Source organism: Bufo gargarizans, chromosome 1 (genome assembly GCF_014858855.1).
Source record: "Bufo gargarizans isolate SCDJY-AF-19 chromosome 1, ASM1485885v1, whole genome shotgun sequence".
NCBI classification, from domain to species: domain Eukaryota; kingdom Metazoa; phylum Chordata; class Amphibia; order Anura; family Bufonidae; genus Bufo; species Bufo gargarizans.
This window is the reverse complement of record NC_058080.1, coordinates 566,201,720-566,273,808: the sequence shown is the minus strand read 5'-3', so window position 1 is coordinate 566,273,808 and position 72,089 is coordinate 566,201,720.

Sequence of the window (72,089 nt, the reverse complement as noted above, 5' to 3'; positions counted from 1 at the left end):
CATTGAGGGTTAAATGCACTTGGTGACAGGCGCAGCTTGCCCCTGATTTAGTATATGGCCAAAAAATGAACAGACTATTGCTGGTTAAATGCACTTGGTGTGACAGCTTCACCCTGATGTAGGCTTTAGCCAAAAAACAACCACACCATTGAGGGTTAAATGCACTTGGTCGCAGCTTGGATGCACTTGGTCGCAGCACCGCACAAGACACAAAATGGCCGCCGATCACCCCATAAAAAAGTGACTGACAAACGGTCTGGGCAGCCTAAAAACAGTGAGTGAGCATTTGAGTATCAGCAGCTCAATGATGCACAGCTGCAGATCGATCGATTAATCAAGTGAAGTCCTTTGGAGGAGTTAATCTGCCTAATCTCGCCCTACTGTCGCATCCGCAACCTCTCCCTACGCTAATCAGAGCAGAGTGACGGGCGGCGCTATGTGACTCCAGCTTAAATAGAGGCTGGGTCACATGGTGCTCTGGCCAATCACAGCCATGCCAATAGTAGGCATGGCTGTGACGGCCTCTTGGGGCAAGTAGTATGACGCTTGTTGATTGGCTGCTTTGCAGCCTTTCAAAAAGCGCCAAGAAAGCGTCACAAAAGCGCCAAGAAAGCGACGAACACCGAACCCGGACTTTTACGAAAATGTCCGGGTTCGGGTCCGTGTCACGGACACCCCAAAATTCGGTACGAACCCGAACTATACAGTTCGAGTTCGCTCATCCCTAGTCACTAACAGTCTGTCCCTGCTCCACACAGCAACCTCTCCCTACACTGGCAAAAGACTGAATGTAAAATGGTGGCCATATCAGGTAGGGGGTATGTCCATGTGCGGAAACGTCTCAATTGGGTGTCCTGTACCACCTGATGGATGTGTCATGGGTCAAAGTTCTTCACAATGTTAAAGAATATAGCGGGCTCGAATATTGCCGAATGTTCGCCAGTTCGCCGAACAGCGAACAAGCAAAGTTCGCTGCGAAATGACCGCCGGGCGAACCGCAAGGCCATCTTTACCTCCAGCCACATAATCACTTGATCTTTTATGTCCGTGAATGCCTAATGTTTGGGGCCTGTACTCCACTGGTCTGCAGTAAAATTGTTATCCACTGACCGTCTAATATACCTCCAGCCACATAATCACTTGATCTTTTCTGTACGGTGAATGCATAATTTTTGGGGCCTGCAATCTAACTGGCCTGCAGTAAAATTGTTATCCACTGACCGTCTAATATACCTCCAGCCACATAATCACTTGATCTTTTCTGTACGGTGAATGCCTAATGTTTGGGGCCTGTACTCCAGTGGGCTACAGTAAAATTTGTATCCATTGACCACATAATGTACCTCATGCCACATAATCACTTGTTCTCTTATGTCAGGTGAATGTCAAATTTTTAGAGCCCGTACTCCCGTGGCCTAAAATAAAATCTTTCTAGGCTCCAGGAAGGCACATTTTTGAGAATTTCCTTTTAAGACGCATAAAAATGGCCCCTGATTAAAATACATATTTTTGGGGGGAATTTTTGTCATTGATTCCCCTCTAGTATGTCACTGTCCATGTTGTGGGACTATTTGTGCACTTCTAATAAGTATTTGGTGGCTGCAAATATGACTTGAAGGTTTTCCAGGTTCGCCTTCCATTAAAGTGAATGTTCATTAATTTGATCACGTTCGCGCTATCGCATTCGTGAACCATCGTGGCCGATGTTTGTCCATCATCAGCCACTATTACCACCACTACAGCTATGCCTAAGATCCCCCATCTTCCCCTGAACCCCCTTCTCATGGCATCCCAAACACTAACTGTTCTCACACAACTCATAAACAGGGAGACTCTCTTGATTATTTTCTGTTGTGTGTGTTGGGGTTTCGTTGCCTCTTCTTAGCAAAAAAAAAAAAGGTGCCCCACAAGGAGGGGGCAGTGATGACAGGGAGGATGCAACTGAAATGCTTCTATTAGAGTAGTAAAGAGGAGGAGTAGGAGTAATCCTGTTACCCCTGACCACAAAGCACAATGTCAGACTTAGAAGTGGCCTCTACATCATCCTGCTGTGACCGAGAGGGGGAGTGAGCCATCCAGTCCACATTCTCATTAATAAAGTTGCACTTTTTGGGATCCAAGGAGAACTGGGACCTACAACTACTTCTACTACTAGATGGGGGGCTAGCATTCCTGTATTATTTTTTATTGCTGTAAAATTATAGAATGCAAAAACGCGTTTGCAGTGATGCCAGATGTCTTTTGCACTAGATTGTGTGATGCAGTTGCCTTCAGTAAAACGGTTATAATTTGAGTTACTGATGTGAAATGCGTTTGCTGTTGTCCCTCCTGCTGCCCTCCCTTCCATTGTCTCTCAGTGTCATGTGACCATATTTCTTCTTCCTCTCTCATGGCTTTGCCCTCCAACGTGAAATTATGTTGCACTCAGTTTTATGTGATTAGTCCAAAACAAATCAGTAAAGCTTCGGACAATTTTTTTTTTTTTATTTGCAACGTATCTGCTTCATTCAGAATCGATTCACTCATCCTTAAAGAACCCCTGTAAAAAATGTTATTCTCTGACATGCTAGAAAGGTACATGATTTAATCTGTAGTGAAGGTGCAGTGAAATTATTTGTGTGCATTGCTAAGTGGCTGTATTTGACTTTATTATACAGTCGTGGCCAAAAGTTTTGAGAATTACAAAAATATTGGAAATTGGAAAAGTTGCTGCTTAAGTTTTTATAATAGCAATTTGCATATACTGAGAATGTTATGAAGAGTGATCAAATGAATTGCATAGTCCTTTTTTGCCATGAAAATTAACTTAATCCCAAAAAAACCTTTCCACTGCATTTAATTTCTATCATTAAAGGACCTGCTGAGATCATTTCAGTAATCGTCTTGTTAACTCAGGTGAGAATGTTGACGAGCACAAGGTTGGAGATCATTATGTCAGGCTGATTGGGTTAAAATGGCAGACTTGACCTGTTAAAAGGAGGGTGATGCTTGAAATCATTGTTCTTCCATTGCTAAGCATGGTGACCTGCAAAGAAACGCGTGCAGCCATCATTGCATTGCATAAAAAATGGCTTCACAGGCAAGGATATTGTGGCTACTAAGATTGCACCTCAATCAACAATTTATAGGATCATCAAGAACTTCAAGGAAAGAGGTTCAAACCTTGTTAAGAAGGCTTCAGGGTGTCCAAGAAAGTCCAACAAGCGCCAGGATTGTCTCCTAAAGAGGATTCAGCTGCGGGATCGGAGTTCCACCAGTGCAGAGTTTGCTCAGGAATGGCAGCAGGCAGGTGTGAGCGCATCTGCACGCACAGTGAGGCGAAGACTTTTGGAAGATGGCCTGGTGTCGAGAAGGGCAGCAAAGAAGCCACTTCTCTCCAAAAAAAAACATCAGGGACAGATTGATCTTCTGCAGAAAATATGGTGAATGGACTGCTGAGGACTGGGGCAAAGTCATATTCTACGATGAAGCCTGTTTTCGATTGTTTGGGGCATCAGGAAAAAGGCTTGTCCAGAGAAGAAAAGGTGAGCGCTACCATCAGTCCTGTGTCATGCCAGCAGTAAAGCATCCTGAGACCATTTATGTGTGGGGTTGCTTCTCATCCAAGGGAGTGGTCTCACTCACAATTTTGCCCCAAAACACAGCCATGAATAAAGAATGGTACCAAAACACCCTCCAACAGCAACTTCTTCCAACAATCCAACAACAGTTTGGTGAAGAACAATGCATTTTCCAGCACGATGGAGCACTGTGCCATAAGGCAAAAGTGATAACTAAGTGGCTCGGGGACCAAAACGTTGACATTTTGGGTGGACAAACAAAAACACACTAATTCTGACAAACTCCAAGAAGTGATTATGAAAGAATGGGTTGCTATCAGTCAGGAAATGGCCCAGAAGTTGATTGAGAGCATGCCCAGTCGAATTGCAGAGGTCCTGAAAAAAGGGCCAACACTGCAAATACTGACTCTTTGCATAAATGTCATGTAATTGTGGATAAAAGCCTTTGAAACATATGAAGTGCGTGTAATTATATTTCACTACATCACAGAAACAACTGAAACAAAGATCTAAAAGCAGTTTAGCAGCAAACTTTGTGAAAACGAATATTTGTGTAATTCTCAAAACTTTTGGCCATGACCGTACACTGTGACTTGTGTCTGCTGCGAGGTTCATTACAAAGCAGCTGACAATATACTGTGATAACATTTTTTCATTTTTTTTTCTCTTCTCCTGGGTGTGTAAGTAGGGTGTGGCTGTCTAATTAGGAGAAGGTAAAAAGCCAGCCTTGAGGACAGCCCAGTCCTTTGAATCCAGAGGAAATAAACCAGGCTGGTTTTGAGAGCTCCATTTATATAAGCAGGAATATAACGTGAGTTTGCGCATCATGTGTTTGATTTAAGTGTGTGTTTGTATAAGTGTGCAACTTTAGATTAAGTGACTTCAGATTCAGGAACTTCAGTGGGGGGCTGCAGTAAATCCATTTCTTATTACTGCATTATATTATATTTTTCGCTTTCGTTGTGTAATCCCCATTTAGTATGTGTTCCATACTTGACAGCGCAGTCCAGTGCACATCTTGTCTGATGTATGCAGTCCTGGAACAGCTGTTCAAGGGTGTATATCATGAGCAATTTACCCGTTCGTAAGCACAAATTCAGTATCTAAACGGGCGAGTTTCAACACTCAGAGGCATTAACAATATGGAAAAGAGTTTGCTGCTCACCGAGCAAGCACTCTATGGGGCAGAGCCATCTTTAACAAGGGGCAAAAGGGGCAACTGCCCCGGGCCCAGTTGCTCCTGGTGGGCCCACCTAATATACCAGAGTCCACAGAAAATCTACTACTAAACAAGATAGACAAGCGGCAAATCATAAAGAGGTTGTTATTATGGGGGACTTCAACTACCCAGATATAAACTGGGAAACTGAGAGATGTACATCTCATAAAGGAAACAGGTTCTTGGCAATAACCAAAGACAATTACCTTTACCAACTGGATCAGGACCCGACTAGAGGGAAGGCCATACTGGACTTAGTATTAACCAATAGACCTGACAGAACAACAGATGTGCAGGTTGGGGAACCTGGGAAATATTGACCATAAAGTAATAACCTTCCAATTATCCTTCAAACTAGCGTTTCTACAGGAAGGAACAAAAATACCAAACTTAAAAAAAAAAGCCATAGGCCTAACTAACTGGGACAAAGTCCTCAAAAATAAAAATACAGCCTCTAAATGGGATATTTTTGTTACTATGTTTCTATGTAATCTTACCAGTGTCTACAGTATATTCATGAGTTATCCCCTCCCTTCTGCTTCTTAGCTGTGTCATGTGACCAACAATCAGACTTTCCAAATAACACAGCCTGTTATGTGCGGACAGGAAGTCAGTTTCTCTATGTATTCCTATGGGAGCCTCAATGTCAGTCTCATAGGAATGAATAGAAAAGTAACAGACTTCCTGTCCTGTGTCAGTTGGAGATCAGAGAGTTGGTCACATGACACAGCTAAAAATTAGAAGGGAATGGATATCTCTCAAATACAGTCATTGATGAGAAGATTACATTCACTACAGATGGCATCATGTAACTTTCTAGCAGGTAATAGCAATATTTATGTCCAGAAAAAAAAACGAATTAAGGCTCCATTTATGAATAGATGCACAACAATTTTTGGGGTATATCTATCACAGATTCGGTCGCAAAGGGAATTTCCGGCCGAACCTGCAACTTCTTCCCCTTCCACAAAATGTACACCAGTTCTAAAAGAGGGGACATGGAATAGGCAGGGAAGGGGGTGGGCCGGCCTGTCTTATTTCTCATTTTCTATGGCTGTTTTAGGTGTGTAAAATTATCTAAATCTACTCCAGCAAGGAAGCTGGCTTAGATTTAGGCCGGCGGTAGAAGTTATGTAGAGGCCAGCACCTTTACATAACTTAAGCACATCAATCTCCAGCACAGAGGTATTAAGACGAGCATCTAAAATGTTGGTCTCAATAAATGACCCCATTGGTGTGCAATTGCAGAGTATCTGCTGTATTGTGTATCTATTGATTTATTTACACATAGATTGATAGATCCATTCCTTACATTTTCTCTAGACTCATCAAACCACATCCCAGGAGGAGTGTTGCTAGATGACCATCTTCAAAAAAATACATTATTTAGCAGTACTCTGTCATGGAATGGCTGTACTGTATATGCCAATGTGTGGCCACCCAAGAGTTATGTGAATTGCAACCTTACGCATGTTGTAATATTGTATTGAATTTGTTTTTAAAAAAAATGTGGAGTCCTTAATAAAATTCAAGCAAAAGTAAGAAAGAAAATATCTCTATCTATCTTATATATTTTTCTCTGCAGTTTAAGTATCTTAACGAAAGGACAAAACAAACACCCACACACTATTATGCTATGGATGAAATTTGGAGCAATCTTCCTTGACATTTGAGAAAAACAACCCTTTGCCTTAGGTATTTGAGCATAATCTAAAAATGCACTCTATTTTTATTGCAAATAGTATAAAATTAAATTTTGCTTTCAATGTTATGCAGTAACAAAGGACATAATATAATATATTCTTCAGTTTGTTTGCAGCATTATAAAAGTAGTTGCTTATCGTTCATCAGACACTTAATAGTGAATATGTTACAATTGTGCTCACAGTTTTATATCCGTACTATACTGCCCTCATATGTTTTGCACTAAATATACTAATAAAAATAGTGCAGTGGTAATGACATTGGAAAAACAAGTGTGTATATAAATATATTGGATATAATGACTTAAAAACAAAGCAATATATATATATATATATATATATATATATATATGTATATATATATATATATATATCTATATGTATATATATATATATATATATATATATATATATATATATACCCACTTTTGTACCCAAAAGTGTTGGGTAGTAACTGGCCAGCACTTTTTGGTAATTGGAAACAGATCATTCATATTATTCAGAATGCAATAAAAATAGTATATTTGCTTGTAACATGTACCATTGCTAATGTTCTGTGTCATAGCTGTCATATGTGTCACAAAATTGATCCTCATTGAATAGAATGAGCTGAAGGATGCAGTTGAGTTATTAATGCCTTAGCAAATATCACTTAAAAATCTGGAAAATCAGATTTCTATGTTATGTATAGCCGTATGCATTGTCTGGAATGGTGCTCTTGTCTGTCCTATCATTACGCAGGTATCTCTAACATAGCTTATCGTTGGTAAGGTGAGGTACAAAGCCGGCAGAAATTTGCTCTATCCTACTTTTCAGTTTGTTAACCTAACACACGTCAGGAATTGGAAACTAATAGCCCTTCCCTTCCCCTTTGTCACACTACCACTCCATGTCTACAGTCAATGCCATGAACAAGGTTTGTGAGGACTGAATCATTATCCACCTATGTGATTTCATCTATAATTTGCTGGATTTAATAAAATTAAATGATCACTATTTGTCAAAATTGCAACGCTTTGGTTTCTTTTTTGAGGCATTGACAACTGGGTACACATTGACCAGGGGCGTAGCTAGAAATGACTGGGCCAATGCCATTAACTCCAGTACTCCACTGATGCTGCTGCTTTGGACAGACACACACCACTACAGTGACAGTCCCCCTCCCAAATCCCCAGCCAGACCAGAGCCAGCCCTCACCTCAGCTCAGCCACTTGAACCGTACGTCTGCGCGCCAAGCCAGCTGCCCACACTCCAGCAGCTCGCAGCTGTACGGCAGGCTCTGAGTCCACCTCCTCCACTTCCAGCCAGGACTAGTCAGGAGAACTGCAGCCCAGACTGCGGGACCACTCCCTCTCTGCCTCCGTCTCCAACCGCCCCCTATCACAGTGCCACGGCCCACTCGGCACATGATTTTTTATTTATTTTTGTACACTTTTGTGGAATAACCATGACTCATTGGTTATATCTAAAAATATGTAAATAACATATTTAGTATATTTAGTATATTTGAGATGGGATTTATCAAAAAGAAAGGTAAAAAGTGCCCGATATGTCGAATGGTTGATCTGGTTTGGGAAAAAATTAAAAGAACACTAGGAATCTCAAACACCTCACATTTTTCACCCTTGTGCAATAGTAATATTAGAGAATTCCAGCTAATTGCGGAATATAAGTTTTGGGAAAAGTATAGTATTATTTGTGTATCACAGTTAGTTATGAATAGGGAAATAAGAGCACTAAAAGAGTTATGTTCTGGAAAAGATTTGGATTCAATGAGTAGGTTTCAGTATCGCCAACTAAAACACTCATTTAAAGTTACACAAAATAAGGAATATATTATCAGAGCAAAACAGGAGTTTATAGATTCCTGTTATCAATATACGAAAACTAGGATGACTATTTCACCTATTGAATAATAAGGAAGGGTTTGGGAAAAATAGTAAAGTTCAAAAGCGAGGAAAAATGGGTGAAGGATATAGGATCAAATACATTAGAATAGGGAATATATATATATATATATATATATATATATATCAACAATATCTAGTAATTTTAGGATTATCTATTTCAATATTATTCATAGAATATACATGACTCAATTACTGCTGCTAAGTAAGATTTATAAGGAACGAAAATTAAATTGTTGGAAATGCAAAAAAGAGGCTGCCGACTTCATAAATATGATATGAAGTTGCCCAAATATGCAATCTTACTGGAGAGAGGTCTTCCGGGTTCTAAGTGTAGAGTCCTCGGTATCCCTTCTATTGGAACTGGCCGTAGCTGTTTTGGGCTGTATTCCGCCATCAATTAGGGAAAAAAGAAAACAAAGGTTTCAGATAAGGGGCCTTATGGCTGCTAGAATTATTATTGCAAGAGAGTGGGGCTCTGATAGATCACCCAATATCACTGAGTGGAAAAATGTACTAGTAAAGGTTGAGAAAATGAGGGATATGCAATAATTAGTAATAATGACAATTAGTTTTTAGAAAATAGTGCCTTTGATCGGGTAGGGGGATGAGTGATGAGAGAGATGAAGACAACGGATACCCATTTGGGAGACTACCTCTGGTGGCCACCGAGACAACAAGTATGGGGGGAGTTGTTTAAGGTGGGCGGGGGGGAAGCAAATTTAGACAGACAATGATAAAGTCTGAGTCAAACGCACTGTTGAGCTCAATGGGGAGTCGTGGAACCCCCAAAACAGAACAGATCTCCTCATTATTGTAGTATTGTCTGTGTCAATTATGGTATACTTTGTGGCATACTACAGAGTGGGCCATTTATATGGATGCACCTTAATAAAATGGGAATGGTTGGTGATATTAACTTCCTGTGGCACATTAGTATATGTGAGGGGGGAAACTTTTCAAGATGGGTGGTGACCATGGCGGCCATTTTGAAGTCGGCCATTTTGAATCCAACTTTAGTTTTTTTTCAATAGGAAGAGGATTATTTGACACATCAAACTTATTGGTAATTTCACAAGAAAAACAATGGTGTGCTTGGTTTTAACGTAACTTTATTCTTTCATGAGTCATTTACAAGTTTCTGACCACTTATAAAATGTGTTCAATGTGCTGCCCATTGTGTTGGATTGTCAATGCAACCCTCTTCTCCCACTCTTCACACACTGATAGCAACACCGCAGGAGAAATGCTAGCACAGGCTTCCAGTATCCGTAGTTTCAGGTGCTGCACATCTCGTATCTTCACAGCATATGCTGTGCAGCACCCGAAACTACGGATACTGGAAGCCTGTGCTAGCATTTCTCCTGCAGTGTTGCTATCAGTGTGTGAAGAGTGGGAGAAGAGGGTTGCATTGACAATCCAACACAATGGGCAGCACATTGAACACATTTTATAAGTGGCCAGAAACTTGTAAATCATTCATGAAAGAATAAAGTTACGTTAAAACCAAGCACACCATTGTTTTTCTTGTGAAATTACCAATAAGTTTGATGTGTCACATGACCCTCTTCCTATTGAAAAAACTAAAGTTGGATTCAAAATGGCCGACTTCAAAATGGCCGCCATGGTCACCACCCATCTTGAAAAGTTTCCCCCCTCACATATACTAATGTGGAACAAACAGGAAGTTAATATCACCAACCATTCCCATTTTATTAAGGTGTATCCATATAAATGGCCCACCCTGTATATTGCATGTCTTAGCAGATTTAGTATTGTCAAACTTTATTTTAACTTTGTATAATGAAAGAAAAAAAAAAAGAAAAAATAGTAAATCGATTCTAAATGAATTTGTTACTTTCCAAAAACCTTCAGGTTCTCTCAAATCTCTCAAAATGGCATCTGCCGTTTTACATATCAGAATAAAGGGAAGTTGAGAAAATGAATGTCAAATAACCCTGTCCTATGGGCTTGCTCATAATGTCTTGAAGTCAGCTTCATCCAATCATGAGGGCCTACAGCTGTGATGTCAGGGAATATGTCATAAGCGCTATATAACATGCCAGCCAGGATCTGCCATGTTTTTAATCACATAATTCACAATCACAACAAATCTTTTGCAATAAAACTCTTTGTGCTGCTTGGTGTATTGGTTTGCATCACAGTTACAGACTGTGCATTGTATTTGACCCTGTCCAAATGACCTTACATTTTTTTTCAAGGTTGAGTTAAACAATTCAGTTTATCACTCCAGATTAGTTTACCAGTCCTGTTATAAAGGAATGTGTCATAATAACTCTCTGTAAATTGTAGTGAACTCTATCCTTTTTTTTTTTTTATGTTTAAAAAAAGTTTATTAAAAATGTAGTTGATCACTTCAGATTAATGTGCATGGCCTAACATATTGTTTTTTTGCATCACTGTTACCAAACCTATGTTGCAATGGACTCTGTCCAATTGCCCTAAATGTATTTCAAAGTTTATTGAAAAAAATCACTTGGTCACTTCAGATTAGTAGTGTACCTAACCTGACATTGCTTGTGTCACAGTTACCAACTGTATATGGTAGTGGATTATGCTCAATTGCCTCATAAAAAAACTATATAATTTTATTTTAAAAAAATGTGGATCACAAGCTACTAATAGGCATGACATATTGGCATGCATTACAATTACTGACCCTATATAATTTTCTTCTTTAATATTTCAAAGTTTGTTTAAATTCAGACTACTGTACCAACCAACCAAATGTACTGTTCTATGTCATTATTACAGTATATTGTAGTGGACACTGTCCAACTGACCTCTTCCTAGTATACAAATATTTGAAAATTAGTTTAAAAAAATAATCTGTGGATCACAGATTATTGTACCAAACCATCTAGCATATTGTTCTGCCCCAGGGGTACTGCAGATTGTATTGGACTTTGTCCAATTGGCCTTTACTTTTTCAAATAATTTTAAAAATCATTTAATGAATTCAGTTGATCAGAGACTATTGTGCCCAATGTATTGTTCTGCATCACAGATATAATGTACCGGACTAGCTAAATGTATTTCTTTAGCGCATTCCCTCAACCTGACATGTGTGTCAAAGTTGTATCCCAATTACAGTGGACTCTGTCCAACAATGCAGTATTATTTAAGTGGATAGATTGTGTAACTTCTGATTGAGTAAGTATCAAGTTTCAACATTAAACATTTGGTGAAAGAAATAGTGGCAATAAGTAGGGTAATGTAAGAGGAAACATGCTTACCATGTCATCTGCCACTGAGAAAGAGGGTGGCTGTAGTGCAAGTAGCAGCAGCAGCATTGTCACACCAGTGGTCCGGCCAATAGTAGCAGGCCACAGTTGTTCTTGGCCTCTGGTAGGCAATGGATTATGGTGGCAGTGGAAGTGAATGACATTGTGGACTGGATGAATCACTCATCTCATTCACAGCAGAGCCTGACATTGTGCCTTTGAGGTGGTATTCGGTGAATTAATCGTGCTCTTCCTCCTTAACAGTTAATTTGAGGCCTGATCGAAGCATTTATTTTCTATTATCTCTGTCTTTACTGACCCTTCCTAGTGAGACACCTTATTTTATCATAAGAGACAACACCCCAGGTGGTAAGTGAAATATTCCAGCTAGCGTTCCTGTTGATGAGTTTTATGAGAACAGTTAGCATTTAGACTGCCATAAAAAGAAGATTCAGCCGAAGAAGGAGAATTACAGAAATGTATAGCTGTGTAAGTGGAGGTAGTAGTGTTAGATGGTAGTGATGGTTGTAGATGTTGATGGTGGTGATAGTCGGCAAGTAAGTAGGGGTGCTACTTAACAAAGGCCTCAAGAGCCAGTCCACATAACTGGAGAGGGGTTCCATCACTGAACCGATCCCCGCAATGATGGGACGGCCAGGGGGTCGGGTCAGTGATTTATGAACCTTCGGTAAAAAATACCATGTTGGAGTTACTTGAAAGACACAGGTGATTTTCTTTGTGCGCTCAATCATCTTGAGTGGCAGGAAGACTTTCACCTTGTCTCTCTCGATGTCGAGAGTTTATACACTCGCATTCCACACGATCTGGGCCTCCAGGCGATCAACACTGTCCTACAAAAAACTGATAAAAGTGTTATGTTCATAGACTTTGTTCATGAGGCTTTGGACTTAGTCTTTAGCAATAACGTTTTTCAATTTGATGGCCTCTGGTACCGCCAGGTACTAGGTACTGCGATGGGCACTCCTGTCTCGTGCACATTTGCAAACCTGTACCTGGCGGTATTTGAAGAGACATACATTTTTTCGACGGACAACCCCTATCTACGCCATAGCCACCTTCTCCTGAGGTATGTGGATGATATTTTTCTGGTCTGGCGGGGGAGTGAGGAGCTGTGTTGGGCCTTTGTAGAATATTTAAATACACATAACCAGATGAACATGAGGTTCACCGTCAAATTTGGAGGTGAATCCTTGGACTTTCTGGATGTACAGGTCACAGCTAGTGACAGCACTATACATACTAGTGGCCATCGAAAATCCACTGCCACCAACTCCCTCCTCCACCAGACCAGTTTTCATCCACCCTCGGTTAAGCGGGCTGTTCCTTACGGTCAATTTATTCGGCTACGTAGGATTAACGACACAGATGAAAGCTTTTTTAGACAAGCATTGGAGCTCCGCAAAAGACTCCTGGATAGGGGTTACCCGTCGAATGGTGTTTCAGCAGCCATGCGCAAGGCGGCTAAATTGGATCGTGTCTCCCTGCTTAGGGAGAGAACAGCTAGTCCTGCACCATCACGTTTTGCATTTTCTTTTCAATACAGTGCTGCGGCAGACATGGTCAAGCAAGTGATCAATCAAAATTGGGACCTACTAAAAGGAGACTCCTCCCTTGATAGTGTAACAGACGAGAAACCTCTGATTGCATTTAAGAGATGCCCTACATTAAAAGATAAACTCGTCAGTAGTGTGTTTTCCACACCGAAGGACGAGATGTGGCTAGGTAAGCCCAAGGGCAACTTTAAATGCGATCATTGCTCGTTCTGTGCACTCAATACATGCAGCAAGCATTTATTTTTTGGAGGTATCACACATACAGTGCGAGAATTCATTAATTGCCGTACCCCCTATGTTGTTTACGTGATTTTCTGCCCGTGTGGGCGTTTTTACGTGGGTAAAACCATACGTCCCCTTTTCGAATGTATACGTGAGCATGTTGGTTCCATCAGATCAGGGAGAGGCAGTCCTCGCCTCATTGATCATATTCGTGTCGCCCATGATGCTCACCCGCGTTGCCTTTCCTTTGCGGGGGTGGAACATGTCCGTCCTATCCCTCGGGGAGGGGACCGGCATCGCCTACTGCTGCAGAGGGAGGCAAGGTGGATTATTCAGACAGGTGCAATGGGTCCAGCAGGCATGAATGACAGAAACGACATGTCTGTCTTTCTGTAAGCAACAACTTGCTCTATGAATTGGTATTTGCATTCATATGTCTTTGTCCCTTTATGCTTAGCTATATGTTGGCTTTTTTTTTTATAACTTTCTTTATATTTGTATTCATCTTTTATTAACTCCTTTATGTACCTCCGTGCTTTCCATGCAATATTTGATCCCTCTGTCCACATAATATATGGATACACATGCGTTTTCAATTATATCACTATTGTGCGCTGTCACCCCTTGAATATAGGGATTTAATGTATATCGTCTTAATATATGTCTCCCTTATGTATCCGGGCCTCTGCATACATCTCCCATGGTGCGGGGGTGTGTGCAGATGAATATATCCAATTGTATATTTTTGTTGCTATTTCGATTGTACCTTAACGTCACTGCTGTGCGCTTGTTTTTATATGTCATCATTCTCAGGGGCGAACAGCTGTGGATGACGGCGTCGGCCGTGCCCTGTCCGCCTCTATATAAAACGCATTTGCGTCACGACGTATTGAGCGGCCTGAGGAAGCGCGACCCCACGCGCGAAACGGCCGTCGCCGCCTGCAACAGTGTATCCGCCCCTGGACCCACATGTATCTTCTTCCAAGGAAGCCACAATAAAAGTTACTGATTTTCATCCTGGTGAGTGCCGCAACGCTATTATTTTCTCCTCCTTCAAAGACAATCACAATGATGGTCATAATGATTATAATTGTGTATTGGACAGAACCTGAGAACAGGATCAGGGTGATTAGAAGGTAATGATAATATCAGAGGAGGAGGGTGGGGGCAGCGATAAAGAGTGGGGCCAAAGTATAGTCAAAACACTTAAAAAACCTACCAGGGGCAAATCTACTTCTATTATCACTGGTTGGTGGTTGCAGGAGTAGGTGATGACTCTGTGTGAGTATCTCACATGTGGGAATTTTTTCGTCATTGCCAGTTGACAAAACCATTGAGGTGTAAAGGTTCTACAGGCAAAGAATAAGATGTAGCCATTCAGTTACAATGTAGGAACTATGACTCTCTTTATACACATTAAGCAGCTCACATCCTCAAGTTGGAAAATCAAACTTCATTCTCCCTATCATCATTCTAGTAGCAAGGCCACATCCACAAGTAGTACTGTACATGGCCATTGTTGTCATCAGCACTTTTCATGTAATCAGCTACTGTACCTTCTGCTACAACTTCTCATCAATCTCCTCTGCTCAATTGTCAGTCATCCATAACAAAAAGTATGGGAAGGAAAACAACAATACATAGAGTATTCACTGTTACTATTCTTACAGAGCAGCAAATCTCATGCCTTGTCCATTATGTTCTATACTGTACTTCTGGAAACACTGCCCTGCACAGTATAACAAACCTGAAAATGCTCCCCAAAAAAGAACATTTGTTTAATGTTTTTTTGTGAAACATTATTGCTGCTTCACTTTCCATGACAAAATATATTTTCTTTAAAATAAATCCAAACCCTTTAACCCCTACACATGGATCTGGACTCTACTGCAGGGAAACTACAGGTCTCTATCTCTTGTAGTAGTCTCTGTAGTTTTCAAAACCATGGGAGTCGATAGACACAGTCCAAACTGTAGTCAGGGACAAGTATAGGTAAAAGCAGGTAAAGTTTGTGCAATCCAATGTCAGAGAGTCTGGGCAGGCAGCTTAAGGTGAGTACAGAGATCGTGAGGTGGTCAGGTCAAGCATTAAAGGTTTAAATCTAGAGTCAGGCAGAAGATGGTACACAGGAGAGCAAAACAAGATAACTAGGGCACCGTTATTCTAGGTTCATAGGTTTATCCCAAAGGGGAAATTGTCTTAAGTACCCCAGGGTAGCCAGCTATTGGCTGGTGAAGATTAGGTTGCAAACGCTGACCTTTTAAGAGCTGGAGAAAGGGAACACATGTGCCCTTCAGGCAAGCCAGATAACCGAGCTCAGCCTGCATGAACAGAGCAATATTACTATGGTGTCTGTGCCCACCAGGTACAGGAAGAGGCACATCACTGGGTCAAAACTAGCAGAGGCAAGGACTGGAGGAGTGCCCACTGGAGAAGTGGAGCAGTGGTGGGCATGGACCACTGCCATAACACCAGATTCTCTAAATAGAGGCCAAACCCTACGCACTTAGGCAGCCTCTAACACTCTCTTCCTTTCTGGAGCCTGGCTGATCTGCCCACCAGCTTCAAGACCTGATCTGCCCATGTTCTTCCAAATTAAGAGGACTTGTAAATATACAGTTGTGGCCAAAAGTTTTGAGAATGACACAAATATTAGTTTTCACAAAGTTTGCTGCTAAACTGCTTTTAGATCTTTTTTTCAGTTGTTTCTGTGATGTAGTGAAATATAATTACACGCACTTCATACGTTTCAAAGGCTTTTATCGACAATTACATGACATTTATACAAAGAGTCAGTATTTGCAGTGTTGGCCCTTCTTTTTCAGAACCTCTGCAATTCGACTGCGCATGCTCTCAATCAACTTCTGGGCCCATTCCTGACTGATAGCAACCCATTCTTTCATAATTACTTCTTGGAGTTTGTCAGAATTAGTGGGTTTTTGTTTGTCCACCCACCTCTTGAGGATTGACCACAAGTTCTCAATGGGATTAAGATCTGGGGAGTTTCCAGGCCATGGACCCAAAATGTCAATGTTTTGGTCCCCGAGCCACTAAGTTATCACTTTTGCCTTATGGCACGGTGCTCCATTGTGCTGGAAACTGTTGTTGGATTGTTGGAAGAAGTTGCTGTTGGAGGGTGTTTTGGTACCATTCTTTATTCATGGCTGTGTTTTTGGGCAAAATTGTGAGTGAGCCCATTCCCTTGGATGAGAATCAACCCCACACATGAATGGTTTCAGGATGCTTTACTGTTGGCATGAAACAGGACTGATGGTAGCTCTCACCTTTTCTTCTCTGGACAAGCCTTTTTCCTGATGCCCCAAACAATCGAAAAGAGGCTTCATCTGAGAATATGACTTTGCCCCAGTCCTCAGCAGTCCATTCACCATATTTTCTGCAGAAGATCAATCTGTCCCTGATGTTTTTTTTTGGAGAGAAGAGGCTTCTTTGCTGCCCTTCTTGACACCAGGCCATCTTCCAAAAGTCTTCGCCTCACTGTTTGTGCAGATGCGCTCACACCTGCCTGCTGCCCTTCCTGAGCAAGCTCTGCACTGGTGGCACTCCGATCCCTAAGCTGAATCCTCTTTAGGAGACGATCCTGGCGCTTGCTGGACTTTCTTGGATGCCCTGAAGCCTTCTTAACAAGAATGATGATCCTATAAATTGTTGATTGAGGTGCAATCTTAGTAGCTACAATATCCTTGCCTGTGAAGCCATTTTTATGCAAGGCAATGATGGCCGCACGCGTTCCTTTGCAGGTCACCATGGTTAACAATGGAAGAACAATGATTTCAAGCATCACCCTCCTTTTAACAGGTCAAGTCATTTTAACCCAATCAGCCAATCACCCAATCAGCCTGACATAATGATCTCCAGCCTTGTGCTCGTCAACATTCTCACCTGAGTTAACAAGACGATTACTGAAATGATCTCAGCAGGTCCTTTAATGACAGCAATGAAATGCAGTGGAAAGTTTTTTTGGGGGATTAAGTTAATTTTCATGGCAAAGAAGGACTATGCAATTCATCTGATCACTCTTCATAACATTCTGGAGTATATGCAAATTGCTATTATAAAAACTTAAGCAGCAACTTTTCCCATTTCCAATATTTATGTAATTCTCAAAACTTTTGGCCACAACTGTATCTGTGCATTCTTGTGCAGCTCCTGAACCGATTTTTAGCATGGATATTTGAAAAGAGCAGTTTTGCAAAAAATTTGGCAGCAATTTATGGGTGGGGGTCCAAACTGCTTCATCCATAGATGTATCGTATAAAAATATAAAAAATTGCCATGATCTATGAGATCATCACCAAAATGAAGCACATATGGACTTTTGCTGTTTAATTCCTGCTCTTGAAAAGTCAAGTCTGGAAATTGGTTGCTTGCTATGAGCATCTCTGATTCCATTGTTTGGAATGGTTTGTTAGCCCAGTGCTCCCTGCCTGCACTGCTGCCCCTACACACGGGCACAGGCATTGAGCTCCCTCACTCTACCCTGCTGCTATGCGCTATAATGACAAGCGCGGGCAGCAGGTAGCTTAAACTGCCATATCCAGCCATATCTGCACCCTGTGCCAGAGCTTCCTTCCTTCCTGCTTAGAGTCCTGTACTGTTTGTTAGGGAGTGTGCAGAAGTGTCTCTACTACTTTTGTGAGGCAGCTAGCCTATGGCTGGGTTGTAAGATGTATTTAGATGCACTTCCTGCCTCAGGAAGGTGCCTGAACAATTTTGATCACTAGCCAGTCTAGTTCCTTGTGTGAAGGCGTTTGGAAGTTTCTGCTTTACTGTGTACCGGACCCTGCTTCTCGATTAAACAGACTTTGTTTGATTGCCACCTGCATCTGACCTTTGACTTTGATTTCAGACTTTGTTTGATCGCTATCTACCCTGACTTCAGACTTGCTGACCATGTCTTTCCCCTCAGTGCTTTACACCAGTATCTCTGACCCCCAGGTCAGCTGCCACTGGACCATGGACTGCTCTGGAGTGGTACCTGGTGATTACCCTAATGGCCCAAGCCCATCCTTACCATCAGAGGCTCTAGTGAAGACCAGGTTGTTACTTAGTTAAGTCCCTCCAGGCTATAGCCGGTCAGTGAAGCAGTGGGTGAAGACCATCGTATATTTGAATGTTTGTTAGAATAGTTAATGATAAGATGATCCCCTGCTGACTTAAAGGGGTTCTCTGGGAATTAAGAAAATACACTTACTGAAAGGGATTAAATATTACTTTATAATAAATATATTCCCAAATACCTTTCATCAAATATTATGGCTAATTTGGCCTAGGGAGCAATCATCAAGAGAAATAAAATGGTCGCCATCCTATTAGTAAATACAAAACCTGTCATAATCACAGAACAAGTTACTTCAGAACACTGAGCTAAAGATCTGCCTCATCCTCCTCTCTGCTCTGCTTGTCAGGGATTATGATCCTAAATATAGTTTAATATGATATTCAGCTGAATCTTTGTAGTAATGGAGGTATTTGGGAATATATTTATAATAAAGTAATATTTAAGTATTTTCAGTTTCTTAATTCCAGAACCGCTTTAAGGACATGTTTGGGAAAAAATAAGTACCAAGGTATTATAAATAGCTATGGTAGTTGTCCTACACTATCTTTTTTACCGTGGTATAAATACTTTCATACACCTGCCTTGATATTTTAACATGCTGAAGAAATTATGATGCTTGTCTTTACGGAGAGTAAAAAACAAAATTTGAGAAGAAAATTTCAAAGAGTTAAACAATTTTCAGGGTAAGCAGGTGCCTTTCATGGTAAATGAATGTTCTGTTGGTAAATATGTGGTTCATCTTAATACTAAATTTATTTGTGTGCCAGTGTTGTAACATTACTGGCTGCAGCTCTGTTTCCTATGAAAAAGTCTGACTCTAAAAATCATTAATCAAATGTTGATGATTAAAATCAAAATTTAAATACATTTTTTTCATTTATTAGTGTGGATACCTTTGCACGATTGGCATCCTAGAATAATGACCACAATGCCTTGTCATTAATGACAAAGCATCTTCAAATGCTGTTTATTAATGCAGCCTATGTGAACAATTTCAATGACAATTTATAGCATAGCCACTGGATGGCATTAGTTAGTTGTGAAGATAACTGAGAGAATAGATGGTCTTTCCTGTGCATACTTGTTCCTCTAAGCAATATTTTTCTGGAAGTTTTACTTTACATTGTTTATTTCTATGACAATCAGCATTTGGTTACAGTGAACACCAAGGTTTAAATATGATGCACTTCATGTTCCAAATGACGGATGAAATAGGCAAATTATCAAATAAGAAACTAAGCAGCGCACTTCATCCTGACCATATGAGATTCCTCAGGTGCAAATGCAAGGTCAGCTTATTTGCCGGACAGAAAAATGAAATGTGAACAGAGCCTTAGGCCTCTTTCACACAAGCATGACGGATTAGATCCGGATGCGTTCAGGGTGCGTTCAGTGAAACTCACATCATTTTGCAAGCAAGTTCAGTCAGTTTTATCTGCAATTGCGTTCAGATGTTCATTTTTTTTCCGCATAAGAGCAATGCGCTTTGATGCGTTTTTCACCGTGTGATAAAAAACTGAAGGATTACAAACAACATCTCCTAGCAACCATCGGTAAAAAACGCATTGCATCCGCACTTGCTTGCGGATGCAATGCGTTTTTCACTGAAGCTCCATTCACTTCTATGGGGCCAGGGCTGCGTGAAAAATGCAGAATACAGAACATGCTGCATTTTTCACACAACACAGAACTGATGCGTGAAAAAAAAACGCTCATGTACACAGACACGGAAAACTCGCTTGTGTGAAAGGGGCCTTAAAGGGATTCTCCGTGGTTTTACCTAAATTCTCTGCTTCAGATAACCTGTGAAAAGAAGAAAGTTACAGTGGTAGTTAAAGGGAACCTGTCACCTGAATTTTGGGTATAGAGCTGAGGACATGGGCTGCTAGATCGCCGCTAGCACATCCGCAATATCCAGTCCCCATAGCTCTCTGTGCTATTATTGTGTCAAAAAAACGATTTTTATATATATGTGAATGAAACAAGTAAGAAGCCCAAGAGCTGTTACTAACATTTCTGGAGCCCAGCAACGCCCACTGTGAAGGAGCACAGTACCGCCCTGCATACTCCGAATCTCCTCCTTGCTCCCTGACGTCACAAAGCTAGAGCGCCGTAATCTCACGATGCGCGAGCTAACGCATGCACAGTGTCGGCATAGTGTTCCTTCCCTGTGCTGGCATCAGCCTCAGGGAACTAACTGTGCATGGGCTAGCTCACGCATCGCAAGATTACGGCACTCTAGCTTTGTGAGGAGGAGCAAGGAGGAGATTCGGAAGATGGGGGGGCGGTGCTGGGCTCCTTTACAGTGGGTGTGGCTGGGCTCAGAGTCAGAGAACGCTGGACTCATCTCTGAAGCATGAAGGAGACAGGACTCATCGAAGGTTCATTTACATATCTATAAAATCATTTTTTTGACACAATAAAAGCACAGAGCGCTATGGGGACTGGATATTGCGGATGTTCTAGCGGCAATCTAGCAGCCCATGTCCTCAGCTCAATACCCAAAATCCAGATGACAGGTTCCCTTTAAGTGACCCTTCTATTGTGCCGCTGAACAAGAAAAAGCAAGAACACATCTAGTCGGTATCTCAGTATAAGAGGCTACAAACGGTTGGGTGGTCACATGATTATAGCTGAGAGCATGGAATTGGCAGTGCAAAGGAAGGGTAAGTACTGCTGAAATCTTTAATTCCACAGCTTAGATGAAACAGAGATTTTTTGTAAAGTCCCAGAGAACCTCTTTAAATATACATTAATTAGAAGGGTATATGCAGCATATCCACCTCAATTTACAGCAGGGAGCTGGCAACCTGTCAATGGTGATTAAGAGGGTAATCAACGGCAGGTTCCAAGTAAATCTCAGGACCGACGGCACTTTCAACTTCATTTGCGATTTCAGTATGTAAATAAAGTTGAAAACTGCAGACTTGGTAGATCCAAACAAATTGTCAGTGTTATGTATATACAGTTATGGAAATCCACTATGAATTTTCAAGGTTCGTTTTACCACTTGTCAAGAGTTTCTCTATTAGAGATGAGCGAATTAAAAAAAAATTTGATCCGAATTTATTTGCGGTGAATCGCGTTTAAAAATGGCTATTTCCTAGCTGCAGAGAGCCTTTATGGTGGTATAGAACACTGTGCCTTGCAGTAAAATGCATAGGGAGTCTGCTGTGGTAGTGAAACAATACCGTGAGTCAGTATAACATGCAGATGACAGGTGTCACTCTTAGGCCCCTTTCACATGGGCGAGTATTCCGTGCGGATGCGATGCGTGAGTTGAACGCATTGTACCCGCACTAAATCCCGACCCATTCATTTCTATGGGGCTGTTCACATGAGCAGTGATTTTCGCGCATCACTTATGCGTTGCGTGAAAATCGCTGCATGCTCTATTTTGTGTGTTTTTCACGTAACGCAGGCCCCATATGAATAAATGGGATTGCGTGAAAATCGCAAGCATCCGCAAGCAAGTGCAGATGCGGTGTAATTTTCACGCACGGTTGCTAGGAGACGATCAGGATGGAGACCCGATCATTATTATTTTCCCTTATAACATGTTTATAGGGGAAAATAACAGCATTCTGAATACAGTATGCTTACTAAAATGTTGCTTGAGGGGTTAAAAGAAAATTTAAAATAATTTAACTCACCTTAGTCCACTTGATCGCGAAGCCGGCATCTCCTTCTGTCTTCATCTTAGCTGTGTGGAGGAACAGGACCTGTGGTGACGTCACTCGGTCATCACATGATCCATCACCATGGTAAAAGATCATGTGATGGATCATGTGATGACCGAGTGACTTCTTCTGTGAAGAAGTTTCGGTTTGGGTACCAAACATGCGCGATTTTTCTCACGCGAGTGCAAAACGCATTACAATGTTTTGCACTCGCGCAAAAAAATTGCGCGTGTTCCCGCAAGGCACCCGCACATTTATCTGCAATGCCCATGTGAAAGAGGCCTTAGAATCACTGCACACTACACTTATTTGGGCAGTTAGGGAGCCAAAACTGATCAAATAATTCAAGTGTGAACTCAGCCTTACAGGTCAATGTTAGCATCAAGAAGAAGCACACTCTGTTTACAACCTCAGCAGCTGATTCCACATAGATGTCTACAGAACCGGTTCTATTAAATGCTTATACAAGTAGTCCCCCCCTAAGTAGATCCTGTCTGTGGAGCATCTGGCTTCACTCAGTCAGCATTTAGTCAGTAATCCATCAGTATTGCTAAAGCCCAAAAAAACTGGCGTAGATCCAAAACAGAGATGAACACAGTGAACAAAATATTTGCATGACTTCTGTGTTTTGTACCCACTCCTGCTTTTGGCTACTAAATCATAAGCCAATTCTGATGCAAAATAGGGACCATGTCATGCAGGCCTTACAGCTGTTACATAGACAGGATCCGTTATGCATCTAATTTTTCCTTCCTTCTGACAGATCAGAAGAAGTGTCAAATAAATTATGATGTCAGTCAGGCCGAAAGGCAAAATAGTGGCCCAGTCTTGAAGTGGGGAGGGTTGGAACAGCATGAGAAGTTCACAGGTTAGTCCTATGACATAGTGGTAACGTGGATGCAGCATGAAGAGACCACATAAAGGCTCAATAAGTCTGGAGGTGGCAGCAGCATCAGGAGGAGGCCACAGAGTGGCACAATGACAGTGTGGATGTGGCCGCAGCATGATCAGAAGGCCACAGAGTGACACAATAACAGAGTGTGGAGGTGGTGGCAGCACTATCAGGAGAAGGCCACAGGGTGGCAAAATGACTGTGTGAAGGTGGCAGCAGCATCAGCAGGCCACAGAGTGGCACAATAACAGAATGTGGAGGTGGCAGCAGCATCATCAGGAGGCCACAGAGTGGCACAATGACAGAGTGTAGAGTTGGCGGCAGGACCATCAGCAGGAGGCCACAGGGTGGTACAATGACAGTGTGTAGGTGGCAGCAGCAGCATCAGGAGGCCACGGAGTGGTACAATGACAGAGTGTGGAGGGTGCAGTAGCATCAGGAGGAGGCCACAGGGTGGCACAATGACAGTGTGGAGGTGGTCACAGTAGCATGAGGATTCCACAGAGTGGCACAAAGACAAAGTGTGGGTGTATCAGCAGCATCAGGAGACCACAGAGTGGCAAAGTGACATAGTATGGAGGTAACAGCAGCATCAGGAGACCACAGAGTGGCAAGTTGACATAGTGTGGAGGTGGCATTAGCACCAGGACAAAAAAAATTAAATAGGACAGCACCACTTACTTGAGAACAATTCAGTGCTTGAGAAAGACTTGGATGTTGAAACGTTGCTTTGGTGTAATAAAACTTTGGTGTAATAAAACACTGAATTTTGAAGTTTGAGAGTCCAGTGACCTTTTTAAGTCCATTAGCACCAGGACACCACAAAGTGGCAAGGTGACATAGTGTAGAGGTGGCAGCAGCATCAGAAGACCACAGAGTGGCAAGGTGACATAGTGTGGAGGTGGCAGCAGCATCAGGAGACCACAGAGTGATCCGGTGACAGAATAGGGATGTGGGTGGCAATACCAGTACCAGCTGAAGATGGTGGGTGAAAGAGGAAGCTCTTAGCATCAGATTTGTGCCATCAAGCGGGTGACAGCATCAGAATAGTAGCTGAGGCAGGTAGCCAGAAGAAACCGGTCTCTTTTGTCAAAGTGTTAGTGTGGCACAATGGATGATCTAGACTGATGAATCAGGCATTGGTGGGTTGAAATCCTGGCTGAACCACGCCTGATTTATCTTGACAAAGGTCAGTCTCTCCACATTTTGGGTGGACAGGCGAGTTCTTCTTGGGGTAACTTTGGCCCCCGCCGCACTAACACCCGCTATGATGCCACATTACTGGCTGGGAAGGACAGCTTTTCTAGGGCAAACTCTGACAGTTGCGGCCACAAATCCAGTTTGGATGCCCAGTAGGATCTTCAATGTGGGGTTCAGGTCCTGCTCCAGATCTAGCTGCTGTTGCTGCTGGTGAGTATTTTCTTTAATAGGTGGGTGAAGAAAGCTGCTCATCAGTGACTCTAGACTCAAGTTACTGCTGATGGAGCTGGAACTGCTCCTAACTCCCCACCCTGCCACAGCATCCATGACAGAGGAATGTGACCGCAGAGGGCTCTACCCAGACATGCAAGATGATGGACGATGGCGCAGAGAGGCAGCGGCCAACATAGGATGTAACTATAGTAGTTCAGTTCGTCCTCCCTCTCAGCGTGTGTAAAAAAGGCCCCTATTTTGGACCAGTAGCGATCGTCCTACAAAGTGGAGAGCCAGAAGTCATCCCTCTGCTGAATGCTGACAATTCGGCTTTCACTACGCAAGCAAGTGAGCATGCATCGGGCCATTTGTGTGAGTAACTCAGAGGGACTCCCTGCCTACATCTCCACTGCATACTGCCATGGTGTATCTGGGTCCTCTGCCTCATCTTCCTCATCGCCTTGTAACTCCTCTGGCTGCTCCTGCTCCTAATCTCCTGTCACCTGTGTAGAAAAACCACCTATTTCGCTACAAATTGCTTGTGCTCCAATGTCCTCCTCCTCCTCCATTCAGCCCCCACAAGGCTGATGTGGCCGTGAGAACTAGGTGCCACGTCTTTAGTCCAATGACCAGCCAGATTTACCACCATCTGTTACAAGACATGAAGCAGTGGAATGACGTTGTTCATCCCATAGTCCTGGCAACTGACAAATAATGTGGCCCCCTCAAAGGGCCTGAGCAAACGGTAGGTGTAACGCATGAACTGCCACTGGCTGACATCGAATTTTCACAGAGGAATACTCCTGTCCACTTGGATCATCAAGAAATCGTTAATGGCCTTTCTCTGTTTGTATAGTCGGTCCAACATATGCAGGGTGGAATTTCAACAGGTGGAAACGTCGCATATCAGCCCACAGTATGTTGGGGGATGCCGTTCTGCCACTGCAGCTCAAGCAGGTTGTGATTTGCGGTATACGAGTGGCTAAAGTGCATGCAAAGTTTCCTGGTTATTTTTAGGATGTCTTGCAGATGGGTGAAAGACTTCAGGGACTTGCTTGTTAACCAGATTGAACACATGTCAAAAAGAGCCTTAATTTCCTCACTTCACCACACAACGGCTAATAAGCCCTTTTTTCCCCACTAATACAAGCCAAAAAATGCTTTAGAACATATAACTGTTCTAAATAAGAAGTACTCTAGAAATATTTCCTTGTAATAAACGCTGTTAATGGCTGTATCAAACAGCACTTGCACCCCAATAACAAGAACGGTTTGCTGGAATTACAGAGCTGTATAATGGCAATTTGGATCCGCAGTCAGTGCAGCAAGGTGTAATAGGACTGTTCCTATTACCCAGGCTGTAAACTCTTCTTCTAAACCCTTTATTACTGTGGAATGATTCCCCCCTATCCTTTCCCTGATCTTCTATACAGCAAAATAAAAGTTTTAAATTGATTTCTACCACTGTCCCAAGCGCCTGCTGACATCTCTCCCTGCACTAGGCACACTGGAAAATGGCTGAATCCAAGGTGGCTGAGGCTATTTATAGAGCTGTGATATCACAGGGCTGGCTGCTGATTGGCTGCATGCATGGCATTGTGGGTGATCCTTTGTTCCCAAAGTTTCTTGCTCCATGTCCTCACACTTGCAGCAGCCATTTTAGGAAAAAATGTGATTCGTTACGACGAAGTGTCAGGAAATTCAGATTCGGTGCAAATAAAAATTTTCCTGAAATTCTGATCGGATTTCAACTTCATCAACTTTGATTTGCTCATCTCTAATTCTTACATTCAATATTTGCCCATGTCCGTGAAACCTTTCTGTCCTGTGTGGATCCTAGTTTGATCATTGCTATGGGGCCCTTATTTCTCTATGTACGCCACTAATATAAGGGCTATACATCAAGCCATCAGACAGATGCATTGATTAATTTCAGTGATAAGGTTGTAGAGGAAACAACAATATCAATAAAAACCAACTGGAGTTGAACATTGAACATCAAGAGGAGAGGAGAGGAGAGGTGATTTTTTTTTTTTTTAAGAGAGCAATTTTGCATAATTGTATCAAGAGTTACTTTAAAGCCTCTCTATATTTTGCTGGATCTACTCAAGAAGAACACTTACCTTTTTATTACCGCCAATCAGAACTCTACTTTGTACTGATGGGGAGCAACAAGTCCAAGACAATTTTGCCTTCAGATGGATGCCTCACATTTTATTTATATTAGGACAATTATTTTGTCAAACCTATCTGTATATGTATGATCATGTTACACATATACATTTCAGTCAAAATTACACATTCTGATAATTGCTAAAAATATTGAAGAAGTCAGATTCCTTAGGCTGAGTTCACACGGGCGAGTATTCCGCGTGGGTGCAATGCGGGAGGTGAACGCATTGCTGTCACGAATGGTGTTGCAGAAAGCTGGAACTTATAAATAAACATCCGACTGGCTAAATCCCAAACTAAGGAGCATATGGGTGAGCCCTATAAAACCCCTAGAGCTCTCCCTGACTGCTATGCCCATGCAAAGGTCTTTATGGTAGACGATTGCATGTCCATGTACCTCATACTATGTGACACCTGAAAATCCTATAATAGTGAGGGGACACGACCACCATCACTTATGCGTTGCGTGAAAATCGCAGCATGCTCTATATTGTGTGTTTATCACACAACGCAGGCCCCATAGAAGTGAATAGGGCTGCGTGAAAATCGCAGGCATCCGCAACCAAGTGCGGATGCGGTGCGATTTTCACGCACGGTTGCTAGGAGACGATCGGGATGGAGACCCGATCATTATTTTTTTCCCTTATAACATAATTATAAGGGAAAATAATAGCATTCTGAATAAAGAATGCATAGTACAATAGCGCTGGAGGGGTTAAAAAAAATAAAAAATAATTTAACTCACCTTAATCCACTTGCTTGCGCTGCCGGCATCTCTTTTGTCTTCTTTTTTGCTGTGTGCAGGAAAAGGACCTGTGGTGACGTCACTCCGGTCATCACATGGTCCGTCACATGATCTTTTACCATGGTGATGGATCATGTGATGGACCATGTGATGACCGGAGTGACGTCACTACAGGTCCTTTTCCTGCACACAGCAAAAAAGACACAAGAGATGCCGGCTGCGCGAGCAAATGGATTAAGGCGAGTTAAATAATTTTTTATTTTTTAACCCCTCCAGCGCTATTGTACTATGCATTCTGTATTCAGAATGATATTATTTTCCCTTATAACCATGTTATAAGGAAAAATTATACAATCTACCTAGCACCTGTCACCACCAGACATCTGAGAAGCTCTGACAGACGTTCTTCAGAACCTCCTCCTTGAGGTTCCTTTTGTTTTGCTTTTGTTTTCTCATCTCGTTAGCCTCTTTTAGCTGTCATGTAGTTGCACTGATTGCATCCCTTTAAATCCCTTCCCATACTGCATCACTTTGCGGTTTATACAACTTCCTGGAGTGTGTGCATGCTGGATGCTACTACTGAGTCTTCTACAGATAAGTTTTGTTCATTCATTTGTGTTTTCCTGTTTGCTGGATCCCAGGTGACCCTGACTCCCTCCGTATCAAGTGTAGGGAGCCGGTGGTCGTGTCCCCTCACTATTATAGGGTGTTCAGGTGTTATACAGTCGAGGAACGAGGATATGCAATCATCTACCATTGAGATTTTTGCATAGGCTGAGCAGTCAGGGAGAGAGCCAGGTCTGTTGCAGGGCTCTCCCTTTGGTTCCTTAGTTTTGGATCCAGTCAGTCGGCTCTTCATTTTGTGTTTTCTGTACACCTTCTGTGACAGCACCTAACCCAAACACGAACTTCTGTGAAGAAGTTCGGGTTTTGGGTACCAAACATGCCGATTTTTATCACGCGAGTTCAAAACGCATTGCAAAGTTTTGCACTCGCGCGGAAAAATCGTGCATGTTCCCGCAACGCACCCGCACCTTTTCCAGCAACGCCCGTGTGAACTCAGCCTTATACCTTAGAAAATAATTTTATTCCTATACTACTATTCCCAATAGTGTTCCTTCCTACTCTATACATAACAAGTTGTAGTATCAAGACTGAAAAAAATAAAGTCTTCTATGAAGTGATATGGGCATGAGATAATTGCTGAACAAAGGTCATAACTGATCATGGACAGAGATGAGTGAATTAATTCTACACATATCAAATTTGTTACAAACTTCCCTAAACATTCTTATTTCAGAGTATCTAAAACATTTGTAATTCGTCTCCCATGGATCGCTCCAAATGGCAGCCATTTAAAAATCAGAAGACAAAGAAAAGGCATTTGCCATTAAAAAGCAATAATTTGGGGGTAATTTTTTATTTATTTATAAAAAGTGTGTTTTTAACCAAGCTATAACCAGCAGCTACCATCCGTTTACCTATAGCCATATATGTTGCTGTCACTCTGACATTACTAATGCTGTCTTGGCATTAAAGAGCTTGAAAGGGGTTGGACACAGTCCTAGAAGACCCCAGAGTGTCATAAATGATTCATGAATTTTCAGACCAATTGTGGCACTTTCGAGATGCATCTAATATATTTGGACTAAATTGAATCTGACAACCAACATTTGCTTATCTCTAATCAAGTATATGACATGAGGCTAGAGTTGTTCTTGTACAAAGTAAGCAGAAATTTTAAAGGCAGAATCAGTTTGTACCACAAAATTGGTTTTATAGCAAGATGCAAATGGGAATCTCTGCTGTCTCATGGTTTATACAAATGCTCATTAGAACTTCACCATTAGCACCTCAGAAGGGAGGGTCAGCATGGCCTAAATGTGGAAAAGCATTGGCTACTTCCACACCTGCATTTAGGTGCAGATCCGTCTGGTATCTGCACAGACAGATCCGTACCTATAATGCAAATGCTTGTATCCGTTCAGAACGGATCCGTTTGCATTACCATGAATACATGGTACTTTAGGATTTTGCATTACCATGAATACATCCGAACTAGGATTTTTGGACCCCGAACCCGAACTTTTCTGGAAAAGTTCGGGTTCGAGTTCAGTGTAAGGCGTTTTAATGGTGCTATTTGAAAGGCTGCAGAGCAGCCAATCAACAAGCATTTTACTCTTGTGCCCTTAGAAGCCAACACAGTCATGCCTACTAATGGCATGGCTGTGATTGGCCAGTGCAGCATGTGACCCAGCCTCTAAATAAGCTGGAGTCATGTAGCGCTGCACGTCACTCTGCTCTGATTAGTGTAGGGATAGGATGCCGCTGCTGTGAGGGAGAGAATAGGAAAGAATCTTTAATCTGAAGTGCTTGTTAACTCAGCGATCTCCATAGATTTTGTTTTGTGGGTGCAGTGCGCAATCTTTTTACCCTGCCCTGAGTCCAGTGAAACAGAAAAATAACTTTTATCCATCTGTTAGTTTGGCGGCCATTTTATGCTAGTTCAGTGCACCAGCACAGCATAAGTGCATTTGTGACAGTCAAATACAAGCTTGAAATACTGCAATTATATTCTGGATTTAAACAAATCACCCTTTTTTGCAAGACCCTACATCTGGGGCCTATGCTGCATTTGTTAGTGTGAAATACAAGCTTAAAATACTGCAATAATATTCTGGGTTTAAAAACACCAATTTTTGGCAATACCCTACATCTGTTGCCTTTGCAGCATTTGTCAGTGTGAAATACAAGCTTACAATACTTCAATAATTTTCTAGGTTTAAAAAAACACCCATTTTTGACAATACCCTACATCTAGGCCTATGCTGCATTTGTTAGTGTGAAATACATGCTTAAAATATTGCAATAATATTCTTGGTTTAAAAAAAATAAATAAAACATTTTGGGCAAAATACTAAATTTGTAGCCTTTTCTGCATCTGTCAGTGTTAAATACACATGTTAGATACTGCTGTTATATTCTGTTATTAAAAAAACACCCATTTCGGGCCAAATACTAAATTTGCGGCCTTTGCTGCATCTGTCAGTGTGAGATACAAGTTTGAAATACTGCAATTATTTTCTGGATTTAAAAAAACACAAATTTTTGGCAATACCCTACTTCTGCTGCCTTTGCAGCATTTGTCAGTGTTAAAGACAAGCTTGAAATACTGCAATACATTTCTGGGTTTAAAAAACACCAATTTTTGGCAATACCCTACATCTGGGGCCTATGCAGCATTTGTTAGTGTGACAGACAAGCTAGAAATACTGCATATATCACTTATGTTTCAAGATGAGTACATGGGAGGACCATCGCAGCACGTCTCGAATGATGACGAAACACAGGGGCCAACTGCTGGGGCTTTCGAAAGTGTGCAGACCGAGAAGGTGGGCAGGGGTGAAGACTGTGTGGAAGATGATGTGGAGGATGATGAGCTCCTCGACCCCACATGGAATCAAGGTCGTGCAAGTGACCTGTGTAGTTCGGAGGAAGAGGCCGTGGTCGCACAGAGCCACCAGCACAGCAGAAGAGGGAGCAGGGTGCAAAAGCGGAGCTGCCGTCCCCTAGACAGTACGCCTGCTACCGCCCACCACAGCAAGGGACCGAGCACATCAAAGCAAGCTCCAAGGAGTTCCCTGGCATGATGGCAGTTCTTCAGAAAATGTGCTGACAACAAGACACGAGTGGTTTGCACGCTGTGCAATCAGAGCCTGAAGCAAGGCATAAACGTTCTCAACCTGAGCACAACCTCCATCACCAGGCATCTAAGTGCAAAGCACGAGCTGCAGTGGAGTAGACACCTCAAAAACCAAGAAAGGTCTCTGCTCCTCCTGCTTCCTATTCTGTTGCAGTCTCGGCCTCTTCATCCACCTCTGGAGTGACAGTGCCACCTGCCACCCCGCAAACAGAGGATCTGCCAGCAACACCACCATCTGGGTCACCAAGCATCTCCACAATGTCCCACAGAAGCGTTTAGCTCTGCATCTCCCAAACACTGGAGCAGAAGAGGAAGTACCCCCCTACCCACTAGCGATCCTTGGCCCTGAATGCCAGCATTTCAAAATGGCCTTTAAAATGCTATCATTATGTCTGGTGGAGACTAAGAGTTTTAAAAGCCTTATGGCGGTGGCTGGCCCACAGTACATCGTGCCACTTTCTTCAGGCGTGTCATCCCTTCCTTGCACAACCAAGTAGGGGACAAAATCAGGTGTGCACTGCGCAACGCTATCTGTGGCAAGGTGCAATTCACTACGTATACGTGGACCAGTAAGCACGGTCAAGGACGTTATATCTCCCTAACAGCACACTGGGTAAATACAATGGCGGCTGGGCCTGAGACGGATAGCAGTTTGGCGCATGTCCTTCCACCACTGAGGATTGCAGGGCGCTTAAGTTTGCCTCCTGTTGCTTCCTCCTACTACTCCGCTTCCTCATCCTCTACTGGCTCCTCATCCGGTCAGCGTAACACCTTCACCACCAACTTCAGCATAGCCAGGGGTAAAGGACAGCAGGCAGTTTTAAACCCCTCATTGTGCAGGAGCTGTGGACGGTCCTTAAGTAACATGCCGATGTGTGGTTGGTGCCAGTGAGCCTCAAGCCCGGCCTGGTGGTGTGCGCTAATGGGCAAAATCTCGTAGAAGCTGTGGGACCAGCCGGTTTGACGCACATCCCTTGCCTGGCGCATGTGCTGAATTTGGTGGCGCAGAGCTTCCCTAAAAATTACACCGACATGTCAGAGCTGCTGCATAAACTGTGCGTGCTTTCAGCGTTCTCACCCTGCTGATGCACGCCTGTCAGTGCTGCAGCGTAACTTTGGCCTTCCCGCTCACCGCCTCATATGTGACATGCCCACAAGGTGGAACTCCACCTTGCACATGTTGGCCAGACTGTGCGAACAGCAGCAGGCGATAGTGGAGTTTCAGATGCAGCACGCACGGGTGAGTCACTCTGCTGAACAGCACCACTTCACCACCAATAACTGGGCCTCCAAGTGAGACCTGTGTTCCTTGTTGTGCTGTTTTGAGTACTCCACCAACATGGTCAGTGCCGATAACACCGTTCTAAGCGTTACTATCCCACTTCTATGCATCCTTGAAAAAACACTGCTGGCGATTATGGAAGAGGATGTGGCACACAGGAGGAGGAGGAAGAGGGATCATTTCATAAGGTATCCGGCCAGTCATTCACAAGTGGCTCCGACGGTGGGTTTCTGCACCCTCAAATGCCAGGTACACAATTGTCCAGCCAGGGCACAGTTCTGGAGGATGAGGAGGAGGAGATTGAGGAGGAGAAACCATATGCACAGCAGGGTGGCACCCAGACCAGCTCATGGCCATCACTGGTGCGTGGCTGGGGGGATATAGAGGACACAGACGATACACCTCCCACAGAGGACAGCTTTTTCGTTGCCTCTGAGCAGCCTGGCACACATGAGCGATTACATGCTGCCGTGTCTCCGCAATGACCGCTGAGTTGCCTACATTCTAAATTGTGCTGATTACTAGGTGGCCACGCTGCTGGATCCCTGTTACAAGGACAACGTACCATCCTTAATTCCCTCACTGGAGCATGATCGTAAGATGCACGAGTACAAGCGCACGCTGGTAGACGCGCTGCTGGTGGCATTCCCACCTAACAGCGGGGGCACAGTGGAAGCACATGGCGAAGGCAGAGGAGGAAGAGGCTGCCAATGCAGCTGGGGCACCACCAGCACCTCAGAAGGCAGATTTAGCATGGCCGAAATGTGGAAAAGCTTTGTCAGCATGCCACAACAACCAGCACCACCAGCTGATATGGAACATCTTAGCAGGAGGCAGCATTTCACCAACATGGTGGAGCAGTATGTGCACACACGCCTACACGTACTGAATGATGGGTCTGGCCCCTTCAACTTCTGGGTCTCCAAATTGGGCACATGGCCTGAGATTGCCCTTTACGCCTTGGAGGTGCTGGCCTGCCCTGCAGCCAGTGTATTATCTGAACGTGTGTTTAGCATGGCAGGGGGCGCCATCACAGACAAGCGCAGCCGCCTGTCCACAGCCAATGTGGACAAGCTCACGTTCATTAAAATTAGCCGGTCATGGCTCCCACAGGACTTGTCCGTACCTTATGCAGAATAGACATGTATACAGGCCTTAACCATCTATTGTTATACTACAGCGCAATTGCTCATTTTTGTATTTTGGATATTTACACTCTTTTGGAGGGTACCCTAATTGAAAAAATATATAATATTAAAACCAAAAACCAATGTTGGCTACCTCGTCCTCCTCCACCGCTGCTTCCACCTACACTGCTACGTCCACCACCTCCTCAAACTCCTACTCCATATGGACCTCCACCTCATAAATCAAGTTTTTTTTATTTTATTTGTACGTATTTAATTGTATTTTATGTCATTTCACTAATTTGTCTGTTACATTTTCGGGTAAAAATCACCAATTTTTGGGTGTGATATACCACTGCTCTACCTAGTAGACAGGGGAAAAAAAGAATCACTAATTTGTCTGTAACATTTTCAGGTGAAATTCACCAATATTTGGGTGTGCTATACCTAGTAGACAGGTAAAAAAAAAAAAACACTAATTTGTCTGTTACATTTTCGGGTGAACTTCACCAATTTGTGGGTGTGCTATATTACTGCTATACCTAGTAGACAGGTAAAAAAAAATCTGTTTACATGCCTCTGGGTAAGTCAGACTGGAAAGGTCCGTCCCATGTAGCTCAATTAAAGGTAGTGGACACATTTAAATACTTAAGAGTCAGGATCACTAAACAATACTCTCAGGCTATATCACTCAATATTTGCCCCTTAATTGACCACATACGGAACAAATTTAAAAGTTGGAAACTGCTACCCATATCAAAGGAAGGGTGCATCAACCTAATTAAAATGATAATACTCCCTAAAGTTCTGTATGCAGTCTAGCACTCAGAAACACACATACCCAAATCGATATTTAAAGAATTAGATTCTATGACTAGAACCTTCATTTGGGGCAGGTCACGAGCTAAACTCAGTTTAGACACACTGAAATGTCCCAAAACAGAAGGAGGTATGGCTTTACCAGACTTCTTTATATATTTTTTAGCTGGTCAGCTAAGGCTTATTAATATATGGTATACAACAGAAGACTTGCCTACCTCAGATTACTTTTTAACACTATACCTAAATTGTAGCACCTTGTGGCCGGTTTTGGAGGGGTCCCCAAAATTCCAGAAACCACTGTTGCCTATACATAAACTGGGCCAGACTGTGTGGAAGGAGGCTAAAACATTGGCCAAATTCACTACAGTAGTTTCGGATATACCTTTATGGGATAATCCTATATCTTTACCGCAAATGCAGGTGGTAATGGGAGCAGACAGATGGAAGACGGCGGGGCAAAAAGCCTTGGCGATGTATATGATCAAGGACAAATAATGATGTTTGAGACACATTGTCACAAAAGTACAATATACCTCGTACTCTTTATTTTTCATATTTACAACTTTGGCCAGCCTTACAGAGTAAGTACCCAACCAACAGCACTAAAATCTCCAAATATCCACTTATAGGAGTTGTCAAAACCCAGGGTCCCAGAGGATTAGTATCAGCAATCTACTCACATCTAGTATGAGCAAAGATCAAGACAAATCCCCTTCCAAATGGAAAAGATTGATACCCACACTCACTGAAGAGTCCATGACGACTTTATTATAATCACACTTACATGTGTAACCAGCTGTCAACAACAAACACAACTTTATATCATGCATCAGACATATTTAACACCAATTAGGATGTTCAGAATGGGCCGAGCCACATTCACGGCATGCCCGCGATGTGGAGAACTGGAAGCAAATTTCTGGCATATGATGTGGAGCTGCAATCCGATAGCTAAGTTTTGGAAGGAAGTTACTGATTTTCTTTCTTCTTTGTTGCCGTTGCGGGTGGATTGCATCCCTGAGATCTGCCTACTGGGGATATTGAACTATGAGATGGTGGAAATCACAAATTAACCAGATCTTACTACATTTAGTACTAGTGTTTAAACACCATAACAAATCACAGAAATTCGATAAAGTCTGGGGTCTCTGGTGCGAGTCACCACACACTATGTACACAACCTCGAGAGCAAGCCCTATTGCCGGCTCAGGGTAACTTGGGTCGCATGAATTACAGGGGCTGTCTGATTATACTATTTGACGCCATGCTAGATAGAGAAATTAGGGGTTAGGGAAAATGCATTGGCTGATTTGAAATAACGGCAAAAATGTTTCTGTAATACGTTTTTTATGTACTAAGGAACAAAAGAAATTGAGAAAATGGAAATGGCAATCAAGTTTACACTGGGTTTGACAATAAGAGTGCTTGCTATTATTGTTCATTTCACTTTTGTCACTAAAAAAGTTAACAAAAAAAAAGCCATGTGGAATGACAGGAGCCAAAATAATGTGGCACTTTTCTAATTAAATTTCACTCCAGCAAGCAGTGTTTAGATTACCATGGGTAAGCACAATTATGCCATATTCTAGAGGTACAGTTTGCAAATTCACCTCTTGAAATAAGTAATGTACTTAAACCTAACAGTACTGAATGAACCAGAGTACATGAGAATATAATGTTTCTGAGCATTTCATTATAATAATCAGGAAAGTGGCCTCACAAGATCCTACACATAGGACGCTAGTGAATAAAAATAACAGAGGGATTTAACAATAATCCAGCTCAGCCTTTTCTTGTGACTCAAAGTCATCTGATGTCTGCTGTCAAATATAAATGATCGTATAGAAAGAGAGATATGCATACTACATTTTAAATCAAAGTAAACTTAAATATAGATTATTTGTATATAATCACTCACATACAGGTCCTTCTAAAAAAATTAGCATATTGTGATAAAGTTCATTATTTTCTGTAATGTACTGATAAACATTAGACTTTCATATATTTTAGATTCATTACACACCAACTGAAGTAGTTCAAGCCTTTTATTGTTTTAATATTGATGATTTTGGCATACAGCTCATGAAAACCCAAATTTCCTATCTAAAAAAATTAGCATATTTCATCCGACCAATAAAACAAAAGTGTTTTTAATACAAAAAAAGTCAACCTTCAAATAATTATGTTCAGTTATGCACTCAATACTTGGTCGGGAATCCTTTTGCAGAAATGACTGCTTCAATGCGGCGTGGCATGGAGGCAATCAGCCTGTGGCACTGCTGAGGTGTTATGGAGGCCCAGGATGCTTCGATAGCGGCCTTAAGCTCATCCAGAGTGTTGGGTCTTGCGTCTCTCAACTTTCTCTTCCCAATATCCCACAGATTCTCTATGGGGTTCAGGTCAGGAGAGTTGGCAGGCCAATTGAGCACAGTAATACCATGGTCAGTAAACCATTTACCAGTGGTTTTGGCACTGTGAGCAAGTGCCAGGTCGTGCTGAAAAATGAAATCTTCATCTCCATAAAGCTTTTCAGCAGATGGAAGCATGAAGTGCTCCAAAATCTCCTAATAGCTAGCTGCATTGACCCTGCCCTTGATAAAACACAGTGGACCAACACCAGCAGCTGACATGGCAACCCAGACCATCACTGACTGTGGGTACTTGACACTGGACTTCAGGCATTTTGGCATTTCCCTCTTCCCAGTCTTCCTCCAGACTCTGGCACCTTGATTTCCGAATGACATGCAAAATTTGCTTTCATCTGAAAAAAGTACTTTGGACCACTGAGCAACAGTCCAGTGCTGCTTCTCTGTAGCCCAGGTAAGGCGCTTCTGCCGCTGTTTCTGGGGAATGCGGCACCTGTAGCCCATTTCCTGCACACGCCTGTACACGGTGGCTCTGGATGTTTCTACTCCAGACTCAGTCCACTGCTTCCGCAGGTCCCCCAAGGTCTGGAATCAGTCCTTCTCCACAATCTTCCTCAGGTTCCGGTCACCTGTTCGCTTTGTGCAGCGTTTTCTGCCACACTTTTTCCTTCCCACAGACTTCCCACTGAGGTGCCTTGATACAGTACTCTGGGAACAGCCTATTCGTTCAGAAATTTCTTTGTGTCTTACCCTCTTGCTTGAGGGTGTCAATGATGACCTTCTGGACTGCAGTCAGGTCGGCAGTCTTACCCACGATTGCGGTTTTGAGTAATGAACCAGGCTGGGAGTTTTTAAAAGCCTCAGGAATCTTTTGCAGGTGTTTAGAGTTAATTAGTTGATTCAGATGATTAGGTTAATAGCTCGTTTAGAGAACCTTTTCATGATATGCTAATTTTTTTAGATAGGAATTTTGGGTTTTCATGAGCTGTATGCCAAAATCATCAATATTAAAACAATAAAAGGCTTGAACTACTTCAGTTGGTGTGTAATGAATCTAAAATATATGAAAGTCTAATGTTTATCAGTACATTACAGAAAATAATGAACTTTATCACAATATGCTAATTTTTTGAGAAGGACCTGTATATCTTTGAAATCGTATTTTAGTGATCTGGATAAATTAAAACTTAGCTTTTATTATAGCTCCTATAAGATAAATGAGATTTTGTTCCTCAAGGTGAAAAATAAAGGGGTAGGTAATCATAGATTGCTCGCAGTATCCCACGATAACGGGATTTGTACTAAGAGCAATACTAAGATGTCCACAAGGCAGAAAATGTGAAATGACTGATGTATTCCACACGTGATATTAAAGGTCTAGACAATTAGAGTGGTACACATCAGTATTCAAGCCGCAAGTTTTCGGATTTGGTACACACAGGCACCAATATCTGATACATCAAGGTGGACATATAACAAATATTAAACAACAAGGACTATATGCACAACGACAAACACAACATAAATAATGACATGGATGTATGTATATATCGGTGTTACATTGGGCACACTCATACATCCACGGCATATAGGTGCACGGCGGCACCGCTTGAAAAGAAGAAGACACACCACCAGGTGTCCTACCGTACAGGTGAGATGTACTCCAGGCACCTGTGTTCTTTTATGTCTTAATCAGGCAGGGTGGTCCTTTTCGGCAGTTGGAGGGTATGTAGAGGGAATAAAAACGATCCTTTGTTCTATCCCTAATTGGCCCTCACAGCCCTACAATAAGCCTCCAAGACTAACCACGAGGTGTCCCACTAGTTGGGCCCCCGTCTGGAACCTAGCCCTGGAATTGTGGTCCCTAAAAAGGCCCTACAAGGGTCCCTACATGCACGTTTCTGGGGTAGGGGACTAAACCCCCCCCCTCATCAGGGGATCTAATTTCTAAGGGCCGGAAAATATAAAAAGAGGGTCACCAGAGATGGTGGCTCTCCTGTAGAGTAAGGCGCACAGGTGGGTGTGCAACCGGCAACGGGAATGAAGGAGAGGGGACCGGTAAAATAAAGTTTCCTCCCTTCTGTCACTGAGGTGGAGCGCACGGATAGGTGCACAGCCGCAGTGTAAAGTGGAGCGCACAGATAGGTGCACAGCCGCAATGAAGATAGAGAAGGGGGACAGATGAAAGCGCCCCTTGTCCTCTTGTGGTGCACAGGTTGGTGCCGCAGGCATATGTCTTACCTGGTCTGGAGATGTACGCGTCCGCTCTTTTGAAGGTTCGCGCCGGGATATCGGCACGTCGCACGCCGTAATGACGTCAGCCCTTCCCTTAGTGCGGCGGCGGGCAGTGATGACGTTTTGCCCTTACTTTGCGTCTCATGCCCACACGCCGAATGGACGCTGGGCATGCGCAATAGTACGCGTACCTTACATTTTCAATGTCATCGTATTTAGTGCCTGAAATAATATATCCAGGCCATAATGCATGAAGATAATTATTGAATTCCAGTATGCAGCCTCCATAGGTCAATATTTATATTTATTGTACCAGCAGACCATCGTACTGATGACTTCACTCCCATAATGGGGCTGCATTCAAAAAGGTGCTGTTGTTTTATTTACATGTCGTTAGTCAGATACTGCTACCAGCGACATGCAGAAAAATAAGAAAGATAGAGTATACATTGGGCGCCGGACAGATTAGTGTATCTTCTACAGGCGCACAATATGAACCTACAAATATAGGAATATGGACAAAACATGGAAATATATGTTTCCTTGTCCGTATATACGGGCGTATTGATATATAAGCTCCGCATAGGAGTGGATCTGTCGGCAGCGGAACACGTGTCCAACATATTCACTCAAAAACCCTGATGTGGGTATACAACATGAATTATTTAGTGGTATTTATTGCGGTCTTGTTGATTTCATTTTTTAACAGTAGTCGGCATACAATAACACCAAGCAATTAATGGGTATTACATCCCATATCTCCCATGCAGCCAAAATTTAATGGGGCAGGGTGAGGCAGTTTTAGATATATGTTAAAGGAAGCAGCCAAAGTGGAGGGACTCATTCAACCCTTTGGGGGATACCGTGTCCAATTGGAAAGTCCAACGTGCTTCCCTTTGAAGTAGGAGACGGTCCCAATCACCGCCACGTATTGGTGGTGGGATTTTATCGATTCCAATGGCTTGGATGCAGTTCAAATCTCCACCATGGTGTTCATTGACATGTCGGGCCACTGGGGTGTCGCGTTCATTCGTGATATCGCCCAGGTGTTCTCCTAGGCGTCTACGCAACTCCCTCTTGGTTTTGCCGATGTATTCGAGTCCGCACACGCATGTGATCTTGTATATGACACCGCGTGTGCGGCAATTGATAAAATCCTTGATAATGAAGGACTTATCTAAATTCGAGCTATGGAAGGTCTTACTGCTCTGTAGAATCTTGCAAGCTACACAGCCACTACACCTATAGCAGCCATTGATCTTGCGATCCAGCCACGTCGCTGCTTGGGTCGCCGGGGTGTAGTGGCTGTGCACCAGCATATCTTTTAGGCTGCTCCCTCTCCTAAAAGTAATTTGTGGGTAATTAAAAATTACTTTGTTGATCTCAGGGTCCATCAATAGGACAGGCCAGTGTTTTCGGAGGACATCCCTGATTTGCCCTGACGCATCATCGTAAGTCGCAATAAGGCGGATCTTCTTTTCCGTCTCCTCCTTTCTGATTTTAGGTACTAGGAGGTCGGGGCGACTTGCTGTTAATGCAGTTTGATAGGCTTGTTTAAGGACCTTATTGGGATATCCCCTGTCTAAGAACCGGTTCTGTAAGGCCTTAGCCTGGTCGACGAACTCTGTCCTGCTTGAACAGTTGCGTCTGAGGCGCAAATACTGACTCTTTGGAATCCCTCTTTTCTGGGAGAAGGGATGGCCACTGTTCCAGTGCAGGACAGAGTTCGTCGACGTCGGTTTCCTATATAGAGTGGTGTCGAGTTCATTAGAGCCCCCCCTGGATATCCTAATGTCCAGGAATGCCAAACTGTCGCAGTTAGCCTCAGAGGTAAATCGTAACCCCACCGTGTTGGTGTTAAGTCCGAGGACAAATTCAAAAAAGGAATCTTTCGTGTCATTCCAAATGACAAAGATGTCGTCTATGTACCGTGCCCACATAAGTATGGGCCCGGTACATGACGACATCGCGTCCCCAAAAACTGTGGTCTCTTCCCACCAGCCCAGGAGCAGGTTGGCGTAGGACGGCGCACAGGAACATCCCATCGCCGTGCCCCTGAGCTGGTGGTAGATCCTGCCGTTGAAGAGGAAAAAGTTGTGTGTCAACAGGAATTCCAGTATTCTGAGCACAAAACGACTGTGGGCCCTGTACTGTATACCTCTTGTGTTCAGGTAGTACTCAACCGCCTTAAGTCCTTCCTCGTGCGGGATCGAGGAGTACAGGGCCTCAACGTCTATGCTACCCAGAATACTCTCATCCTCGATAGTCACACCGTCGATCCTTCGCAAAAGATCCATACTGTCACGAGTATAGGACGGGAGACACACAACAAACGGCATTAGGATTTGATCTATATAAACACCAATATTCTGACACAAACTATTGATTCCTGACACAATAGGGCGGCCTTTGATAGGGCTAGTCCCCTTGTGGATCTTTGGAAGACTATAGAATGTAGCCATAGTTGGGTTCCGTGGGCACATAAATTCAAATTCCTCATCTGAGATAATTTTTTCTTCCTTTGCCGCTAGCAGGATTCTCTTTAGCTCCCCCAAGAACATCACTGTGGGGTTTTGCGTAAGCACAGTATAGTTGTTTTTGTCATTAAGAAGTTGTTGACACATGCTGATATAGTCGGAAGTGTTGAGGATCACGGTGTTCCCACCCTTATCTGAGGGTTTTAGGGTAACACTGGAGTCTCGCTTGAGGGACTGTATGACATTCCATTCCTCTTTAGAGTAGTTGCGATCTGTGGGGAATGGTCGAATCTTGGATAGGTCCCTGCAGACTAGTTGCAGAAAGACGTCCAGGCAACACACTTCGGCCGCCGGTGGCATCCTTTTGCTACTATTCCTTAGGGAGGTGAAGGGGCCTTCCCCCCTGTTTTCACAGGGGGTCTCGGATAGGCCAAAGAGTAATCTCACGTCTTGAAGCATGTCCGGGGGGATGCCCAAATCCCGACAGCTTCGTTTATCCGCATTGAGGTGGAATTTATGCCACCGCAACTTGCGGATAAAAAGATGAAGGTCTTTTACCCATCCGAATTTGTCAAACCGTTGTGTTGGGACAAAAGTAAGTCCCTTACTGAGAACTGTCATCTCCGTTGTTGTAAGGGGACGCTGAGATAGATTGATTACCTCTGGACCGCCCCTCCCTGAGTGTTCGGTCGATTTCTCAGTGGGTACGGGTTGGTCTGATCTAAAAAATCGGACGAGTGGCCTGTGGAATAACTCCTACCTCTACCTCCTCTTCCCCTCCCTCTCCTCTGGGTATTTTTGTATTTGCCGCGATTCGGCCTAGTGGTTTGCTCTCGATCGCTATCTGAAATGTCAGTTTCTGAGGTGGACAATTCGGACACAATATCCTTACTACTTGGTTTTTCTGCAAGGACACAGTAGGCTTTATTTTCTTTAAACTCGGAGAGATCCCGGTTAAACTGTCGATGTTTTCTTTCACGTAAATAGAATTGATATTTTTCCACTGTGGTCTGGAGTAATTTTTCCTTGTTAGAGAAATCCGGGTCCAAAGAAAAAGATTTTGTTATTTCAATTTGGTTTTTCAGTTTGTCACCTAAACCCACTAATGCGGTTTTCTCCTCCTCCAAGAGTAGTTTCATAAACTGCAGTGAGCTAGAGGTGGCAAGCTGTTCCCATCGGGAATTAAAACCAGTACTTCTTTGTTTAGGGACCGGAGTTAACGAAATTCTCAGACCACGTGGAACAATACCATGTTTAATGTAGTTTTCCAGACTCTGGACTTCCCACCAGCTGGAAATATGGTCCTTATAGGTTTTATTTAACTCCTTGAATGCTGTTTTAAATGAAGGGGTAAATTGTTTTTGTACATATACCTTCTCTGAGAAAACCTCTTTTGCCTCATCTAGCCAGGAATCAGTGTTGAGACCACATGTCAAAAAACCCGCCATACCACAGATTAGTATAGTCAAAGTAAACTTAAATATAGATTATTTGTATATAATCACTCACATATATCTTTGAAATCGTATTTTAGTGATCTGGATAAATTAAAACTTAGCTTTTATTATAGCTCCTATAAGATAAATGAGATTTTGTTCCTCAAGGTGAAAAATAAAGGGGTAGGTAATCATAGATTGCTCGCAGTATCCCACGATATTCCACTTTGGCTGCTTCCTTTAACATATATCTAAAACTGCCTCACCCTGCCCCATTAAATTTTGGCTGCATGGGAGATATGGGATGTAATACCCATTAATTGCTTGGTGTTATTGTATGCCGACTACTGTTAAAAAATGAAATCAACAAGACCGCAATAAATACCACTAAATAATTCATGTTGTATACCCACATCAGGGTTTTTGAGTGAATATGTTGGACACGTGTTCCGCTGCCGACAGATCCACTCCTATGCGGAGCTTATATATCAATACGCCCGTATATACGGACAAGGAAACATATATTTCCATGTTTTGTCCATATTCCTATATTTGTAGGTTCATATTGTGCGCCTGTAGAAGATACACTAATCTGTCCGGCGCCCAATGTATACTCTATCTTTCTTATTTTTCTGCATGTCGCTGGTAGCAGTATCTGACTAACGACATGTAAATAAAACAACAGCACCTTTTTGAATGCAGCCCCATTATGGGAGTGAAGTCATCAGTACGATGGTCTGCTGGTACAATAAATATAAATATTGACCTATGGAGGCTGCATACTGGAATTCAATAATTATCTTCATGCATTATGGCCTGGATATATTATTTCAGGCACTAAATACGATGACATTGAAAATGTAAGGTACGCGTACTATTGCGCATGCCCAGCGTCCATTCGGCGTGTGGGCATGAGACGCAAAGTAAGGGCAAAACGTCATCACTGCCCGCCGCTGCACTAAGGGAAGGGCTGACGTCATTACGGCGTGCGACGTGCCGATATCCCGGCGCGAACCTTCAAAAGAGCGGACGCGTACATCTCCAGACCAGGTAAGACATATGCCTGCGGCACCAACCTGTGCACCACAAGAGGACAAGGGGCGCTTTCATCTGTCCCCCTTCTCTATCTTCATTGCGGCTGTGCACCTATCTGTGCGCTCCACTTTACACTGCGGCTGTGCACCTATCCGTGCGCTCCACCTCAGTGACAGAAGGGAGGAAACTTTATTTTACCGGTCCCCTCTCCTTCATTCCCGTTGCCGGTTGCACACCCACCTGTGCGCCTTACTCTACAGGAGAGCCACCATCTCTGGTGACCCTCTTTTTATATTTTCCGGCCCTTAGAAATTAGATCCCCTGATGAGGGGGGGGGGTTTAGTCCCCTACCCCAGAAACGTGCATGTAGGGACCCTTGTAGGGCCTTTTTAGGGACCACAATTCCAGGGCTAGGTTCCAGACGGGGGCCCAACTAGTGGGACACCTCGTGGTTAGTCTTGGAGGCTTATTGTAGGGCTGTGAGGGCCAATTAGGGATAGAACAAAGGATCGTTTTTATTCCCTCTACATACCCTCCAACTGCCGAAAAGGACCACCCTGCCTGATTAAGACATAAAAGAACACAGGTGCCTGGAGTACATCTCACCTGTACGGTAGGACACCTGGTGGTGTGTCTTCTTCTTTTCAAGCGGTGCCGCCGTGCACCTATATGCCGTGGATGTATGAGTGTGCCCAATGTAACACCGATATATACATACATCCATGTCATTATTTATGTTGTGTTTGTCGTTGTGCATATAGTCCTTGTTGTTTAATATTTGTTATATGTCCACCTTGATGTATCAGATATTGGTGCCTGTGTGTACCAAATCCGAAAACTTGCGGCTTGAATACTGATGTGTACCACTCTAATTGTCTAGACCTTTAATATCACGTGTGGAATACATCAGTCATTTCACATTTTCTGCCTTGTGGACATCTTAGTATTGCTCTTAGTACAAATCCCGTTATCGTGGGATACTGCGAGCAATCTATGATTACCTACCCCTTTATTTTTCACCTTGAGGAACAAAATCTCATTTATCTTATAGGAGCTATAATAAAAGCTAAGTTTTAATTTATCCAGATCACTAAAATACATTTTAAATCAACCAAAAAGAATTAAAAGGTGCCACAGAAATATGTGGAAATCTCATGGCAATAAAACAAATAACACATCTTTTTCTGGTGCTTCTAATTTGTGGTAAACAAAAATATTGAGGAGCCCATCTAATGAAAAGTAAAAATATTACAACTGCGTTTAACAACTGGGGAATGGCCTAACCAAGATTAACATAAAAGGATTTCATTTCTTTTCAGAAACAGTTCCTCTCAAATCAATGGGCTGTGCCCAGTATTGCATTAAATCCACACTGAAGTGGCTAGACTGCAATGCCAGATGGGTCATGGACATAAAAGGCTCTTTTTAAATAAAAAAGCAGATGTTCTTTTTTAATACGTAAAACCACTATAAGTGTAATTAAATGGGGTTTCTTAGGAAAATGAACCAGTTCATAGGCCTACAATCACCACTCAAACCTGAACGAAATATCAGTATCTTAACTCTTTTCTGACATTTTTCATACAGGTCTAAGACAATGTGATATCAGATGTGAAGATACCAATAAAAAATTCCTTATATAGAAAGGAGGCGTTAAACATTTTTTTGTATACATTAAAAATAATTTGCAGACTGTTACTTCTCCAAATAAATGATTACGTCTTAGGCACGTTTCACACGAGCGAGTTTTCTGCCCGGGTGCAATGCATGATGTGAACGCATTCAGTGAACCTCACTGAATCGTGATAGTTATTTTTTTTCACGCATTACTTCTGCGTTGTGTGAAAAACGCAGCATGTTCTATATTCAGCGTTTTTCACGCATCCCTGGCCCCATAGATGTGAATGGGGCTTCTGTGAAAAATGCATTGCATCCGCAAGCAAGTGCGGATGCAATGCGTTTTTCACTGATGGTTGCTAAGAGATGTTGTTTGTAAGGCTTCAGTTTTTTTATTACACTCGTGAAAAATGCATCAAAACGCATTGCACCTGTGCAAAAAAAAAAAAAACACTGAACGCAATTGCAGACAAAACTGACTGAACTTGCTTGCCAAGTTGTGCGAGTTTCACTGAACGCAGCCTGAACGCATCCGGAGCCAATCCGTCACGCTCGTGTTTAGAGGCGTTACGTTTGCACTTCTCTCTTTTGAAAAATACAGCTTTAAAATCTGGTAACAAACAGGTTTAATTCAGCATTTTTCTATATCACTTCATTATTTTACATAAGTGTATAAGGTTAAAGAGAAAATTTAAGTCAGTCTGTTAGACAGGTCTTTTAAAATTGGTAATGTTCACTCAAAACAGCTCCCACAAAAACTCCATTGGTTGACACACATATCTTTATTCTCTAGCATGTACAGAGATTTTATGTTTACACCGTCACAGAGAGTAAACGAAAAAGAGGAATCCCCTACTGTGTTCTTTGAGGGTTGTGAAAAGGAAAAGTTAGATAATTACTAGCCCCAGGAAACAAAGTGTCTAAGTATATAAATTTAAGAAAATGTAGCTTATTAAGAAGTTTTTCAGTTTAATTCCAAACCCAACAACTTCAGCGGAGCCTAGAGGATGCATGTTTTTTTTTTTACGTTTTGCTTACATGAATACAAGTCTATTACTGTATATACTCTATTACTGTATATACTCTATTACTGTATGTACAGTCCCTGTTCATAAACAAGCTCCCAATCTAAATTCCGTGTCTAATAATCAGACACAGAGAGGCGGAGTCTGACTGCTAATGGAAGAACACGCTTCAGCGCACAACTTCTCCACAACAGTCCATACAAGTGACCTAAACCCTCGCCTTACATCTTAACCGCCTCCCGACCGCTGTACGCACGGATGCGTCCGGGAGGCGGTTGATTTATTCCTCCTGGACGCATCCGTGCATCATCTCGCGAGAGGCGAGATTTCCTGTGAACGCGCGCACACAGGATCGGAAGGTAAGAGACAGGATCTCCAGCCTGCCAGCGGCGATTGTTATCTGGCAGGCTAGAGATGCGATTTTTTTAAACCCTAACAGGTATATTAGACGCTGTTTTGATAACAGCGTCTAATATACCTGCTACCTGGTCCTCTGGTAGTCCCTTTTGCTTGGATCGACCACCAGAGGACACAGGTAGCTCAGTAAAGTACCACAAAACACCACTACACTACACTACACCCCCCCCTGTCACTTATTAACCCCTTATGAACCCCTGATCACCCATGATCACCCCATATAGACTCCCTGATCACCCCCCTGTTATTGATCACCCCCCTGTCATTGATCATCCCCCTGTCAGGCTCCATTCAGATGTCCGTATGATTTTTACGGATCCACGGATACATGGATCGGATCCGCAAAACACATACGGACGTCTGAATGGAGCCTTACAGGGGGGTGATCAATTTCAGGGGGGTGATCACCCATATAGACTCTCTGATCACCCCCCTGTCATTGATCACTCCCCTGTCATTGATCACCCCCCTGTAAGGCTCCATTCAGACGTCCGTATGATTTTTACGGATCCACGGATACATGGATCGGATCCGCAAAATACATACGGACGTCTGAATGGAGCCTTACAGGGGGGTGATCACCCATATAGACTCCCTGATCACCCCCCTGTCATTGATCACCCCCCTGTAAGGCTCCATTCAGACATTTTTTTGGCCAAAGTTAGCGGAAATTATTATTTTTTTTTTTCTTACAAAGTCTCATATTCCACTAACTTGTGTCAAAAAATAAAATCTCATATGAACTCACCATACCCCTCACGGAATCCAAATGCGTAACATTTTTTAGACCTTTATATTCCAGGCTTCTTCTCACGCTTTAGGGCCCCTAAAAAGCCAGGGCAGTATAAATACCCCACATGTGACCCCATTTCGGAAAGAAGACACCCCAAGGTATTCCGTGAGCGGCATAGAGTCCATGAAAGATTAAATTTTTTGTCTCAAGTTAGCGGAAAGGGAGACTTTGTGAGGAAAAAAAAAAGAAAAAACAATTTCCGCTGACTTGTGCCCAAAATTTTTTTTCTATGTACTCGCCATACCCCTCATTAAATACCTTGGGGTGTCTTCTTTCCAAAATGGGGTCACATGTGCGGTATTTATACTGCCCTAAAGCGTGAGAAGAAGTCTGGGATCCAAATGTCTAAAAGTGCCCTCCTAAAAGGAATTTGGGCCGCTTTGCGCATCTAGGCTGCAAAAAAGTGTCACACATGTGGTATCGCCGTACTCAGGAGAAGTTGGGGAATGTGTTTTGGGGTGTCATTTTACATATACCCATGCTGGGTGAGAAAAATATCTTGGTCAAATGCCAACTTTGTATAAAAAAATGGGAAAAGTTGTCTTTTGCCAAGATATTTCTCTCACCCAGCATGGGTATATGTAAAATGACACCCCAAAACACATTCCCCAACTTCCCCTGAGTTCTCCTGAGATGTGTGACACTTTTTTGCAGCCTAGGTGGGCAAAGGGGCACACATTCCAAAGAACACCTTTCGGATCTGGGCCCCTAAAATGCCAGGGCAGTATAACTACCCCACAAGTGACCCCATTTTGGAAAGAAGACACCCCAAGGTATTTTGTGATGGGCATAGTGAGTTCATGGAAGTTTTTATTTTTTGTCACAAGTTAGTGGAATATGAGACTTTGTAAGAAAAAATAAAAAAATAAAAAAAATCATTTTCCGCTAACCTGTGACAAAAAATAAAAAGTTCTATGAACTCACTATGCCCATCAGCGAATACCTTAGGGTGTCTACTTTCCGAAATGGGGTCATTTGTGGGGTGTTTGTACTGTCTGGGCATTGTAGAACCTCAGGAAACATGACAGGTGCTCAGAAAGTCAGAGCTGCTTCAAAAAGCGGAAATTCACATTTTTGTACCATAGTTTGTAAACGCTATAACTTTTACCCAAACCATTTATTTTTGCCCAAACTTTTTTTTTAATCAAAGACCTGTAGAACAATAAATTTAGTCAAAAATGTATATATGGATGTCGTTTTTTTAGCAAAATTTTACAACTGAAAGTGAAAAATTTAATTTTTTTGCAAAAAAATCGTTAAATTTCGATTAATAACGAAAAAAGTAAAAATATCAGCAGCAATGAAATACCACCAAATGAAAGCTCTATTAGTGAGAAGAAAAGGAGGTAAAATTAATTTGGGTGGTAAGTTGCATGACCGAGCAATAAACGGTGAAAGTAGTGTAGTGCAGAAGTGTAAAAAGTGTCCTGGTCATTAAGGGTGTTTCAGCTAGGGGGGCTGAAGTGGTTAAACATGGTTAAATATGGCAAGGACAAGATGGCTAAACCAACCAGCACCCAGTCACTGCAAAAAAAGTTAATTTGACATGCATAGATTCCTGCAGTAGAAGATGGCACCTGGAGAGCCTGCTGCAGATGGGGAAGCGGTTGACTCCGACTGTGGTAGTGTCACAGCTAGGGATGAACGAATTGACTTAGGATGAAACGAGGTACCACTTTGAACCAAACCCGAGTTCGTAAAAATGTTTTTTTATTTTTTTTTTACAGTAAAAATTGATTTATGAATAGGGATATAGTTCGGGTTCGTACCGAATTTTGGGGTGTCCGTGACACGGACCCGAACCCGGACATTTTCGTAAAAGTCCGGGTTCAGGTTCGGTGTTCGTCGCTTTCTTGGCGCTTTTTGAAAAGCTGCAAAGCAGCCAATCAACAAGCGTCATACTACTTGCCCCAAGAGGCCATCACAGCCATGCCTACTATTAGCATGGCTGTGATTGGCCAGAGCACCATGTGACCCAGCCTCTATTTAAGCTGGAGTCACATAGCGCCGCCCGTCACTCTGCTCTGATCAGCATAGGGAGAGGTTGCGGCTGCGACAGTAGGGCGAGATTAGGCAGATTAACTCCTCCAAAGGACTTGATTAATTGATCGATCTGCAGCTGTGGATCATTGAGCTGCTAATACTCAATTGCTCACTGTTTTAAGGCTGCCCAGACCGTTTGTCAGTCACTTTTTTCTGGGGTGATCGGCGGCCATTTTGTGTCTTGTGGTGTGCCAGCACAAGCTGCGACCAAGTGCATTTAACCCTTAATGGTGTGGTTGTTTTTTGGCTAATTCCTACATCAGTGTGAAGCTGTCACACCAAGTGCATTTAACCAACAATAGTCTGATTATTTTTTGGCCATATACTACATCAGGGGCAAGCTGTCACCAAGTGCATTTAACCCTCAATGGTGTGGTTGTTTTTTGGCTAAATCCTACATCAGGGTGAAGCTGTCACACCAAGTGCATTTAACCAGCAATAGTCTGTTTATTTTTGGGCCATATACTACATCAGGGGCAAGCTGCGCCTGTCACCAAGTGCATTTAACCCTCAGTAGTGTGGTTGGTCAAGCTGTCACACCAAGTGCATTTAACCATCAATAGTGTGGTTATTTTTTGGCCATATCCCAGTCTAATTCTGTCAGTAAACCTATACCTGTCACCCAGTGCCTAAATACTAGGCCTCAAATTTATATCCAGCTAAATCTGTCGTTACTGCTGTACTGTTGTGGCTGGTCAAGTTATTTAGTGTCCGTCAAAGCACATTTTTTGTTCTGGGTTGATATACAATTCCCAATTTAGCAATTTCATAATTTAGTGGTTTCTGCTGTATCAGAGCTATTTGAAATCTATCCCTAAAAGGGTATATCATATTCAAGGTGCACATGGGGTCATTCAGAATAACTTCACACACCCGCTACTGTGCATTTCCAAGTCTAATTCTGTCAGTAAACCTATACCTGTCACCCAGCGCCTAAATACTAGGCCTCAAATTTATATCCAGCTAAATCTGTCATTACTGCTGTAGCTGGTCAAGTTATTTAGTGTCCGTCAAAGCACATTTTTTGTTCTGGGTTGATATACAATTCCCAATTTAGCAATTTAATGATTTAGTGGTTTCTGCTGTATCAGAGCTATTTGAAATCTATCCCTAAAAGGGTATATCATATTCAAGGTGCACATGGGGTCATTCAGAATAACTTCACACACCCGCTACTGAGTATTTCCAAGTCTAATTCTGTCAGTAAACCTATACCTGTCACCCAGCGCCTAAATACTAGGCCTCAAATTTATATCCAGCTAAATCTGTCGTTACTGCTGTAGCTGGTCAAGTTATTTAGTGTCCGTCAAAGCACAGTTTTTGTTCTGGGTTGAAATACAATTCCCAATTTAGCAATTTCATAATTTAGTGGTTTCTGCTGTATCAGAGCTATTTGAAATCTATCCCTAAAAGGGTATATAATATTCAAGGTGCACATGGGGTCATTCAGAATAACTTCCCACACCCGCTACTGTGCATTTCCAAGTCTAATTCTGTCAGTAAACCCATACCTGTCACCCAGCGCCTAAATACTAGGCCTCAAATTTATATCCAGCTAAATCTATCGTTACTGCTGTACTGTTGTGGCTGGTCAAGTTATTTAGCGTCCGTCAAAGCACATTTTTTGTTCTGGGTTGATATACGATTCCCAATTTAGCAATTTCCTAATTTAGTGGTTTCTGCTGTATCAGGCCTACTTTAAATACATCCCTAAAAGGGTATATCAGAATCAAGGTGCTGATAGGGTCATTCTCAATAACTTCACACACACGCTACTGTGCATATCCCAGTCTAATTCTGTCCGTAAAACGTATACCTGTCACCCAGCGCCTAAATACTAGGCCTCAAATTCATAGTCAGCTAAATCGGTGGTTACTGCTGTGCCTGTATTAGTGTAATACGGTACCTAAATAGATAGCCAGATAGTGTTAGGTGTCTGTAAAAAAAAAGGCCTGAATTTGAATTCAATACATTGGGCCAAATAATATTTTTGTTGTTGTGGTGAACGATAACAATGAGGAAAACATCTAGTAAGGGACGCGGACGTGGACATGGTCGTGGTGGTGTTAGTGGACCCTCTGGTGCTGGGAGAGGACGTGGCCGTTCTGCCACATCCACACGTCCTAGTGTACCAACTACCTCAGGTCACAGTAGCCGCCAGAATTTACAGCGATATATGGTGGGGCCCAATGCCGTTCTAAGGATGGTAAGGCCTGAGCAGGTACAGGCATTAGTCAATTGGGTGGCCGACAGTGGATCCAGCACGTTCACATTATCTCCCACCCAGTCTTCTGCAGAAAGCGCACAGATGGCGTCTGAAAACCAACCCCATCAGTCTGTCACATCACCCCCATGCATATCAGGGAAACTGTCTGAGCCTCAAGTTATGCAGCAGTCTCTTATGCTGTTTAAAGACTCTGCTGGCAGAGTTTCCCAAGGGCATCCACCTAGCCCTTCCCCAGCGGTGGAAGACATAGAATGCACTGACGCATAACCACTTATGTTTCCTGATGATGAGGACATGGGAATACCACCTCAGCAAGTCTCTGATGATGACGAAACACAGGTGCCAACTGCTGCGTCTTTCTGCAGTGTGCAGACTGAACAGAAGGTCAGGGATCAAGACTGGGTGGAAGACGATTCAGGGGACGATGAGGTCCTAGACCCCACATGGAATGAAGGTCGTGCCACTGACTTTCAGAGTTCGGAGGAAGAGGCAGTGGTGAGACCGAGCCAACAGCGTAGCAAAAGAGGGAGCAGTGGGCAAAAGCAGAACACCCGCCGCCAAGAGACTCCGCCTGCTACTGACCGCCGCCATCTGGGACCGAGCACCCCAAAGGCAGCTTCAAGGAGTTCCCTAGCATGGCACTTCTTCAATCAATGTGCTGACGACAAGACCCGAGTGGTTTGCACGCTGTGCCATCAGAGCCTGAAGCGAGGCATTAACGTTCTGAACCTTAGCACAACCTGCATGACCAGGCACCTGCATGCAAAGCATGAACTGCAGTGGAGTAAACACCTTAAAAACAAGGAAGTCACTCAGGCTCCCCCTGCTACCTCTTCTGCTGTTGCCGCCTCGGCCTCTTCTGCTGCTGCCGCCTCGGCCTCTTCCTCCGCCTCTGGAGGAACGTTGGCACCTGCCGCCCAGCAAACAGGGGATGTACCACCAACACCACCACCACCTCCGTCACCAAGCATCTCAACCATGTCACATGGCAGCGTTCAGCTCTCCATCTCACAAACATTTGAGAGAAAGCGTAAATTCCCACCTAGCCACCCTCGATCCCTGGCCCTGAATGCCAGCATTTCTAAACTACTGGCCTATGAAATGCTGTCAATTAGGCTGGTGGACACAGATAGCTTCAAACAGCTCATGTCGCTTGCTGTCCCACAGTATGTTGTTCCCAGCCGCCACTACTTCTCCAAGAGAGCCGTGCCTTCCCTGCACAACCAAGTATCCGATTAAATCAAGTGTGCACTGCGCAACGCCATCTGTAGCAAGGTCCACCTAACCAGAGATACGTGGACCAGTAAGCACGGCCAGGGACGCTAAATCTCCCTAACTGCACACTGGGTAAATGTAGTGGCAGCTGGGCCCCAGGCGGAGAGCTGTTTGGCGCACGTCCTTCCGCCGCCAAGGATCGCAGGGCAACATTCTTTGCCTCCTGTTGCCACCTCCTCCTTCTCGGCTTCCTCCTCCTCTTCTTCCACCTGCTCATCCAGTCAGCCACACACCTTCACCACCAACTTCAGCACAGCCCGGGGTAAACGTCAGCAGGCCATTCTGAAACTCATATGTTTGGGGGACAGGCCCCACACCGCACAGGAGTTGTGGCGGGGTATAGAACAACAGACCGACGAGTGGTTGCTGCCGGTGAGCCTCAAGCCCGGCCTGGTGGTGTGCGATAATGGGCGAAATCTCATTGCAGCTCTGGGACTAGCCGGTTCGACGCACATCCCTTGCCTGGCGCATGTGCTGAATTTGGTGGTGCAGAAGTTCATTCACAACTACCCCGACATGTCAGAGCTGCTGCATAAAGTGCGGGCCGTCTGTTCGCGCTTCCGGCATTCACATCCTGCCGCTGCTCGCCTGTCTGCACTACAGTGTAACTTTGGCCTTCCTGCTCACCGCCTCATATGCGACGTGCCCACCAGGTGGAACTCCACCTTGCACATGCTGGACAGACTGTTCGAGCAGCAGCAGGCCATAGTGGAGTTTCAGCTGCCGCACGCACGGGTCAGTCACACTGCGGAACAGCACCACTTCACCACCAATGACTGGGCCTCCATGCGAGACCTGTGTGCCCTGTTGTGCTGTTTCGAGTACTCCACCAACATAGCCAGTGGCGATGACGCCGTTATCAGCGTTACAATATCACTTCTATGTCTCCCTGAGAAAACACTTAGGGCGATGATGGAAGAGGAGGTGGCCCAGGAGGAGGAGGAGGAAGAGGGGTCATTTTTAGCACTTTCAGGTCAGTCTCTTCGAAGTGACTCAGAGGGAGGTTTTTGGCAACAGCAGAGGCCAGGTACAAGTGTGGCCAGCCAGGGCCCACTACTGGAGGACGAGGAGTACGAGGATGAGGAGGAGGTGGAGGAGGATGAGCATGAAGCATGGTCACAGCGGGGTGGCACCCAACGCAGCTCGGGCCCATCACTGGTGCGTGGCTGGGGGGAAAGGCAGGACGATGACGATATGCCTCCCACAGAGGACAGCTTGTCCTTACCCCTGGGCAGCCTGGCACACATGAGCGATTTCATGCTGCAGTGCCTGCGCAACGACAGCAGAGTTGCCCACATTTTAACCTGTGCGGACTACTGGGTTGCCACCCTGCTGGATCCACGGTACAAAGACAATGTGCCCACCTTACTTCCTGCACTGGAGCGTGATAGGAAGATGCGCGAGTACAAGCGCACGTTGGTAGACGCGCTACTGAGAGCATTCCCAAATGTCACAGGGGAACAAGTGGAAGCCCAAGGCCAAGGCAGAGGAGGAGCAAGAGGTCGCCAAGGCAGCTGTGTCACGGCCAGCTCTTCTGAGGGCAGGGTTAGCATGGCAGAGATGTGGAAAACTTTTGTCAACACGCCACAGCTAACTGCACCACCACCTGATACGCAACGTGTTAGCAGGAGGCAACATTTCACTAACATGGTGGAACAGTACGTGTGCACACCCCTCCACGTACTGACTGATGGTTCGGCCCCATTCAACTTCTGGGTCTCTAAATTGTCCACGTGGCCAGAGCTAGCCTTTTATGCCTTGGAGGTGCTGGCCTGTATTCAGCACGGCAGGGGGCGTCATTACAGACAAACGCAGCCGCCTGTCTACAGCCAATGTGGACAAGCTGACGTTCATAAAAATGAACCAGGCATGGATCCCACAGGACCTGTCCATCCCTTGTGCAGATTAGACATTAACTACCTCCCCTTAACCATATATTATTGTACTCCAGGGAACTTCTTCATTCAATCCTCTTTTTTTAATTTTAATTTTACCATTATATTCCAAGGCAACTGGACGTACTGTACATTTCTTGAAAACGTTTCACTTGTTCTTCCAACGAGCTTTCTCAATTCTGAGTGACTGTACAAAAATTCTGGGAATAAATATGTAACTGAATCAACATCTGGTAATTATACCCAGCATTGGGTCAAAGGTGTTCATTCCATTATCCTAATTGGAGTCAGTAGGTGATAAAGACTTCCCAGAAAAAGGTGTCAAGACAGCATTGTATGTGGCAGACAATAGATGTCTAACCCCTCCACCTCTATTCAAGCTTGGCTTCTCCATTTTTACGTAGATGACCTCCTTCACGCCTCGTTTGTACCAATCGACCTCCTTATCCTTGCCTTGATTGATTCTTTACAGATATACCATGACCTGGATAAATGAGAACCTTCACAGACGTTATATTGCGGGGCAACCCAAAGTTGAATGAACCTCTTCTCCGTCTGGGTGCCAGGGGCCTAAATATCGTAAACTGGCCTGTTCCAGTGGTGGGTGACATGAAGCCTGATTCTCTGCTATGGGACCTCTCTCCTCTGTCTGGGTGCCGGGGCCTAAAAATATCTGACAGTGGCCTGTTCCAGTGGTGGGTGACATGAAGCCTGATTCTCTGCTATGGGACCTCTCTCCAATTGATATTGTTTTTTTTTTATTATTATTATTAATTTCCCTATCCACATTTGTTTGCAGGGGATTTTCCTAGGCTATTTTACAGCCTTATTAGTGCTGAAAAGTTCGGGTCCCCATTGATTTCAATGAGGTTCGGGGCAAAGTTCGGGTCGAGTTCGGATCCCGAACCCGAACATTTTCGGGAGGTTCGGCCGAACTTCTCGAACCCGAACATCCAGGTGTTCGCTCAACTCTACTGGTGACCCTCTAAAACATTATGGGTTATGGCCTGCTGGTGACCCTCAAAAACATTATGGTTGAGGGCCTGCTGGTGACCCTCAAAAACATTATGGGTGAAGGCCTGCTGCTGAGCTGACCCTCTAAAATATTAGGAGCGAGGGCAGCCTAATAAACATGTTGATTTGATGGAGGAGGAGGACAAGAAAAGGGAGATTGAACCATATACCCTTTTTAGTGGTAGAAGGGGTGCATGGGAATACAGTGTATTCAATACACCATAAAAGCCCCATTTAGAGTGCCTTTATGTTTAGCCACTTTCCTCTGGTGGAGTAGAGAATTCAGGGGCATCTCAGGCCTTGTTCATTTTTATAAGAGTCAACTGGTCAACATTTTCAGCTGACAGGTGGATGCACTTATTAGTTATTATGCCACCAGCAGTACTAAATACACGCTCTGACAAAACGCTGGCGGTGGGGCAGGCCAGCACCTCCAAGGCGTAGAGCGCCAGTTCATGCCATGTGTCCAATTTAGACGCCCAAAAGTTGTAAGGCACAGAGGAATCACTGAGGAAGCTGACACGGTCTGCTACATAATCCTTCACCATCTTCCAAAATGTTTCCCTTCTTGTGACACTAGGCCACGCATCAGGTTGAGAATGCTGGCGGGGTGTCATAAAACTGTCCCAGGCCTTGAAGAGTGTTGCCCTGCCTCTGTTGGAACTGCTGTGTGTTCTCCTCATATCCCCTCCTCGGTTGGCCAAGGAACTACGTACTCTGCAGCCAGCGTTGTCAGCTGGAAATTTTTGGAGAACATTTTCCACAAGGACCTTCTGGTATTGCAACATTTTGCTCGTCCCCTCCACCACAGGAATGAGAGATGAGAAGTTCTCTTTGTAGCAGGGGTTGAGAAGGGTGAACAACCAGTAATCGGTGTTGGCCAAAATATGCACAATGCGAGGGTCACGGGAAAGGCAGCCTAACATAAAGTGAGCCATGTGTGCCGGTGTCCCAATAGACAAGTCTTCACTGTCCTCATCAGGAGGATCAAAGTAGAAGGCATATTCTTATATCAATATGCTTGTTCAACTCAAAGGATATACTATAAGGACGCATTGCAGCTCATATAGCCTTCATCAGCTCAATGTATAATACATTCTTACACACTTTTATAACAGAACTGATTAGACACATGGAATGACGTCAGACGCCATGGGCGGTATTAAACACATCAATCAAATAGCAACATGTATACAAACAATAGTTAACTCAATTAAATCAAATAAATTGACAATACCACTCAGGAGACCAATCATCTGAGGTTTCCAGTCTGCAAAAAGAAATATTAATTTATTTGCATGCATTAGCGAATAACGCTATGATAAATGAGTAATCTCATAATCTCTGTTCAACCCCCTGGGCTGCAATGTGCCCAGGGTGTGGATCCAGTAGGCTTCCCTGCGGAGCAACTCTTTTTTAATATCACCCCCTCTCCTAGGTCTTTTAACCTGTTCTATCACCTGAAATCGCAGCTGTGAGATTGAGTGTCATTAAAAAAAGAGTTGCTCCGCAGGGAAGCCTACTGGATCCACATCATGGGCACATTGCAGCCCAGGGGGTAGAACAGAGATTATGAGATTACTCATTTAGATTAACGTTATTCGCTAATGCGTGTAACTAAATGATTATTTATTTTTATAGACTGAAAACCTCAGATGATTGAGTGTCATTGTCAATTTATTTATTCATTAAATTGAGTTAACTATTGTTTGTATACATGTTGCTATTTGATTGATATGTGTTTAAGCGCCGCCCATGGCGTCTGACGTCATTCCATGTGTCTAATCAGTTCTGTTATAAAAGTGTGCAAGAATGTATTATACATTGAGCTGATGAAGGCAATATGAGCCGCAACGCGTCCTTATACTATATCCTTTGAGTTGATGGAATAAAACCAAGCATATTGATATAAGAAGAGAAAGCCCGCTGAGATTTATTATATACGCTCATCAGGAGGATGACTCTCAATCTCCTCATCCTTTTCTTCCCCTTCTACCCATCCATGCTGAACAGATGGAATAAAACTTCCATGGGTACTACCCTCTGTAGTGGAGGAAACGTCCTGCTCCTCCTCCTCATCATCCAATTCGCGCTGAGAATATTAACTGAGGTTGGTCTGGCTATCACCCTGTGTACTGTATTCCCCCATTTCCACCTCTTCCACATGCAAAGCCTCCGCCTTAATTGTTAGCCGCGAGCGTTTGAATAGACACAGGAGTGGGATGGTTAGGCTGATAATAAACACTAATTGCCGTTCCCCACCATCATCTTATTGTGACTGTGGATGCTCAAGAGTTTGGGAATCAGGGCACAACATCTCATCATGTCCCTATTTGGGCGGTCTTGTTGAGAGGCCCAAATTAAGGAATGGCGATTAAAAGAGCTCCTCGGAATATCCTATTGTGGGATCACTTGTTTGCCAAGACTCTCAATGGTGGGAGGAAGGAGTATCAGTGTGAAAATTGTGGAAGACAGGGTGGTGCTTAACCGACTGGAAGCATTATCTGCTGCAATCCAACCGACCACCTGGTCGCACTGGTCTGACTTCGAGAGTGGTGTCCTGCTCCGCCCTCCAAACTGGGACATGAAGCTAGGTATCGTGGATGAGTGTGTTTCTTGTGTTCTGGCAGCAGGCACAGTTTCGCCACGGCCTCTGCGTTCACCATCAGCACCACTTTCCCGTCCCTTACTGTTCGCCTAGCGCACATTAAATGGTATATATGCTTGCAAGTATGTCACACGTACAGTAGCGCAGGTTTTGTAAGTGTATGTGCAAATAAAATACACAGAATGTCACAGATATTTTTAGGATGCGCGAGCGTTAAACAGGAGATGTAGCACAGATAATGTCTATGAAAAAAGTACACTGAATGTCAGATAATTTTAGGATGCGCAAACGTTATACAGGAGGTATAGCGCAAGTAATGTCGCTGTCACCAGCGGCTAATAAAAAATTACACTGAATTAATGTCACTGATATTTAGGATGTGCAACCGTTATACAGGAGATGTAGCGCTGGTAATGTCGTTGTCACCAGCGGCCAAACAATTGCGCTGAATGTCACAGTTATTTAGGTTGCGCAAATGTAAAATTTAAAAATGAAGCAGAGGTGTCACTATCAGAAGCGGCACTAACAATTGCACGCAATTTAGCACAGGTTGCTCTAATAATATATATTGCAGCCAGATACAACTATAGTCCTTAAAAGGACCTTTGGGTCTATAACAAGTTTTTTCACTCCCTACACTATCTGTCCCTTCTTCAGCACAACTCTCCCTGACTAAGACTTGGCATTGGGTGCTCTATAGCTACATGGCTTTGGCATTACAGTGCATAGCAGCCAAGAAACGTGCGAGGAGGAGACACACAGTGTTCGGCCAAACACCGCGATGTGCCAAGCATCGCAATGCTCGAGTAAAATTAATGTTTGGCAGAGCATGCTCGCCCAACACTAATATTTATACATATCTCCTTGTGTTTTCATGTGTCCATTTTCTTTTTCATCCACTAAATGCTTTGTGGTAGCATCAAACTGTTCAATTAGTAATTTTTCATATTAAGAATTTGTATCTATTGCTGTGCTTGTATCGCCACATAATGCCTCCAAAAGGAAAGGAAAACAGAGTGTCTCATATCAGGAACCCAGCTCTTTTTGGATAATTACTATTTAACAGAGCTGAGCAAAGAAATTGTGTTTAGCTTCCTGTGAGGCCTTGGTTGGTGTATTATTTCTCCTAATGGCTGGTATTAAGTAGGAGCGCGCGTTCACAAGATCGGAAGGTAAACAAGTTGATCTACAGCCTGCCAGCGGCGATCATTCGCTGGCAGGCTGTAAATGCGATTTCTTTAACCCTTGAAAGGTATATCAGACGCTGTTTTGTTAACAGCGTCTGATATACCTGCTACCTGGTCCTCTGGTGGTCCCTTTTGCTTGGATCGACCACCAAAGGACACAGGCAGCTCTGTAAGTAGCACCAAGCACCACACTACACTACACCCCCCCCTGTCACTTATTAACTCTTGATCACCCCATATAGACTCCCTGATTACCCCTCTGTCATTGATCACCCCCCTGTAAGGCTCCATTCAGACGTCCGTATGTGTTTTACAGACACCGCGGATCTGCAAAACACGGACATCGGCAATGTGCTTTCCGCATTTTGCGGATTCGCACATTGCCAGAACTATATAGAAAATGCATTTTCTTGTCCGCAATTGCGGACAAGAATAGGACATGTTCTATAGGCTCTACAAAAAGCGCAGTGTTCGCCCGATCAGGCCTGATCTTGTGCGCACACTTGCGTTCAGTCCGCCCCACCACAGTGATAGAATTTTTTTTTCCTGATCACTGCAAAAACACCATAAAATCGCTGCGGCGCTATAAAGATCACTTTTGCGAGAGAAAAGATTTTTTTTTGGGCACAAGTTAGCGGAAATAGATTTTTTTTTTTTTTCATTTTTTTTTTTTTTTACAAAGTCTCATATTCCACTAACTTGTGACAAAAAATAAAAAAATAAAATCTCACATGAACTCACCATAGCCTTTGGGTATCTAAATGCATAAAAATTTGTAGACATTTATATTCCAGACTTCTTCTCACGCTTTAGGGCCCCTCAAATGCCAGGGCAGTATAAATACCCCATAAGTGACCCTATTTTGTAAAGAAGACACCCCAAGGTATTCCGTGAGAGGCATGGCGAGGTCCTAGAATGTTTATTTTTTTTTGGGCACAAGTTAACGGAAAATGTATTTTTTTTTCTCTTACAAAATCATTTTCCGCTTACTTGTGCCAAAAAAAATAAAAAATTCTAGGAACTCGCCATGCCCCTCACGGAATACCTTGGGGTGTCTTCATTCCAAAATGGGGTCACATGTGGGGTATTTATACTGCCCTGGCATTTTAGGGGCCCTAAAGCGTGAGAAGAAGTCTGGAATCCAAATGCCTAAAAATGCCATCCTAAAATGTACTCATTGGAATTTGGGCCTCTTTGCGCACCTAGGCTGCAAAAAAGTGTCACACATGTGGTATCGCCGTATTCAGAAGAAGTAGGGCAATGTGTTTTGGGGTGTATTTTTACATATACCCATACTGTGTGTGAGAAATATCTCTGTAAATGACAACTTTTTAATTTTTTTTTATACAAAGTTGCCAATTTACAGATATATTTCTCTCATCCAGCATGGGTATATGTAAAAATACACCCCAAAACACATTTCCCTACTTCTCCTGAGTACTGCGATACCACATGTGTGACACTTTTTTGCAGCCTAGGTGTGTAAAGGGCCGAAAGTCCAACGAGTACCTTTAGGCTTTACAGGGTTGCTCACAATTTAGCCCTGCCCAAAATGCCGGGCAGTACAAACACCCCACAAATGACCCCATTTCGGAAAGTAGACACCCCAAGGTATTCACTGAGGGGCATATTGAGTCCATGAAAGATTGAACTTTTTGTCACAAGTTAGCGGAAAGGGAGACTTTGTGAGAAAAAAAAAAAAAAAAAACAATTTCCGCTAACTTGTGCCAAAAAAAAAAAATTCTATGAACTCACCATGCCCCTCACAGAATACCTTGGGGTGTCTTCTTTTTAAAATGGGGTCACATGTGGGGTATTTATACTGCCCTGGCATTTTAGCGGCCCTAAAGCATGAGAAGAAGTATGGAATCCAAATGCCTAAAAATGCCCTCCTAAAAGGTACTCATTGGAATGTGGGCCCCTTTGCGCACCTAGGCTGCAAAAAAGTGTCACACATGTGGTATACTCAGGAGAAGTAGGGCAATGTGTTTTGGGGTGTCTTTTCACACATACCCATCCTGTGTGTGAGAAATATCTCTGTAAAAGACAACTTTTCATAAAAAAATGGGAGAAGTTGTCTTTTACAGAGATATTTCTCTCACCCAGCATGGTTATATGTAAAAATACACCCCAAAACACATTGCCCTACTTCTTCTGAGTACGATGATACCACATGTGTGACACTTTTTTGCAGCCTAGGTGCGCAAAGGGGCCCAAATTCTAAAGAGCACCTTTAGGATTTCACAGGGCATTTTTTACGCATTTGGATTCCAAACTACTTCTCACGCTTTAGGTTTCCTAAAATGCCAGGGCAATATAAATACCCCACAAGTGACCCCATTTTAGAAAGAAGACATACCAAGGTATTTCGTGAGGGGCATGGCGAGTTCATGTAAAATTTTATTTTTTGTCACAAGTTAGTGGAATATGAGACTTTGTAAGAAAATAAAAAATAATAATCATCTTCCGCTAACTTGTGACAAAAAATCAAAACTTCCATGAAATCACTATGCCCATCAGCCAATACCTTAGGGTGTCTACTTTCCAAAGTGAAACATGACAGGTGCTCAGAAAGTCAGAGCTGCTTCAAAATGCGGAAATTCTAATTTTTATACCATAGTTTGTAAATGTTATAACTTTTGAGCAAACCAATATCCAAGTCAATTTCGATTAATAACAAAAAATGTAAAAATGTCAGCAGCAAAGAAATACCACCAAATGAAAGCTCTATTAGTGAGAAGAAAAGGAGGTAAAATTCATTTGGGTGGTAAGTTGTATGACCGAGCAATAAACCGTGAAATTAGTGTAGTGCATAATTGTAAAAAGTGGTCTGGTCATTAAGGGGGTTTAAGCTAGGGGGGCTGAGGTGGTTAAGATATAACCACCTAAAGTCACCCCCCTCTGCTGTCATGTTCCGTTGTCTGTAATAATGTCACACTACATGCAGTATGCAGCCCTGCAGGGTGAGGCGAATGATAAGGTCACAGGGGTAGTTGCTAACTGAGGGTGGTTATAGTACTCACAGTCTTTTATATACCCTGGGCAGACATACAGCATTGATTGAGAGGCTGGCATAGGGGTCCTCTGGGGCACTCTCTGTGTATAGAGACCAGGCCTGATGGTAAGTGAGGTGCCCTGGATGTTGTAGGTTTTTAATGTGCCGGTGGAAAGATCCCTTTAAATTTGTGACGCCAGTGCCGGTAACAGTCGCACACTTATTTATGGTAGGAGTAATTGAGGAACACGATGTTGTGGTGAACCAAAACTTCTGTTTACCGGAACAGTTAACTATATACAGTCTTTGGTCAAAGTTCCATACGTAAGAGGTAGTAACATGCAGGCTTTAAATCAATTGGCAGGCACAATGTTCTTGCAAGATACACAGAGGGTTAAAAACACTTACAGATCAGGCTGCACTTTTCCTCAGAATCTTGTCTGTCTTTATCCCAAGGCCCATATGCCCTTTTGCTGGCTTTACCCTTGGTTAGGAAAAACTTCCTCAGGTATATGTCTCCTTGCATTAAATAGATCCTTCTGCCCTTCAGCTCTCTGATTCGGCTGGAATACATTTTGCTCTGCACTGCACTTGGTAGGAACTTAGTTTCTCTCAGGAGGTAAACCCTTCTCCTGGTGGCAGCTTCTGAGCTTCTTTAATCAGGACCCTCAGGCAGGCTAGACTTCACTGATTAGCCTCCTGGATTATACTGCACTCCCCCTCTCCTGTCTGGGCCTAACTATATATACTAGGGGTTCCCTAGCTCCCTCTACTGTCTAGGAGGATGAACTACCCCTAACAGGCCTGATACACAGAGATAACGGGGAAAATACACAATAAAACATTATATAAAACACAATGACCAATTGCGTGGCCATATTGACCTTTGTGTAGTGCCCACATTTACCTAGTGGGACACTACATACATGTTTTATTTGTATCATATATGTATATGGTTATTACATTAATGTACATCTATCATGACATTCCGTCCCATCTCTGTCGTGTCCATTTTATAATGCTTTTATAATGCTGTGTCAGAGAAACATTTGCAAATGTATTCAGATCCAGGTGCTGGTTTGAAAACTGTAGAATACTTTTGGTAGGACAACCCCTTTAAGGTAGTAATAGTCTCCAAAATAAGGGTCTGGAGTAGATAATGTGCAGTATCATAATGGTCAAACATAGACTTATACCTGAAAAATTGTGACATTTACCAGCTCAGTGTTTAGTAATTGAAGTATATTATCAGGGAAAGCTTTGAAACAGGTAAAGACAAAAATGTGTTCCATATTTACAGCTTAAACATAATAGCTTTTACCACTAATTTGTTGCCTGCATTAAATAAATGACTTTTACGATGATTTGCTAGAGCACCACTAGCATACTAATAATGAATCTCTGAAAACAGAGGCAGTTTGTTTTCCATTCATCGCAGCTACTTCCAGGTTGAAGTTCAGCCAAGTGAACTTTAAATTGTCTGTTCTCCTTTCTTTCCTTATCATTTTCATTATGCTTAGAAAGGCAATTGTATTCCTTTCATGTCTTTAAATTGCATAAATGTTTGATAAATTCTGCCCTTGACTTCTAGCCAGAGCTTTATTAAAATTTACATATGCCTTAGTGTGAAACTTTATGAAAACACTAGAAGAAGAAACAAGGAAATGATCAATGAACATAAATGTATGGATTGTTCTGAATACAAAACTGAAGTGTCTCAAAGCCGTTTTTAGTTTTCAGTATCTCCTTTTAGCAAATGTACCATCTATATTATAAAAATCAATCTCTGTCTGTTTGTTCTCTATAGGCATCCAGACAGCTGAACCATTGGACATCAAATTAAGCACTCAGGTACACCGGGTGTCTGGGACGGTTTTCATAAAGTTCTTAGCTCTCTAGGACATGCCATTCTTGAGATATTCCTTAAAAGTGTATTAGCAATAGAAGCTTGCGGGTTCTTTACTCATATTCTGACATACATACAGTCACATGACCTTTATTAGCCAATAGAAAATCACAGGATCTTCAGTCTTGAGACACACACAGTTTTACACCAGGTTTCCATAACAAGGCAGCCATTTTTCTTCACTGTTATAGGTCACTGTTAAGGGGGCAGGGTGCTGTGGAGGTCATTGTTAAGGGGGCATGGTACTGTGGAGGTCACAATTAAAGGGGCAGGGCAAAGTGGAGATCATTGTTAAGTAGACGTAGTGTTGTGGAGGTCACAGTTAAGGGGGTGGTGCATTGTGGAGGTAACAATAAAGGAATTGGATGCTGTGGAGGTCACCTTTTAAGAGCTGTGTAGATAATCTTAAGAGTATTGGGCACTATTGAAGTAACTGTTAAGGGGGTGAGGTGCTGTATAGGTCGCTGTGGAAGTCAGTGTTAAAGAGATGGGGCACTATCAAGATAACTGTTTAGGGGGTGGGGCACTGTAGAGATCAGTGTTAAGGTGTGTGGACCTGTGGAGGTTACTATTAAGGGGTGGGGTGCTGTGTAGGTCGCTGTAAAAGGGAGTGTGGCACTGTGGAGGTCACTGTTAATGGGGGAGGTCATAGTTAAGGGGGTGGGCTGCTGTGGAGGTCAGTTAAGGGGGCAGGGCACTGTGCAGGTCAATATTAAGGGTATGGGGCACTATGAAGGTAACTGTTAAGTGGCCGGGTGCTGTGAAGGGCACTGTTAAGGGGATGAGGCACTGTGGAGGTCACTTTTAAGGGAGCAGGGTGCCGTGTAGATCACAGTTAAGGGGCTATGCTATGGAAGTCACTGTTAAGGAGGCAGGATGCTGTGGAGGTCATTTTTAATTGGGGAGCTCACAGTTAAGGGGGTGGGGTGCTGTGGAGGTCAGTTAAGGAGGTGGATCACTGTGGAGGTCACTGTTAAGAGGATGTGGTGTAGTGGAAGTCACTTTTAAGGGGGCAGGGTGGCATGGAGGTCATTTTTAAGGCAGCAGGGCACTGTGGAAGTCACAGTTAAGGGGGTAAGGTGCTCTGGAGGTAATTGTTAAGAAGGTAGGGTGCTGTGGATGTCATTTATAAGGGGGTCGGGCACTGTGAATGTCACAGTTAAGAGGAAAGGGTGCCATGGAAGTAATCTTTAAGAAGGCAGGGCACCGTGTTTTGGATGTCATTGATAAGTGGGTAGGGTGCTGTGGAGGTCACATTTATAGCATTGTGACAATGTGGAGGTCACTATTATGGGAACAGTTAATAAAATAAACTATGTAACTGTCAGGGTATATAGGACTACTAGCGATTTCCCCATTTAAAAAAGGAGGGCATGGATCACCCACCTGGGCACTTTGAGAAAAAAATCCAATAAAAACAAAAACAGACTAACACTTCATACTCGGGCAGCACCATTGTATTTTATCTAGTAGTTAATAAAGTTCAAAGAAAGCACAAGTCCAACAAGTCCAACCTAATTACTTTAGTAGGGCAGTAGAAGTGGTACTACTGATCTATCAAGGATCCAGACAAAGAAGTGCCCAAAAGTCATTTGTAAACTATTCAATAGACAATATTGGGTAATATTAGTGTCTCAGCCTATAGTATGCATAACATCAGTGTTAGACTGGTCCATCAGGGAATGGAGAATCCCTCTGTGGCTCTGGTCCCTCTGCACTCACTACCATGCTCCAGAGCCTCAGAGGAGCACACTGTGATAGAAGCCCCATCCACCAGCGTAGACATTCTGTGGAGCCAGCTGGCTGCTTCTGAGTGCAGCCCGGACTCCATCTTATGTGTGCTGCAAATCCCTTCTCTCCTTCTTCTCCTATACTATTAGAATAACTGGGGTTCTTACTAATGTTACTCCGATTGGCACTCCCAGTTGAGGGATAGGAGTCTGCAGAGTGACACAGGAAGGAGTACAAGAAGAGTAGGACAGGAGGGTCCAACAGTCCCCCCTAGTGAGTTCCTATATCTGCCCTCACTAGCTGTTCTCTTATGTCCTCTACCCCAGCTGCTCTCTTTTGCTGTCTGTAATCCCAGCTGCTGTCTGCGGCCCTCTACGCCTCTCAAGCTGTTCTCTCCTGCCCCTTTTTATACTGCCTATGTGTCAGAGAAGAATTACAGCTATGACATCTGCAGGAAATGTAAATAAATTTGTGTACACATACTGTATATGCATGTAATATGTATAAAGTGTATAATGTGCGTACATGTGAAAATTATACACATGCGTATATTGTGTATATTTGCACGGAATGTACATATCTGTATATAATATGTATACGTGATCAGTGGCGTACCTTTAATGGACCACACATGGGGCCCTGGGGGAAGAGGAGTGGGGGAAATGCTGAACTCATTTTCCCAGCATAAAACACTGTATTTTCATGCAGCCACCTCTACGGGCAGCACAATGCAAAGAGATTACCTCAACTTCCATTCCAGTAAATGGTAACTGTATACATTTATATGCACTGTGCTTCCTCTAGAGATGGCTACAGGCAGCCAACTTAGTAATAGAAAGGAAAATGTATCTGTAACGGCACCGCTTCAGCAGACAAGGGGTTAAAATCCGTTTAGGCGATATGCCCCTTTCCGTGAGACAGGCACAGCTACTGCAGAACACCAACCTCCCGAACTGGATACAAAATAGCACTCCAAACTGGAACCTCGCAAATAGCTGTCAGCAGGCGAACAGGAAAAGCATTCAGTCGGCTTACACTCCTGGCAATCAGTCTCCAACAGCATACAGGGAATCCCCCCAATAACGAGACAAGGCTCCGTCTTGAGGGTCAAGCACTGCTCTGACTGTACTTCAAGTACAGCCCCTTTTATTGACAAAAAAACATACATAGCACTGCCCACAGGGGTTTGAAATCCAACCAATCAGTAATTCACAACACACACAATGTAAACACAGCAACCAATCGTTCCCGCCCCCTAGAGGACCAGAAGGGAGACTGCGACACAGGACAGATACAACATATCCCCACAATGCATCATGGTTTCCTCCTCTCTGCCTGGGAGACGACCGAAGACAATCCAATTATCTCTCAGGACAAAGGGGAGATCACCAATACACATGTGGAGACAACAGAACAGACATCACCATTTAAACACACAATGGTACAATGGGACAATAGAACCACACCCAGCATATTCCTCCCAAGCTGACAAGTTACACTTATTATAAGTTGTTATAACTTTGTGAGGTTACATTGTCCATACATATAACTTACATCAATTTAAACAGTATAACTTGGGGGACAAAACTATCCAAAATTCCCTGGAATAGGTTCAGGGGTTTAAAAGTTACTATGGGCCATAATCCTGAGGCAAGAGGCTTTTAAACAGCCCCCTCCAAAACCCAGTGGCGAGGTTGGTTTCGCCACACATCCCCCCCCCCCCCAGGGAAGACTAACCAGATACCTGACCTCACGCCGGTCGGTACCTGAGTTAGTCTGGCAGGCCACCCACAACAAAATACTGGACCTGCTGAATTTCGTAGCCTGTCTCCAGTGAATCCACCAAGATTATATTTGTAGCTGGTACTCCCGGTCTCTGAGTTGCTCCCTGGCTTGGAGTGGAGGTTGCTTTGTGGGCAGGGATCAGCGGGACTCTGCCCTGGTACCAGCGCTACCATGGAAGAAGCCTGGTTGGAGTCTGGTTGTTGGAGGGGGAAACCGACTGTCTCCCCTTTGGCTAAACTGCCCTGTTGCTGGGGGACAGGAACAACTGTCCCTACCCCCTGTGCTGTAAGTGCAGAGACCACGGTCCCATCTGCACAGTTGTGGGGCTTACTGTCTCCCCCTGGTGCGTTAATCTGCCGCTGGGGAGAGGGGGTAACGAGCTCCTCTCCCATACATACTTCCAGCCGCTGGGGAGGGCGACCGACCGCCTCCGCTCCCAATACAGTGTCCTGCTGCTGGGGAAAGGAGACTGGGCTCTCTATTCCCTGTAGGACACTCTGCCGCTGGGGGACAGGACCGACTGTCTCTGCCCCCTGTAACTCTGTCTGCCGCTGGGGAATGAAGACTCGGCTCCCAATTCCCAAAAAATCATGCTGCTGCTGGGGGGCAGGAACAACTACCTCTGCCCCCTGTAACTCAGCCTGCCGCTGGGGAGGGAGGCCATTGCTCTCCTCTCCCTGCATTTCACACTGCCTTCCCGGCATATCACTCTGCTGCTGGGGGGGCAGGAACAACTACCTCTGCCCCCTGTAACTCATCCTGCCGCTGGGGAGGGAGGCCACTGCTCTCCCCTCCCTGCACTTCACACTGCCGCTGGGGAATGGAGACTAGGCTCCCAATTCCCTGCAGGACCGGCGGAGAGACCTCAGTCCCATCTCTACCGGCCACCTGGGGTCCTTCCCAGTAACACTCTACAATATCTGCCCAGCTGAATGGGTCTGGATCTGGGTCTGTCACCTTACCGTCCTGCTGAGCCTTCTCAATGGAGTGGAAGAGATCTCGGTAGTCCTGCTCCAGTTCCCACTCCAGGGTTGCTAGGTGAGCCAGGTCTTGCTCTACTTCATGGGGGTCATCCCACTCATGCCTAGCCTCCCTCTCATAGAAAATGTCCTGAAGTCTGGACTGTGCAGGGCTCCCGAAGTCAGGCTCTGCAAAGGACTCCCATAACAAGCCAGGACCATCAAACTCCTCTCCCTCTGGCTTGTCATGCTCAGCTGTCCAGGGTATAAACTGTGCCACATACCACCAAAGCGCCTGGTAGGCATCCTCCAGCCATAGCTCCTGCCATACCCGGTGCTGTAGTTCTATCACCCATTCCTCCAGGGGCTGCTCTCCCAGGAAGGACATCCGCAGGGCCACTTGCTTCTGCAACCGCTGCTCTTCACTGGGGAGACTCTCACCTCGCTGGTATTGTACATTATCCAGGGCCTGGTACCAGATGCCTTTCCTTAATGCATCCCGGCCATCCAGGTCCTCCTCCTCGTATAACACTGCTGGTTCCATCCTGGTGCTTTTAGGGTCGCTGTACTGGGACATGCGTTGCCCTTAAATTGTAGAATCCACAGAAATGGTGTCTCCTGTAGCTGTCCTTCTGGCTGTAGGAACGATCCCGCTGCTTGCCACCAATGTAACGAGACAGTTTCAGCAGACAAGGGGTTAAAATCCGTTTAGGCGATATGCCCCTTTCCGAGAGACAGGCACAGCTACTGCAGAACACCAACCTCCCGAACTGGATACAAAATAGCACTCCAAACTGGAACCTCGCGAGTAGCTGTCAGCAGACGAACAGGAAAAGGATCCAATCAGCTTACACTCCTGGCAATCAGTCTCCAACAGCATACAGGGAATCCCCCCAATAACGAGACAAGGCTCCGTCTTGAGGGTCAGCAGTAGTCTGACTGTACTTCAAGTACAGCCCCTTTTATTGACAAAAAAACATACATAGCACTGCCCACAGGGGTTTGAAATCCAACCAATCAGTAATTCACAACACACACAATGTAAACACAGCAACCAATCGTTCCCGCCCCCTAGAGGACCAGAAGGGAGACTGCGACACAGGACAGATACAACATATCCCCACAATGCATCATGGTTTCCTCCTCTCTGCCTGGGAGACGACCGAAGACAATCCAATTATCTCTCAGGACAAAGGGGAGATCACCAATACACATGTGGAGACAACAGAACAGACATCACCATTTAAACACACAATGGTACAATGGGACAATAGAACCACACCCAGCATATTCCTCCCAAGCTGACAAGTTACACTTATTATAAGTTGTTATAACTTTGTGAGGTTACATTGTCCATACATATAACTTACATCAATTTAAACAGTATAACTTGGGGGACAAAACTATCCAAAATTCCCTGGAATAGGTTCAGGGGTTTAAAAGTTACTATGGGCCATAATCCTGAGGCAAGAGGCTTTTAAACAGCCCCCTCCAAAACCCAGTGGCGAGGTTGGTTTCGCCACAGTATCCATGTATTTTTGCCAGCTGTCTAGTGTAAATAAATTGAGAAATATAGTTAAAAAGAAAATCACATTTGTAAAGCACCTGTTCTACTTTACTGACACAGAAGTTGGATACAGTGGGTGAGGTGGACAGCCACTTTTTTATTACTACATTTTTTTTTAGATTAAAATGTTTTTCTGCATAATAAAAAAATTTCAATTTGCCAGAAATCTGGGTGCTGGCTTTGCATTGCTGGGGAGTGATTGTCACAACCATACTAGGAAACTGTTGGGGCGGTGGAAGCCATACTAAGTTTTGTTCTAGAGTCCTATAAGATCTCTATATGCCAGCCGTGTTACTAACATGTACTGTACATGCGTGGTCATTTCTACCACAACACCAGGGTTGCAACTGCTTGTGCGCCGACCAGTTGAAAAGGTAGAGGCCTGCAGCTTCCATGCTAGAGTTAATGGGGGTCAATTGCAAAGATGAGCTTTTTACACCGATCTTTGTTTTCTACCTTTGCTGCCGGAGGATTCAACTAATTTATGATGAGGTATGTACCGCATCCTAAGTTAGGCGCACCTCCAGCAGTCTGTGTGCCAGAAGTAAAAACTGACTGGAGTGGCTTTTCGTTTGTGTGGTCTGCCAACCACAGATCCCCAAAATACACATACCTTCTGTGTGCAATCTGCATTTTCTCACTCCCATCACTAAAAATGATTTTTATCGTCCGCAATACAGACTAGAATAAGGTGTGTTCAAAATTTTGTGGGACAGACATAAGGACACATCTGTGTGCTATTTATTATTATTTTTTTGCCATCTTCAAAAATGTGGATTGGGCACGGATGGAAAATATGATCATGTATGTGAGGTCTAATCCTGAGTTCCACAGGAACAACTGTTAGTGTGAAATATGAAGGGAACACAGAGGTATATAGGCTAGAAGGATAGGAAAAGAGATGGAATGAGAAGAAGAATCCACTGAGACCAGAACTTGAAGGGCCACAAGCAGGTATGTCAAAGAATAAAACAAAAAGAAAAAAGAAATGAAAATAAGAAAAAGATTATTTAAACAGCATAATCCAATCTGAACCTCTCCAGGTATTCATGTTTATATAAATATGTAAAAAATGTTTCATCCATGACAAACGTGCACTTACACTTCACATATACAATAAGATTTCAAGAAGGAGAGATGGAAAACGCTC